Source organism: Sesamum indicum, linkage group LG10 (assembly GCF_026168435.1).
Source record: "Sesamum indicum cultivar Baizhima isolate 11 linkage group LG10, ASM2616843v1, whole genome shotgun sequence".
Lineage (NCBI taxonomy): Eukaryota > Viridiplantae > Streptophyta > Magnoliopsida > Lamiales > Pedaliaceae > Sesamum > Sesamum indicum.
The window spans coordinates 3,380,584-3,444,512 of record NC_142666.1 but is presented as its reverse complement, the minus strand read 5'-3'; the positions used below and the strand labels follow the sequence as shown (position 1 = coordinate 3,444,512).

At 32.3% G+C, this 63,929-nt stretch overlaps 6 protein-coding genes across 9 annotated transcripts; 3 read left to right on the top strand and 3 right to left on the bottom strand.

Moving 5' to 3' along the window:
• Positions 1-637: 637 nt before the first annotated feature.
• On the top strand, positions 638-12,091 carry LOC105172807 (pleiotropic drug resistance protein 3). 3 transcript variants are annotated; one of them, XM_020697045.2, is made up of 24 exons: positions 638-1,021; positions 1,150-1,273; positions 3,391-3,476; positions 4,286-4,370; positions 5,354-5,513; positions 5,602-5,678; positions 6,222-6,275; positions 6,373-6,463; positions 6,566-6,867; positions 6,948-7,229; positions 7,339-7,652; positions 7,745-7,905; positions 7,984-8,087; positions 8,278-8,428; positions 8,518-8,649; positions 8,742-8,815; positions 8,902-9,234; positions 9,319-9,609; positions 9,739-9,822; positions 9,943-10,076; positions 10,284-10,511; positions 10,715-10,886; positions 11,173-11,427; positions 11,775-12,091. In XM_020697045.2, exons 1-24 carry the CDS (start codon positions 756-758, stop codon positions 12,039-12,041), a joined length of 4,227 nt encoding a protein of 1,408 aa, XP_020552704.1. In that variant the 5' UTR covers positions 638-755; the 3' UTR covers positions 12,042-12,091. The 3 variants fall into 3 exon arrangements, with proteins under 3 accessions (XP_020552704.1, XP_020552703.1, XP_020552705.1); XM_020697044.2 differs by having other exon boundaries at positions 8,275-8,428; XM_020697046.2 differs by lacking the exon at positions 11,775-12,091 and adding an exon at positions 10,965-11,016 and having other exon boundaries at positions 8,275-8,428; positions 11,173-11,314.
• A 3,275-nt stretch (positions 12,092-15,366) lies between these two features.
• Positions 15,367-24,191, top strand: LOC105172460 (uncharacterized). The gene is made up of 9 exons (XM_011093894.3): positions 15,367-15,589; positions 16,013-16,267; positions 19,910-20,105; positions 21,071-21,241; positions 21,327-21,443; positions 23,014-23,211; positions 23,318-23,377; positions 23,465-23,563; positions 23,796-24,191. The coding sequence occupies exons 2-9, from the start codon at positions 16,131-16,133 to the stop codon at positions 23,886-23,888; spliced, it is 1,071 nt and encodes a 356-aa protein (XP_011092196.1). The 5' UTR covers positions 15,367-15,589; positions 16,013-16,130; the 3' UTR covers positions 23,889-24,191.
• A 561-nt stretch (positions 24,192-24,752) lies between these two features.
• On the bottom strand, positions 24,753-28,821 carry LOC105172461 (putative receptor-like protein kinase At5g18500). 2 transcript variants are annotated; one of them, XM_020697366.2, is made up of 9 exons: positions 28,242-28,821; positions 27,090-27,769; positions 26,898-27,002; positions 26,559-26,681; positions 26,284-26,454; positions 26,005-26,134; positions 25,508-25,720; positions 25,117-25,211; positions 24,753-25,020 (listed from the first exon to the last, which is right to left on the bottom strand). In XM_020697366.2, exons 2-9 carry the CDS (start codon positions 27,755-27,757, stop codon positions 25,005-25,007), a joined length of 1,521 nt encoding a protein of 506 aa, XP_020553025.2. In that variant the 5' UTR covers positions 27,758-27,769; positions 28,242-28,821; the 3' UTR covers positions 24,753-25,004. The 2 variants fall into 2 exon arrangements, with proteins under 2 accessions (XP_020553025.2, XP_088741891.1); XM_088885765.1 differs by having other exon boundaries at positions 24,753-25,211; positions 28,242-28,818.
• Positions 28,822-49,529: 20,708 nt separating this feature from the next.
• LOC105172462 (uncharacterized) lies at positions 49,530-52,716 on the top strand. The gene is made up of 4 exons (XM_011093899.3): positions 49,530-49,774; positions 51,199-51,858; positions 52,054-52,180; positions 52,272-52,716. The coding sequence occupies exons 1-4, from the start codon at positions 49,672-49,674 to the stop codon at positions 52,462-52,464; spliced, it is 1,083 nt and encodes a 360-aa protein (XP_011092201.1). The 5' UTR covers positions 49,530-49,671; the 3' UTR covers positions 52,465-52,716.
• A 2,474-nt stretch (positions 52,717-55,190) lies between these two features.
• LOC105172463 (nuclear envelope-associated protein 2) lies at positions 55,191-59,160 on the bottom strand. The gene is made up of 6 exons (XM_011093900.3): positions 58,826-59,160; positions 58,252-58,508; positions 57,970-58,077; positions 55,964-56,425; positions 55,778-55,879; positions 55,191-55,640 (listed from the first exon to the last, which is right to left on the bottom strand). Exons 2-6 carry the CDS (start codon positions 58,447-58,449, stop codon positions 55,473-55,475), a joined length of 1,038 nt encoding a protein of 345 aa, XP_011092202.1. The 5' UTR covers positions 58,450-58,508; positions 58,826-59,160; the 3' UTR covers positions 55,191-55,472.
• A 1,707-nt stretch (positions 59,161-60,867) lies between these two features.
• Positions 60,868-62,590, bottom strand: LOC105172464 (uncharacterized). Its single transcript, XM_011093902.3, has one exon. The coding sequence runs from the start codon at positions 62,458-62,460 to the stop codon at positions 61,234-61,236; it is 1,227 nt and encodes a 408-aa protein (XP_011092204.1). The 5' UTR covers positions 62,461-62,590; the 3' UTR covers positions 60,868-61,233.
• Positions 62,591-63,929: the final 1,339 nt, after the last annotated feature.

Below are 63,929 nucleotides of genomic sequence, written 5' to 3'. Positions count from 1 at the left end.
ATATTCAGACTATATATAATTAAAGAATCTAGTTCGATGTTGACTCGGTCCAGCGTATAATTACGAAATAAAAATAAAATTAAATTGATCGTCTTATATTTTGAGTCGTAATCATCACACACACATATAACATTAAAACAGAGGCCTTTTTAACTCAGGAACGGTATTTTATGATACTGCGACACCAATATTTTTGTTATGCAGATAATACCACTAAATTAGTTTTTTTTTTTTTTTTTTTTGAAATTTGATATGTTAGGTTTATATACTTTTTTTTTATTCATAATATATTTTTAGAATATAAAATATTATTTATTATATGCATGTAGGGATGGTGTGCTAATAAAAACATAATAATTCAGCTAAAATATTTTCCAAAAACCAAAAAACTTCATAGAAAAATCAAGGGAAAAGAAAGAAAGAAAAAATTTAAATTCAAAAGTTCCATTTCCATTAAATTAAAAATATTCTTTTCTTTTTATTATTTATTATTTTTTGAGTCCACGCCAAAGATTTAGATAAAGCAAATCGGGGACCATTGTCTTTTTTAAAAAAATAAAATTAATTCAATACATCAATATTAATAAAAATTATTATAAAAGTATATTATATCTCAATGTTTGTGAGATTCGAACCCACAAACTTTAAACTGTGACGCATCTGCTTATATATTCATTATCCGCTGCTCCTTAACTGATACATCTTATGAATAATAAAGCTGAAGCAAACTATCATAACTGCGGGATACTATTACTATGAATAACGATCTCGACGAAGAAGCATCAGCAGCTGTATCGCAGCAGTGGGCTGCCATTGACAGACTGCCGACACTTGAAAGGCTGAGATCTTCGTTGTTTGTTGAAAACATTGAAGAATCCGGCGATGATAAAGCTGAAAACGTCGTCATCGATGTATCCAAGCTCGGCCAGTCGGAGAGACGTGGGTTGGTGGAGAAGCTTATTAGGCACATCGAGCACGACAACCTTCGACTGTTGCGGCAAATCAGGAAGAGAATGGACAAGTATGTAGTACTCGGACTCCGTGTAATCTTGTCGGATTTATAATAGAATTTCAAGGTTTTATAAGACGTTTTTTCAATATAAAATCGTTCATGATTACGACCATGATGCGTGATCGCAATTCTTGCAGGGCTGCAGTGGCATTTCCGACCGTGGAAGTGAGGTACAGAAACTTGAAGGTGAAAGCTGAGTGTGAGGTTGTGTATGGGAAGCCACTCCCAACTCTCTCCAATTCCCTCAAAAGCATCATCATGGTATGTTAATTACTATCTCTTCATTTCTTACAACAAAACTAACTCGCAACCTAAAAAATGATTATTCCCCGCACTATAATTTTAATATAATTTATTATGATCGGATAAAAATTATATATAAAAACTTAAGTTTTAATCACGATTAATTAACATCCGCTACAATTTTATCTAGGATCAAAGTATTTCACACAATTTTTACCTGCAATAAATATTTTAGTTTTGTTTATAGAAACAACAATTAATAGTCGTTGTATAATCATGTTTAATTAATATCCCTAATAATTTTTTTACTTCAAATCATTCTAATTAATCATAATTAAAAAATTAATATTTTTTCTAATGTTACAGTGCCCTTTGTCAAATAAAATGAAAATTGACAAAAGATTTCTCATTCCTTAATTAGTTGGAAATTTTATTGGGCTAGTTCATGATAGAGACATAGCCGCCTTCTTAGTCGTCGGACTTGTCCTGGAAAGAAGAGAAGTGCAAAATATAGAAAGTCAAATCTTAGCCTTGTTAGGCTTGTCGGATAATTTCACTTTTTGGTGTCCTATATTCCTTTTAAAAAATTTTAACTTTATTTTACCCATTAAAAAACCTTGTGTATTTTTAAAACAAGAAAAAAAAAATCCTCATATTCTTTTGTATTTTGTGCGGAAAATCCCGTCTATTATGAACTAACGAAAGATAGGGAGCATGTGCCTGAAGTGCGATTTGATATAATTTTTTGCATGTTTTGACCCTTTTTTCTGCCCTTAAACGACTAAAATGCTTCTACAGTGTGTATAAAATGAATTACGGTATACAAAAATCTTGTTTTTAAGTGTTTTGGCATTTTCCTTCTTCTTAAAAAAGTAAATTATTGCGTTCTTAAATATAATTAGTATAAGTATCAAATACCACAAAAGTATATAAATTTAAAAAATTTAAAATAAAAAAATTAAATTCACAATGCAAAATTGATATACTAAAAGTTTATTTTTAAAATATAAATATTTATATATGAATACAAATATTAATCAATTATAATAATCATATCTGTGAACTAATTTAAATTATTTTGATTAAGTTAGTTAAAAACTTAATTAAGTTATTATTAATTTTTAAATTGGATGCAACACTGACAGCGACTGTAATGGCGATTAATAGATTTGGACGACGACTGACGAGGGCGACGAAGGGGGGATGGGTGAGGGATGGTGGCAAGGGAGTGTTGGGGTGGGGGGGGGGGGAGAGGTGTAGCGGCTGCTACGTTTAAAAATACAAACAAGGATTGTTTGACTATTTTTAAACACGTACATTATGTTTGGATTTGTGTTTTAGTTGTTTTGTTTTGTGTTTTAGAAATAAAAAGAGAAAAATAGAGATAAATGAGTGCGTGTTGAAAATAGATGATATGTTTGGATTTGTGTTTTGGAAAAATTTAAAATATTTTAAAATAAGTGGTGTAGGTTTGATGTTGGGATTTGGGAGACAAAAATTACTATTCAACGTCAAATCATATATTTTTATATATATAAATATGTATATATATAAATATTTTATGTTTAATGTTGTACTTTTGGGAGACAAAAGATACTATTTATTGTCAAATCATGTCTGTTTTATATTATGTATATATATATATTATATATAGAAAGTTGAAAAACAGAAAAACACGCAGATAAGGTGTAAAAATACAAAAATAAACATTGAGTGTGTTTTATCTTATTTCGGGAAATGCGAAAACACAAAACCAAACAAAGCCGTACGATTTTTATTTGAGTTTCTAAAATTATACAGGGATTTTTATAATTTTGACCTTTTTAATATTATCAAAGTAAATCCTGATTATTAGTTGATCATCTAAATTAACAAAATATTTTTGTTTTGTAATTATTAATTATTTCATAATTAATTATACAATTGAGTGACCGAACAGGGCTTTAGTCAGAAAACGTCCGAAGCCTTCATTTTAATTTATTGATTTTTTTAAGAGATACTTTTATATTTAACTACATTACTTAAAAGTTTTATAATTTTAAATTCTGGACATGAACACTTGAAATTCGAACAAATTCTGATGTTTGATGTTTTGTAGGAGGAAATTGAAATGATTGTGTTGTAATGTTAAACAGGATGGTGCGAGGCTTCTTGGTCTGCCGTCGCGAGAGGCTCAGATAAACATCATTAACGATGTCAGTGGTATCATCAAGCCCGGAAGGTACAAATTCAACACTTTATTTATTTATTTATTTATAGAATAAAATTCGACGAGTCTTTTTACAGTTTAGTGTTATTACGGATATTTGTTTGTTGTTTGAAAAATTATAAATACTCCATAATAGTTGATAAAATTATATATTTTATGAATGGATGTCTGGAATTGCCAATTTTGCGCTTCCTATAATTTTTTCTTTCTTTAAAAAATTGAACGAGGTAGGTGGAAAATTTTGAAAAATTGAAAAAAAAAATTTATCCAATTAGTAAAAAAAAAAATTAAATTTTTTTAAAAAAATAAAAAAAATTAAAATTTATAATTTATAATTTATAAGGACATTTTGTAATTTTTGGATGGATGTCTGAAATTCTCAACTTACCCTTATTGAATCTTTTTCTTCCTAAAAAAGATAAAAAAAAATTGAACGAGGTAAATAAAAAATGTTTAAAAAAAATTATACACTTATTCCAGAAAAATATTTCAAAAAGTTTTTAAAAATATTAGAGGAACTCGTTGTAATTTATTCTATTTTTATAAAAATAGGAAAAATTACAAAATTATTCCTTACGTATGGGGTTGGCCGCAAAATTGGTCCTGTAACTATGAGGGGTCAATTTTAGTCATTTATGTTTTAAATTTATAATAATTTTGGTCCTTCCGACCAAAAGTAATCGACAATTAACAAATTAAATTAAGAATTAGGATTTCGACAATAAAGAATATTACTTACACAGTCGACATTCCGACGTGACAAAAAATAGAATGTGCGCGAATTCCGCTAGTACTATCTGATTAACCGTTTTGCGTTGCAGAATGACTCTATTACTTGGTCCTCCTGGATGTGGGAAGACTACATTTTTGAAAGCTCTTTCAGGAAATTTGAACAAATCACTCAAGGTGATCATGCCCCTATTTTGTCAGATTTTTGGGAATTATATATATATATATATATATATTATACATTTGTCATTTTTCTTACATATAATAAATAATCTTTTACATTTTAAAATATATTATATTAGAATAAAATATATAAACCAATACATAATATCTAAAAAAATAAAAAAAGAAATAAAGAAAAGAAAACTAACTTAAAAGTATTATTGACATAACACAAAATTAATGTAATGGTGTCGGAAAGTGTCATTTGCAAGTGAAGAGTGCATTTTATACTAGTATAGACATAGACTGATAAATGAATCGTATTTTGAAGTTCGTCACAAGGAAAAGAAAACTTCAAACAAAGAAGTTTGTTAATTATGTTAACATATTAATATTAAATAGTTCTTTTTCTAACAATTTAAATTTTGAAACGAAATAGTCGTTTTACATGGTATTAGAGCTGGGCCAAGCAAGAGGTCATGAGTTTGGATCTCATTGTCACGTATTTATTTGATTACGTTAAGATATTACTATTAAATAAATGATTCCTGTATGAGATAATCATTTAATGTGATGTTAGAGTCAAACTAAATAAGAGGTCTTGAGTTCGAATCCCATTATCACTCATTTATAAAAGAAACGTTTCACGTGTTGTCTTAATATTTAATGATTCTCTGCACATGGAGGGAGCGTATTAAAATATTAATGTTAAATGATTCTCGGGTCTAAGAGTCAAGGTCGCGATTAACAAATTAAGATGTCTTTAAAATTTCAGTTCGTATTTTAATCCCCCCTCCCCCACCCACCCCACCACTCTAATATGATTTCTAAATTTTTAAGAAAGAAGCTCATTACCTCTCACGCCAGTGAACCGAGTCCGCTTGTGTCTTAAAATATGTCATCACTTTGCATGTCCATTTGATGTCATAACAATTTTCAAGTATTAGTTGCCTTTTGTGTATTGGATAAATAGTTAATTTGAAGTAATCATGTAACAGGTTGAGGGTGAGATCTCATACAATGGACATAAACTTGAGGAGTTTGTAGCACAGAAAACTTCAGCTTACATAAGCCAATATGATCAGCACATCCCTGAAATGACTGTCAGGGAAGCACTCGATTTTTCATCTCGCTGTCAGGGAATTGGAAGTCGAGCAGGTCCGGCCTTTTCTACACGTTGAAAAGTTTATACTTTTAGTATATTTTGAAGCAATCGCGATATGATTTAATCTCTTATCGTCTGAAGAAATTTTGATGGAGCTCATCAGGAGGGAGAAAGAAGCCAAAATTGTTCCGAATCCGGATGTAGATGCTTACATGAAGGTATTTCTAGTACCTAAATTCTTGGGTGAAACACAATAGATTCACTCCCGTATGAAAATACTAATAGACAAAGAACCCTTCTAAAAAGGGGACAAAAAACGGGCAACACCACATGCAGGAGGTACTGAGTTTCTTTTTCAAAAGTTCAGAGGCTCGTGTTGCTGTTTCTTTTATGTTTAGAAGAGTTTTGTGCCTATTAGTGTTTTCATCGGGATTACACTACAATTAACTTGCTTTCTCAAGGCCTGAATCTTGTTTGATTCAAGCTCTAACCATGTAGCAATCCTCATGATTCATCCCCACAAGAAACACAGAGATCATAATTCTATGTTATAAGGGCATAGATATGTTAACTATTATCTATATTTCATTTCCAAATTGGTCAAGTGATCTGATAGTTCGACGGGCACTGTTAACTTTAACATTCTTGTTGTTTCCATTCTCGACAATATATGTCTGAAATAACATTTTGTAGCAGTAAACAAACATGTTAAATGTAAGTAGACCGGGGTCAATGGTCATAACACATGTTTATTCGTACAGGCTATTGCGTTGGAAGGGCAGAGGACAACTCTTCAGACAGACTACATTTTAAAAGTACTTTCTTTTCTAGCTCTAGCATTTCATCCGTCATCGATATCTTGTACTAGAACTTGTTAGGTTCAAAATTTGTGTCTACTCCGATTCATTTCAGATTCTTGGGCTTGATATTTGTGCTGACACGCTTGTTGGAGACGTCATGAGGAGGGGCATCTCTGGTGGTCAGAAGAAAAGACTAACAACAGGTATTAGATGCAATGTCTTCTGTAAGAACAATTTTGCAACTTCGAAAAATTTGACTACTTGATATTCATATTTAAGTAGTAAATTTAGATGCTAGTATGCAGGTGAGATGCTCGTTGGACCGGCCAGAGCTTTCTTCATGGATGAAATCTCAAATGGCTTAGACAGCTCGACAGCGTATCAGATTGTGTCATGCCTTCAACAGCTAGCCCACATCACCGATGCAACAATACTCGTTTCACTTCTCCAGCCAGCACCAGAAACCTTTAGTCTCTTTGACGATGTCATTCTAATGGCTGAGGGAAAGGTCGTCTATCAAGGACCGCAAACTAATGTTCTAGAATTCTTCGATAGTTGTGGATTTAAGTGTCCATCTAGAAAAGGAGTGGCCGATTTTCTCCAGGAGGCAAGTGCACTAGATTGTGTTGCATTTTTCTACTCCTCATCTTTGCAATCTGTAATATTTGCATTTGTTATTGGTTGCAGGTTCTCTCAAGAAAAGATCAAGAGCAGTACTGGCACAAAACTCAACAAACATACAGTTATGTTTCAATTGATATGTTGTCAAGGAAATTTAAAGAGTCAGTTCACGGGAAGAAGCTTAGCGAGGAGCTTGCTTTGCCGTTTGACAAGTTCAAAAGCCACAAGAATGCGATTAATTTCAGCGTGTATTCCCTTTCGAAATGGGCTCTATTTAAAGCCTGCATGTCAAGGGAATTTCTCCTTATGAAAAGGAACTCTTTCATTTACATATTCAAATCCGTTCAGGTTAATTAGCACAATCCCTTTTTTAGTCCTCCGTGTTTCTTCCAAGAACCTGTCTTGCGTGTATGCACGAATTTTATGATATGTGTGTGCAACGTTGTTTTTCTTGCAGCTCATCGTTATGGCAACTTTCACCATGACTGTATTCTTGAGGACACAGATGGGAACTGACCTTCTCCATGCCAACAATTACCTAGGAGCTCTTTTTTATTCTCTCATCATTCTTGTTGTTGATGGGCTTCCTGAAGTCACAATGACGGTTGCAAGACTCGCTATTTTCTACAAACAAAGAGACTTGCACTTCTACCCGGCATGGGCATATGCAATTCCAGCTACTATTCTCAAGATTCCTCTCTCGTTGTTGGAAGCAGCCATCTGGACATCTCTTACTTATTACACAATTGGCTATAGCCCGGAAGTGGGGAGGTTGACAGCATATTTTGTTTTTATTCAAGAGCATATATCATCATTAACATTCATGACTGAATTATAACCATCCGTCCATAAATGTTTTCTAGGTTTTTCCGGCAAATGGTGGTGTTCTTTGCAGTGCACTTCACCTCTATATCCATGTTCCGTTTCGTGGCAGCAGTTTTCCAGACTATGGAGGCATCTGCAACAGTTGGTTCTTTGTCAGTACTATTCGTATTGTTATTAAGTGGCTTTATGATCCCAAGACGTGAGTGAATCTTGAACTACTTTGGTTCGCTTTTAGTCATCACATTCTATCATCAAAGTGAGATGTTTTCACTTGCAGCATCAATGCCAATTTGGTTGAAATGGGCATTTTGGATTTCTCCTCTATCATATGGGGAGATAGGCCTCTCGACGAACGAATTTCTTGCTCCAAGATGGACAAAGGTGAGGATGTGATTCCACGAGTTGTTAATGTTAACGAGAATTCTCCTACGTGTAGAATTGCTCAAAATCGATTTCTATGGGAATTCCATATGAATTACAATAAAAGGCTTTCGCTATATCATGTTCTTATCGTTTCCTAACATGAATTTCCTGCTGATATTTCATTTTTTGAATTTCATGTACGCAGCAGGCGTCTGGCAATACAACCGTAGGACATAGAACACTTGAAAGCCGAGGGCTAAGCTTTGATGGACATCTTTTCTGGATATCGTTGGCTGCTCTGTTTGGATTTGCAGTACTCTTCAACATTGGTTTTACACTAGCCTTAAGTTTCGTGAAAGGTATAGAACATGTCTCAAATGCAGTCTACATGAAACTCGATCCAAAATAGCATAACTGATCAAATTAGACACTTTTCAAAATGCACCAGCTTCCAATTCTCGTGCTATTATTTCTATGGAAAAACTCTCTGAGCTACAAGGTAAAGAACTGGTCAATAAAGCCGGAACAAAGAAACAGCTCGACGTCTCTCCTCTTAGCCCAACTGCAGCATCTAGTAGAGGTTAGATGTTTTTACCTTTGTTTTATATATTTTAGTTAATATTGTTGTAGTTTTCTTTTTATTGCCTTGACGATTTTCGTCATACATTTCAGGTAGAATGATTTTACCATTTGAACCTCTAAGTATTGTGTTTCAAGACGTGCAATACTACGTCGAACCCCCTAAGGTGAGAAAACGGTTTGACCACATTGAAACTTTTGAGCAAGGCATATATAAAAAACATAAAACAAAGTTCCATGGTTTCGTTTTCAGGCAATGAAGGAGCGTGGATTCTCTCAGAAAAGACTCCAGCTTCTTCACGATATCACTGGTGCATTTAGGCCCAGTGTGCTTACTGCACTCATGGGTGTCAGTGGAGCTGGAAAAACGACACTTCTTGATGTTCTTGTTGGTAGAAAAACTAGTGGCATTATTGAAGGAGTGATAAAAATCGGAGGGTATCCTAAAGTTCAGAGAACATTTTCTCGAATTTCAGGCTACTGTGAACAAACAGACGTACATTCACCTCAAATCACTGTGGAAGAATCGGTTGTTTTCTCTGCCTGGCTACGTCTTCATCCTGAAATTGATCCCAAGACAAAATTCGTACGTGCTTAAAATTTAGTCTTTTCGTCAAGTTATATGTCGGTTCTCTATTATTTGTGTGATTTTTTTTTAACGTTGAGATAGGAATTTGTGAAAGAAGTTCTTGAAATAATTGAGCTTGATGGGATCAAAGACACTTTAGTAGGCACACCAGGTGTTGATGGTCTTTCGACTGAGCAACGAAAACGGTTGACGATTGCAGTGGAACTTGTTGCTAACCCTTCTATTATCTTCATGGATGAGCCTACAACTGGATTGGATGCTAGGGCGGCTGCAATTGTTATGCGGGCGGTCAAGAATGTGGCTGATACTGGGAGAACGATTGTTTGCACCATACATCAACCAAGTATTGATATATTTGAAGCATTTGATGAGGTAATTAACTTGATTGAACACATATTACACATAACGTCACGACCTTGGAAACAACATTTTTGTTGTCAATCTATGGTCTTCTGGTTTCAAATTCACATAAATTGCTAACTCAGTCATTTATACGTCTAGTTACTACTCTTGAAAAGTGGAGGACGAATGATCTATTGTGGGCCATTGGGTCGTCACTCCTCTAAAGTAATTGAATACTTTGAGGTACATTTTCCTGATGCAAACGACATTCAGTTGTTATGTTTTCTTGACTTCTTGAAGTATTTACGTCTTAATTTCAGGAGTCAGGATCATTTACATTAGTTGTTGCCAACTTTTGGACAGGCTATCTCTGGTGTGCCAAAATTCAAAGAGAGCTGCAATCCTGCAACATGGATGTTGGAGGTCACTTCTGCTTCATCTGAAGCTGAACTTGGTGTAGACTTCTCCCACATTTACATGAATTCTTCTTTACATGAGTGAGTAAAACCTACATTTTCATATTTTAAGATGGAATATATCTATACTTCACTTTAGCTTATTAACAGGATATTCATTGAGAATTATACGGCCAACACTTGTTGGCTCAATTGATAAGGACTGATCCCATTTAGTCAAACCACTGTTAGAGTTGTATTGGTGGGTAATCTGTAAGTACCTTGTAAGTGATCTATGTTTCTCTATAGGAATAACAAAGAAGTTGTGAGGAAGCTGAGTACACCACCTTCTGGTTCAAAAGATTTACATTTTCCGACGCGCTACTCTCAAAATGGTTGGGGACAGTTCAAAACTTGCTTATGGAAGCAGTATTGGTCTTACTGGAGAAGTCCTTCATACAACTTGCGTCGTTGGACCTATATGCTCATTGCATCGTTTCTCTTTGGTATTTTGTTCTGGGGTCAAGGCAAGAAAATGTAAGTACATTATGACAAATCTCATAAGAGCTCGTTCTAATTTACCCTAAACTATTAGATGGCGGAATCATTCAACACTTTACAAGAGTTTTTTACTTATAATCTTAACTAAAATTTAAGAGGGCTATTAACGATGTATGTTTTTCATATGCAAATAGTGATCTAATATTAATTCATTGCTTTTCATCTTCTAATTTTGACAGAGAAAATCAGCAGAGTCTTCTGACTCTAGTTGGTTCGATGTATAGCTCAATAATCTTCTGTGGCATAAATAATTCTTCGTCGGTGTTGAAGTACATCAGCATAGAGAGAACTGTTGTCTATAGAGAGAGATTTGCAGGAATGTATGCTTCATGGGCTTATTCAGCTGCACAGGTATGGAACGTGCATCGCCCCTTGTTCATCTTCTGTGAAGTTTTACGCATCATAACATTTGAGTATTCTACGCATCAGGAATCAACAACCATCTAACATATATCTCCCTACAATGGGCTGTCACGAGAAGGTATTTGTTAGACGATTGTTAATACCGGAGGAGAGCATTTCTAATATTTCAAACAGCATGGAAAAAATTATAATTATGACAAACCTCATGAAACCTCGGCATTCTACGCATTATGAATTGTGGCGACTGAACGAGTTTCTTGCCTTGATTTTGTAGGTGATAGTGGAGGTCCCGTACGTGTTAGCGCAATCACTTGTATTCACAGTCATCACATATCCAACGATCGGGTACTATTGGTCGGCATATAAGGTCTTTTGGTACTTCTATACTATGTTCTGTACACTGTTGTACTATACTTATCTTGGAATGTTGCTGATTGCAATAACCCCAAGATTCCCAGTAGCTGCAATTCTGCAGTCAGCTTTCTATACGACGTTCAACTTGTTTGCTGGATTTCTAATTCCTCGCCCGGTAAGCTTTAGAAATCAACTCTTTGTTGAATGGTTATGTCATCTAATAGTTTAATTGAAATGGTGATAAAATTGAAAAAAATTGACACATTTAAATCTCTGCTTTATGGAATTTATAGGACTAAATGTGTCGAATTTTTTCAATTTTAGGATAATTCCCGTAAAGCATAAGAATAAATGTGTTGATTTTTCTCAATTTTGGAACTATTTTAAAAATTTTGTAAATTAGAGGATGAAAAGTATTGAACTTCCTATAGTGTATAATTAAAATTATATAATTTTGCCTAATATTTAATATACTTGTGAAAGGATACCGATAAACTGCTCTAATTTCTTCATGATTGACAGCAAATTCCCAAGTGGTGGATATGGTTCTATTATGTGATTCCTACTTCTTGGTCGTTGAACGGTGTGCTTACGTCACAATTCGGAGATATTGAGAAGGAAATTTCAGTATTCGGACAAAATAAGACCGTGGTTGCATTTTTAAGAGATTATTTTGGATTTCGCCACGACATGTTACCTTTGGTGGCTCTTGTTTTGATTTTGTATCCTATATTTTTTGCTTCTCTCTTTGCATATTGTATAGGAAAGTTGAACTTCCAAAGGAGGTGAAGATTTGTATGGTTATATATATATATATATAAGTGATAATTATATGATTATATTAATATTGTTTACGAATAATATATCGATTCAATCAGTGCAGCAATATATCAAAGAATTATGAAATACATAACAATAATTTTTTTTACATAAAGTAAAACAAATACGCACATATTTGATGAGATTCAAAACCATGAAGGTCGAATTTATTTATCGGACTTCAATCTCAACCAATCAATTAAAACATCATTAATCCATAATTGTAATAGAATAATGAAGAAACAAGAAAGAATCATGTTAATTACATCGTCTTTACATGTTAATTCATGCAATGACAAAACTCTTCTCTTTCATTCTTTTATATGAACAGAATTTTTCGTTTCAAATCCTATTCCATTTTTTATTTTATATATTATTATTAATATATATATATATATACACACACCATGCATGTCTGGTTGTTTTTCTTGGTTTTTATTTTTAACATTATTCATGATTTGTTTTTAAAAAAAAAAAATTCCCTCGTTTCATAACCATCGAGTTGTCTACTCTTTTTCAACCTTCACTAATTTTAACTTCTTATAACTTTCTCATACTTTTTATTTATTATATATTATTTCAATTTCTTTAATTAAAATACAATTTCAAAAATTAATATTAATTTTAAAAATTCTTATTAAATTGCGTACACTCATATTGACCAAAACCCTTTCGATTAGTTTCTTGATCATTTGGCATTTTCTTTTTTATTTCCACCAACTAACTTCCACATTTGAAAAGGGTGAATACCAATTTACCCCCTGGGATATTGAAATTGAGCACATTATCCCCTATGAAAAAAATATAGCAATTTACCCTCCTATACTTTTTAAAATGAAGGGAGGTAAATTACTTCATTTTGGAAAACATAGGGAGGTAAATCGTTGTTACCACTAAATTTTTGCAAACATATCTATTTGAAAATATATCAAAAAAAATCTAAACCACTAATTCCAATTTTAGGTGTTAAAGAAAATTCTAAAAAGGTTAAATCTTAACATTATTTATACAATTCATTTTAAGAAGTTTTTGTAAATTTTTTTCTAAAATTTGATGCCCAAAAACATAGATATTTTATCTTGTATAAATTATAATATTTATAACTACATGTCATTATTTTTGTAATTTCGAGCAGAATTAATCATTATTCTTGTAAGTCCACATCTAAGAATAAGTAAATATTTTTTCGGAAAAAATATTATTTTAGTCCGCTAAGTATGACTAATTTTAATTTTAATCCGATAACTATGTTCATTTTTATTTAGGTCCAGTAACTTACGAAATTGCTCACTTTTAGTCCTCTGGCAGATTTTCGAACAATTTTACCCCTATACAACTTTTGAAATGCAGTTTTAGTCCATATGCACTCATAGGGGTAAAATTGTCCAAAAATCTAACATAGTACTAAAAGTAAGCAATTTCGTAAGTTATTGGACCTAAACAAAAATGGACATAGTTATCGAACTAAAATTAAAATTAGACATATTTAGCGGACTAAAATAATATTTTTCCCTATTTTTCCTAATATTTTCTATATAAAGAATATCTGTTGACCTGTCTATAAATTTGTCATATTTCATAATGAAGAATCATAGCACGTAATTAATCAACAATACTAGGAAGATTAATTTGACGCTTATTTACCGTTTTGTCTTAATAAGCCAACCCACCTGGAGAGGTAGGTTGAATAATTCGACCCAACTAGCTCGGTGGGACAAGATGGTAATTTCACCATTTTGTCCTGTTTATATTTTTCTCTCCACCTTCTTTCCTACCCCGACACAAATTCTTCCTCCCCGACGCCGTGCCTCCTAAAAAATACTATCCCCAATTGATAATTATACAAATTTAAGGGACTAAAATTAAAAAAAAAAGTTAAATAATTTATTTTACAATGAAAAAAAAATTAAAATACAGTCATACATTTGCCAGAACATGATAAAACGGACCAAATTGAGAAAAAAAAATTAAAATTACGTAGTGGTGGATATGGTTATATTATGTAGTTCCGACTTCTTGATCATTGAATGGGATGGTTACTTCCAATCCGGAGATATAGAGAATGAAATCCTAGTATTTGGACAAAATAAGATCGTCACTACGTATTTGGACAAAATAAATTTTGCGCCCAGTTAGATAATGATAAGTGTCAAATAATATATTGATTATCAATTATAACCTTTTTCCATTTATAAGTCAGTAAGAGTTTATTGATAAAGTGGGAATAATGGTAAAATATGATGATAAGGTGATATAATTCATATTGAGTGCAAAAGTGTACTGAAAACAGTTTCAAAATAGAGGGAGAGAAAGAGAGAGAGAGAGAGAAAGAGTAAAAGTGTGAGTATGAGGATATATATTATCAAATGATTGCATAAAATCTCTATTTATAGGCCTTCATGGAGTAGAATTCGAAGATTAGTTAGGGTAAATTCGGCGTCATTGGATAGGTACACGAGTCAACTAAATAACATAATTCTCAAGATTTAGATTTATTTTGTAAGAGTTATGGCTTTTTAATTGAATCTTACCCAGTCTGTTTCTATTACCAAACAACTAAGAGTTTGTTGGAGATATTTTAGATTGATGTGTTATAATGTGTTGGTAATTTGTATGAGGTGTCCGCCTAACTATTTGAAGATGTAGCGAGCTAATAATTGGGCCTGCCAATTAATACAAATGAAAGAAAGGGCTTTGTGGGCCTTTTTTACTTGCTTATAGGCCAACTGGTTCGGCACTAATTAGGTGGGCTGGTGTGTAAGTATTGAGCCGGTATAAATAATATAGAGAATATATATATATATATATATATGCACTTTAGAAACCAAATTATTTTATTCATTTTTCAATTGAAGTGCTAAATATAAGACCGTTGATGGCTATAATTCAAAAATAATATTTTATTATAGTTATACTCTTTTTAATTTTATATATATTATATTTATTTTTTTATAAATATAAAATTATTATTACGATTTTTTTAATTTATAAATGTACATCAAATGTTGAATGAAGCATAACATTAAAATTTTATATAATTTTATTATGGACGTCAGCATGTTTTGGTAAAATTTTTAACGGATGGAATGACTTGTGAGCAGATAATTCTTAAAAAGGATGTAAATGTAATTTCAAAAGTTATTTTAAAAAAATATAATTTTTCTAGAGGAGGTTTAGCTTTTATTAACCTAAATTATATATCTAAACTTCATAAACCAAATTATTATATTCATTCTTCAATTTCTTCATATTTCCAAATATCTATTTTGTATAAAAGGTCAAATATTTGCCTTTGAATGTGGACTTCCAAATACACCGGAGCCTCTCACCAGCGACGTCGTATTATTGCCGCCCAAGTTCCCTCACGGAGCTACCAAATTTTGGTCCAACGGTAAAAACTTTGCAGAGAAATATTAAGAAAAAGATTCGTCGGAGCAATCTGTAATCTATACCTCCATCATCTTGACAGGACAAAACCTATATTTGAATTAATAGGATTGCTCCATTGATCGCTTCAGGTTCGATTTGTTCTCTATTGCTTAATTTTAATTTATGATGTTCGAACTGTATCAAATTATATTTATTTTCTGTCTGGTGTTGTCATTGCGACGTTCGTGATCTTTGGATATGGAAGGAATCAATTTCATGTTGGTTGGGACAATCTGTGTGTTGTTCGAAGTTGTTCTTATTTGTTCTGTTGATCATTTTAGGTGGAATGAGACCCCGTTTTCTGTTAAAACAATCCTTTTCTTAGGAATGTTCTTTTCCCTTTGGCGGTTGAGTCAGCTTTAGTGTTGATTTATGAAGTGGGCTGCCAATGTATTTGGTGCGTTGCCTTGATTTTATTCGTGTGGGTTGTTATTTTGCATATTTACGAAATTTGTAAGGAATAAATCGAGTTTCTCACTCTGATTTTGCGTAATATGTTGTTTTACTTTCAGGAAATTCCGGATTTCGTGCTGTCTGATGGGGAAAATGGGGATTGCACTGCAATATTGTAAAAAGCAGTAGTACCATCAGGATAGAGTTCATGATTATGTATATTTGCAAGACGGTAGGATGGAAAAGAAAGAACTCGATGAGCATGATGAAGTTCCTATTGTGGTCCCTAAAGTTGATAAATTTGGATTTTTGAAGCAGGAAACTAACTCCCCTGAGGGTTTAAAAAGGAGCAAATCAGCCATCGAGTTTGAGAGGTGCAATTTTTGAAGCATACGATTTTTTATTTGATGCTTTCTTATTGATAGAGCATAAGCTGTGGATTTCATGGTTTCTGATGCACTTGATTCCTGCATCGTTCATTTTTATTCGGTGTTCTGCTCTCTTAATTTTTTTAATTGATGTCATATTATCCATTAGGCGCCCTTTGGAATTAGATTTGAGTGTTTTAGGATTTGGCTTCACCACTTTGAATCCCATCTCTCAAATTGCTTTTGCTTTCCAAACTTGATGTGCAAGAATTATTTTCTTTCTTGGGTGGTTGATGAAAGTTGTATCCTTTCTATTAGTCACTCCTGGATATGTTGTTGAACCAATTTGGAATATTGTAGGACAAGTCAATTGTTTTTTTTTTTTTAATATGTGTGGGGACTTTGTGGGAGAATTTTTTAGAGTCTATGGATTGTGAATTATGTCTTCACAAACTTGTATGAGTTTTGATTGGGCTAATGGGATTGGTTTCCCAAGGGGAGTAAACTTGTTGGTAGCTCGGTCAACTTTTTTGTGGTTGATGAGAATTTGAAGGTTGAATTGAGGGTGGTGAAATCGTGAGGCCTTTGGACTTTGAGGAATTTGGGGGCATAAGAGAGAGAGTTTTTGTTGTGGTTTTGGACTACTGAATGGAAAATATTTTGATGCAGGAATTTGCGTGGATGTCTTCACCGAAGAGCTTAACTTTCATTTTTGTTCTCCTATCCTTTTGGAAATCCTTGCAAGAACAAAGGAGTTAAAAAATTAAGAATGTCATCATGGCATGCCTTTTGTATATTATATATTAAAATCAAATAGAGGTGTTAAAATTTGCTATATAGCAAAATATCATTGGAAACAATTTTTTGATTGAGTTAATCATGTGGAAGTTTGAAATGAATAAAACCATTTGTAGCTTTTTTTTCCCCTCAAATTTTCTTGGCTTTGGTTTTCCAAACTCTAGATATTATGGGACTATCATTTTTTATTCATTTAATAATTTTACCAAGAATGCCATCAAATCCTATGCCACATACATTTGTTTAACTTACGTGTTGTAGGGTCACAATATTCAAACATTGGTCTGCGTATTTGTTCTCCAAGAATTGGAATAACTGTCTCTTAATCAATATGGTGTACTAAGAATTGACATTTGGCTTGGAAGAGTTTGAATTTGCTAGTAGAAAGGGAATAGGATATTCGGTCCATCGGAGGGCTTTATTGAGAAATTAGTAATTTATGACAAGTCTTGGAGTTTCTCTTTCGAGCTCAACCGTCTTTTTGATCTAAAACGCAAGGCAGGACCATTGTGATTTTGATGGACGCATGAGTTTTATTAAAAAGATTCAAGATTTTGAATTTCCTTTTAACAATATTCTAAAATACCTTGGTTCATCTAACTTGGTTTAGCTTTGATAAGAATTTATTTTGCATTAAAATTAGACCCGTAATTGAGATATATAAAATGTATCTTTCTTTCAATAGAAAGCATTTGGCAATTCAAGGTAAATGTTGTTTTTTAGTTGTTCATGATCTTTTCATTGAAAGTGTAAAAGATCTGTTTCTGTTTTTGGGTGAGAAATTTCGTCTTTCTAGAAAATGACTTCTTTTCCTTCCCTTGGAGTATTTTGTTGAAATATAATAGGATCTTGAACAAGTTTCTGGCTCTCTGAGTAACTGGGATAGGATCTCTTTTACCATAACCTTGGTTTTGATTTCTTTGGAATCATCATTAACCGGATGGAGTATTTGGAAGAAGGGGCTTTCAAGAGCTATAGGAGTAGTAAGATATTTGATAACAACAAAGTTGGTTTCGAAACATACTCCTTCCACTAGAAGTATGTGTTTTTAGAGTTTGAAATGGATTTTGAGGCTGACACTCATTGGTAGTAAAAGTCTTGTTTTACTTTTTTGTTTTTGAAATATTTGGTGGGAAATGGGAATTAGTTCCTCTTGGATGTAGTTCATATCTTCTCCAGTATCCATGGGAGCATAGTTGAGAGTTTGAAGTTTTCGATGCCTAGGGTAATTCTAGAATAGCGTTTTTGGTATGCAATTCATGATATGAAATTGACATAGGATTCTTCTCCTGTAGAAGTTTTAGACGAGGATGCCTTAATATTCGATGATTTTTCAATGATTTGGCTTTAAAGTTTGAGTGCAAATATCTTGTTGTAACTGGATTTATTTTCCTTTGAGGTTTTAGATATGTTTTGTCAATTGTTTGATCTTTTGATGTAAACTCTTGACAATGCCAATTCTTTTAATTGGAAAACAAATTTGGCTTCAAAATTAGCCGGAGCTGCCACAAAAGAAATATTAAATATTGATTGATTCTTGTTTCTAGCAATTTAACCTTTTATACGATGTGGATATTTAATATGGTACTAGAGTTTGGTCATACAGACATCCTTAGTTTAATTCTCAATGCCACTCATTTATAAAAAAGAGTTTGCGGCGGTGTGTTAGAGATATAAAATGGTTTCAGTAATAGTTTAAACTTTTAGATGAAGTAGATATTCATAAGAAGAAATGAGTAAGATTTCCTAAGAGCATCAAAGTAATAAAGCACGTTCATCATGTTCGGTGAATATTGCACTGTGAAAAATGAAAAAATCAACAATCAAAAACTCGGTAAATTTGGTTGAATTAACCAGGAAGCATATTCCTAATCATATTTCAAAATTGATGTTCAAATAGTCTCCTGGTTTTGAAAAGGAAAACACAAGGTTAATGTTATATTGATTCTCTGTAGAAATTACTGTGCAGACACATCATATCCTTGACATCACCACCAAAGCAACAATAATATTCAAGATAATTCAAGATTGAATCATTAAAAAGGAATTAGATTCCAAACAATTTCATGTCCACACAAGGCCTTACTAATTTCTCTATAAGTAAAAATTATAGGAAGGACGCAAAACAGAACACTCAAGGTGAAGAACACAGAGCTTTCACACACCCACTTCTCTGTTTATCTTATATTAGCTTCTATACTATCTCTCCACTACATTAAAGAAAAAGATATCTCAGGTAATTCATGTATTTGCACAATTTGTGATAAAAAATTCAAGTTCATCATTATCATCAGTAAATTCCAATTTCATGTACTCTATTCTCTGTTCATTGCTTCATTTCTATTATTTTATTGTAACTTTGTATTCTAATTTATCTTTTCCCTAATTTTGGAATAAGCCTTCCATCTAATATATAATACTCTATTGTTTCAACAATACAGTTTGTGTTTAATTGTCAATTGCTATAATCTGGTATTAAACCAACCATTTAGTAACCATTATAGGAATATTTATATATTTATATATGTATTCGAGCATAACTTGAACAAGCCCAAGACTCAGACTAGATAGTTGTGCAAGCAGTATCCTTTCTGGGAAATGCATAAAATAAATAAACTAACAAGGACTCTTCGATGACTTTATTAAGGGTGACTTGGGCCTTGGGCAGTGTAATATCTTGAAGGGTTGTATTTTATTGTGGAGTTTTCTGTACACTTGCTCTTTTTAAGCCATATTGGTTTCAATTTTATATCAGAATAATTGTTGTGATTACTTTTGCCTGATAATTGTCTCATTCTGCTAATGCTTTTCAGTATATGATAATGCTACTACATCAATTTGCAATTTCAGGGAAGAAAGAAGAATTAGAAAATGGAGAAAGATGGTAGGTGTTGGAGGAAGTGATTGGAATCATTATGTTTGGAGAAAACCTCATGTTGTTAAAAGGAGAATAAGAAAAGGAATTCCTGATTGTCTAAGAGGACTTGTTTGGCAGTTAATCTCCGGGAGTCGGGAACTTTTGCTCATGAATCCAGGGGTTTATGAGGTAAGCATTGGTCTTGTTTATGTCCACTTGGTGTTCATTTCATTAAAGTTACCTGCCAAATGGCATTGTAATGTCTGTTACAATTTCCAACTGGGAGTTGATCTTATTAACTACTTTTGGTTCATCAGATCAAAATAATGTTAAACAAGCGTTATGTTTCACTGGTATAAAATTATGTCAACAAAAAAATGTTTTAACATATTTGTCTGAGTTGGTTCAATGTCCTTTCAAGTTCCACAAATGTGTTAGTATTGACATTCTTGAATTTAGTGAGTATGCTAGAAAGTACAGAGTTGGCCTGCTTAGCTTATTGCTCAAATTTGAGTTTCAGTTGCTGTATTTCAGGAGGTGCTTCTAGTACGACTTGATGAGAAACAAGTTTCTCAGACAAAATGTATCTTCTCCAATGAGTTTCATTCTTGGGTTTTATTTTGCTTGTAAAAGTTATTTAACTGTCATCATTTTATATCTGGATATTTATTCAGTTCGTGTAATTAGAATCAAATCATTCCTCCACTTACCGCGGGACCGATATCAAGGGAGGTCTGGATAGTGAAGTACAACGATACAGGCTCTTACAAGCACATTTTATAACTCTATGATTAGTTCCGTGCGGTCGTAGTAAAAGCGCGGAGTGTCAATCACTAGATCCTTTCTGCATTCGATCTTTAGGTGCATTTATCTTGGTATCTAGGTTTTCAGTTTTCTAGTTTTGTCCATAGCCAACATTTCTTAGAGTTCTGCTTAAAATGCAGGAATTCTAGTTAGTGTGTGTGTGTGTGTGTTAACTTTTTCCACAATTTAATTTGTGAAGTGACTAGCTGTGGCATACTAGGATATAATATTTAGGACTTTGCTTCAGCACATCGCATTTATATCTGTGCTTGGTTATTTTGCACTGTTGAATGATATTACTTCAGTACTCTACTTCATTCAATCATAATTCTTCTCTGTGTTTTCTGCAGCAACTAGTGGTATATGAGACGTCAGCTTCCGAGATAGATATAATTCGGGACATTTCTCGTACATTTCCTTCTCATATTTTCTTCCAACAGCGACATGGTCCGGGCCAAAGATCCCTTTATAATGTTCTCAAAGCATACTCTGTATATGACAGAGAAGTAGGATATGTGCAGGTTTATATAAGATGAACTAGTCAAGCATCTACCAAGATTCTCGTTCTCTTAACATTCTGCTGATTTGAAGTTCTCTTATTTGCAGGGCATGGGATTTGTGGCGGGTCTATTGCTTCTTTATATGAGTGAAGAAGATGCATTTTGGTTATTAGTTGCACTGTTGAAAGGAGCTGTCCATGCTCCAATGGAAGGACTGTATATGGTACATACCAAACAGTATGATCTGTCCTTTATTTATGCGATATTTAGACTAGGACACAGTATATTTACAAGCTTAATCTCATAAAATATATTGTTATCATTATAGCATCGCCATGTCAACAAGTGTCAACTATGACATACTGACTTTCAAGTTTACTAGTTAAAAAATACATACAGTTACAGTTCGCAATATAAAAATCAAAGTAGAATAAAAGATATTATTCTTTTGATTCACTGCTTTGTAATTGTATTTTGGTTTTTAATGTCAATCATGTTTTTAAGAAGGCCGCTTGCATTAGCAACAAGTCTCATTCTACCATAGATTATTATTTGTTATAATATATAAATATATATACACATCTATATATAAACTTGCTAAAATTGTGCACGACTCATAAATTTGATTTGATTAACTTTAAAATATGCCAATTTAGTTAATAGAAAAGATGATCAATAATAGAAGCAATTGAAGAGTACTAAAAAATAAAATTATTGAATATGTAAATATTTAAAGTATGCTTCTTCTTCTTTTTTATTTGTTGTCGAAAACTGTTTATTAAAAGATGGCTTTGACTAACATCTCCAGAATTATGTACCTGCACTATCTAGAGTATATATTAGTTATAGTACATAAGACAAAAAATATTATTTTGATCTTTCAACTATGTTTCTTTCAATTAATATGTATTTTCTTCTCATATTGAAATTGGTATTCGATTTAGTAATTGAAGATGGTAAGATTTAATTTAATTGCCAAAGTACTAATTATTTTAATAAATTTTAATTTTGTAGAATATTTTTGAAAAAGTTTAGAATAATTATTTACAAAAAAACAACTTTTGTTTTAACTCTGTATAGAAAGTTTAATGACTCCATATAGAAGCTCTGTTTGATGTGTGATTCATTTCAAAAGGCATTTAGATCCTCAATAGTCTGAATGATATTGATGTGGTTGGTTTTGTAAGTTTCCATCCATACATATCTTCTGCAAGAAATATTTTTTAAACGTTTCCTAAATTAGTACATGATATTATACTATCTTGAGGGATTGAGGATGACCACTCTACAGGATTGAAGAGTCAAACCACTTTACCAGATTTGCTCCAGCAGCAAGGAAATTTCCATCCCATTTGTCCCCAACGTCAGCTAGTTATATGAATAGATGTATAGCTCCTCCTGGCATAGTTTCCAATCAAGGATCTACTGTCTGGCAGTTGAATCTAATCATTTACCTGATATAGAATTCCTGAGCTCTTTTTGCCTCTTGCAATGATCTACAAAGGAAATAACACACATAAGTGGATTTTGATTATCAGCATGCTTTTGGGTCTTATGAAAGGGTTCTGGTAATATTTCCAAAGCCTATTGTTAATAGGTATGTTAAGATCGAATACTGAGTTCCATGAAACTGGTTAGTCTGAGTTTTGTAGGAATGTTGATCCATTTCACTTGCATTTGTCTTTCGTAGTAAAAGTGCATCCAATTGGTTCTTAAATATATTACTACATTCATGCCTCTTACCTTATGCATCCATATTCATTTTAGACACTGAACCCATGCTTTTGGTGCAGGTCGGATTGCCTCTTGTACAGCAATATCTATTTCAGCTAGACCAATTGGTGAAAGAGCACTTACCCAAGTTGGGGGAGCATTTTGCTAAAGAAATGATAAATCCTAGCATGTATGCAAGCCAGTGGTTCATAACTGTGTTTTCATACTCTTTCCCATTCCATTTGGCTCTTAGGATTTGGGATGTCTTTCTATTTGAGGTTAGTGGTCAGTCTTCACTCTTCAGTAGAGGTATTTGGCAACTTCATATAAATTACCTTTTACATCATTGCGGATCCTGAGATTGCCAATATTTTTTTTTGCCAGGGTGCTATAATCATCTTTAAAGTTGGGTTGGCCGTACTGAAATACTGCCATGACGATCTGGTGAGTTTATATTGCCTCATATATGAGTCCTCACAGTTGCTACACTTTCTCCTTTAGTGCTTATTGCGACAATTTATCTCCTAACAGATAAAGTTACCTTTCGAAAAACTCATATATGCACTACGGAACTTTCCTGCGGACGCCATGAACCCTGATATGTTACTACCAATGGCTTACTCACTTAAGGTTCGCCGTCCTCTCCATCACCTCTCAAATACATCCTCCTTTGTTAATTTGTCACTTATGAAAGTGCTGATTTGTTCTTGCAAAGAATGACGGTAATGGATGACTAAACAAAAGAATCTGATCTACCGAAAATAACATCAATCATACAGTAGAAGGGAAAAATATGGCTCAGAGATTAGCTGAATTGTATGCATTAATTAATTCTCTTGTTCATGGACATACTGGCGATCAGGTGTCCAAGAGCCTGGACGAATCGAAGGAGGAGTACATGAAACAAAACAAGAACCTACCGAATGAGGTTGGACAGAAGCTGCAGCCATCTTGAATGATGCCGGTGGACCCTTTCTTCACTGAAGCAGAGCAATCTTGTAACTCATATATATCATTCTTTTATTCTTTCCCTGTCAATAGTTAGTCCAGTCCTACGGGAAAACTGTACATATATATGTTGCTTTAGATGAGCCGGTTTTCCTCGTAGAAGTTTTGGATGATTGATTGATTTATTTGACAGTTGAACTAAACTGTCGCTCTGCATGATGTCTGATGCTTATGTATTACTATTTCCCTGGATGGCGCTTGTATTTGTGAAGTTAGGGGTGATCAATAAAATTTCAACCATCATAACCAACTCGTATCTGAATTGTTTATTATGATTTGATGAATAAATTGAAATTTTAAATTCAATGTAAAACTGCCTGCACTTATTTGTTGGTTTTGTGTTAGTGCTAAAAGAAATCGAAAAAAAATTGAACCGTTAAATATATATTATTTTAACTTTAAATTATATACATAAAATAATATGATAAAATTAATTAATTATTGAAAAGCTTTGATATTCAATTTTACTTAGTTCTATATAATATATATACAGGAGTACGTGTGATTCTAACTTTTTAAATAAAAACACGAACTCACAACAAAAAATCATAAATTAATCAGAAATCAAACGTTCAAATATTATTCTATTTTTGGAAAAATTCTTACTAATCGAGTATGGGCGCGGAGAATTAAACCAAATCAAATCCATGGGCAAGTGTATCTGTCAGTTTTCTTAAACTGTACACCAATCACACAATAAGTGTATTACACTACATACGATTGATTCAAATTAGACCGATTTTCCTATTTCTGGTTCCTGTTATGCTCAAACAAATCAATAAAATCATTGATTTGCATGAAGAAGAACGCATTTCAACATGAGACAGCAGCATCTATACAAACTCCCCTGTTTTTCTCACCACCAGTTCCATTACAAAACAATCATCTAGATTTATATTTGCATGCAAGAACCAAGAATGGAAAATACAAACATGAACAACCAGCCAAAAATCAAAACAATAAGAATTTCGACAAAAGAACAAGTCCCTGTTCCAACCTGTATCTACTGTACTTTACGTCCTACCTGTGCTTCAACGCCTCACCGTCTTGAGCAAACATCGTATCACTGGAGTAGAACTCTGTCAGAGTGGCATTTGTGTTCAAAGACAGATTAGTGGTTTTTTGTGATGCAAATTTTGTTTGGTTGTGATCACAAATTCCTTCTGCTGTCTGACCTTAGTTCCTGATTGTCACTCTTGTCAGTGTCGTAGCTGTCCCTCTGGGTGTCCATCTCAATGCTATTTGCTCGGGTTCTTCTGTGCCTCCGATCCTTGAGAAATGAAGCACACCAACAATCAAAAAAAGCAAACATTGGGCTATTATGAGAGCTTGCATTCAAAGAACTATACTGTGAAGTGAAATAGACCAATGTTTTAGAAGGTGCTCTTAAGGGGCGTAATGAGGCAGTGTGTTCGTCCAAACGGCCCATGCGATCAGGGAAATCACTTACCTTCTTTTGGATTTGATTTGGTCCGTTTTTTACAAAAACTTATGACAATTACCAACTTGATGTTTAGACAATTCTGAATTTAAGTAAATTAGTCGTCCACTGTAAATGGAACTGACCTCTCTTGGTATGGGATATTCTTCTGATTCAAGCATGCGGACAACTTGGCTCATCCTTGGTCTCTTGTCTGAGTCGGGATCAACGCATCTCAAAGCAGTCAAAAGAGCCCTTTTGAGGGCTCTAGTTGATGGCCTCACGTCCATATTTGGATCCACCACTTCCTCTGAACGCCGGCTACCAACCATCATTTTAAGCCAGTCAACCAGATTTACCTGCAAGTATCGGTAGTTCTATAATTAATGCAACAGAAGTTTAGAACATCGTACTTTGCCTAAAAGTCACGTTACAAGAAAAAAAAACACGTAAACATATTCTTGAAGCGATTACTTCAACATTATAAATTGACTATTATTCATAGTAGCAGAGGTAACTGCAAATATTTCTGCTGCATAAAATTATGTTGATTGTACCATTTATATGCACCATCTAATATTATGAGTATGCTTATTGTTTGCACATCCAATATGCAAAAAGACGCTAATAACGTGATAAATACCTCTGGAGCAGGACGTCCGTAGTCTACTGGATCCCTTCCGGTAATCGCTTCTAATAGCAAAACACCAAAGCTATAGACATCACTCTTTTCGTTTAAAAGGCCAGTATTTGCATATTCAGGAGCCACGTATCTGAATTGTATTTGAAATGAAAACGAGCAAACGAGTTAAGTTCACATATTTATCGAAATGAAGAGCTATGGTTACCAACATTTCAACAATGAAGAGCTATGAATTGCTTGACAATCACTAAAAGACCACGGATAAGAACGAAAACTAACCCAAAGGTACCCATCACTCGAGTTGTGATGTGACTTTTCCCAGCACCGAGCAGCTTAGCCAGACCAAAATCAGAGACCTTAGCATTGAAATCTTCATCGATTAGTATGTTGCTTGATTTTATGTCTCTATGAACTACTTTTGGTTCAATCGCCTCATGTAGGTAGGCAAGACTGCAAGAAATATATCACATTTAGTGGTATCTGTACTGCTGGACGACAAAATTTTGTACCCATGGAGCTTATCAGAAAAACAATCAACAGCCCGACCAACTTACGCTTTAGCTGTGCCGAGAAGAACCTTCGTCCTAGCCTCCCACGTAAGAAATCCATGGTGACGCATCGCCCCATGAAGCCACTGTTCTAAATTGCCATTGTTGACATACTCGTAGACTAGCATCCTGAAACACTAGTCTAAAGTTAAATGAGAGCATTTGGAAGATAAAGCCGAACCTGATCAGAGTTGAGCACTCAAGCTTTTAGAGCCTAAAATGGATTCGTCATTTTAAATGCAATATTAAGAGTTCTAGTAATAAATATAGAAAACGGAACGACCCAAACTTTAAAGACAAATTACAGCTATAAAAACTGTAACATGTTTTTCTAGACAGCGGTACCTATGAGTTCCTTCAATACAGTATCCCAGAAGTCGAACCAAGTTTTTGTGCCTTACATGACCAATAGCCTCTACCTCCACTTGGAATTCTTTTTCAGCTTGACCTCTGGTTGGCACAGCATTAAGAGTATTAACTCTACAGCAATTCACAACAAAACCAACTTGATTATTGCAAGAATAATATGATACTCACAGGTTGTTGAGGAGCTTTTTGACAGCCACAGGAGTTCCATTGATAAGCTGTCCTCGGTAAACAACTCCATATCCACCCTCTCCAAGAACGTTCTCCTTTGAAAATCTGTTTGTAGCAAGCTCAAGATCTCTTAAAGTAAACCAATGACCCCAACCCAAGTGAGAAAATTCTGGCAGGCCACTCAAAGGAGACGGAGCAGTTATCGGATGTGACGAGGAAGGTTTATAAACTGCATACGTTCCCGAGCTCCCTTCTTCTCCTGATTGTGATCCACAATAATCTTTATCAACATGATGAAATGAACCTGATTGGCTGCCGTTATCTCCATTTTTAACTTTCGGCATTCCCAAATGGACCATAACCTTATCTGACTCTTTATCACTTGATTTGTCATGAATGGTGAGAAGAATCCCATCACTTGGAACAAATTCGTCTGTTGATACTTGCTCAACTCTTACTTCTTTAATTTCTTTCGAAACAGTAGGTATTTGGCTGTGCGGAAGCTTTTCTTGAGCTCTTCTTGATTTCTTCCGTGAAGTTAAATAAAATGTCAACAGAAAGAGGATAACCACAATCAACAACCCAACTAGTATTCCTATTACTTCCCAGACCTTGAGGCCCAAAAAGCCAGCATTCTTCGACAGCTCCGTGTTAAGATTAGAAGCCATCCTTCAAACAACCTGTGAATTATAACACAAGAAACTGATGCTCATACTCTTCGACGTGCAAATTTAAGCATGAAACTAATATCAAACTATGAGATTGCAATATTTTCAATCTTCTCATCTTCCAACATACAATCCTAGGCAAACAAAAGGGAGTTTTTATTATCTACTAACAAGAACAATGCTGCAGGCAAAAGAAAAATGTAAAACTAGTGCAGCAAACAGTAATTTGGTGAGCAGAATGATTACCTGAAGCCATATTTAAAAATCCAAAACCCATCAAGAAGTAGATCAATAACAAATAAGAACAAGATCCCACAAACAGATATCATCTCCCCCATCATTATGTCAAATAAAATCAAGACAATAGCAAAAGAACTATATATTGTATGTACTTGTAAGATAATTCCTAGAAGAAAAGATTAAATACCATACAGAAAGAGAAAAAAAAATGCCATATTATCTCAAAAGGTTTCAAGCCTTTTACCTTTTTCTAGAATAGGATAACACAAATAAACAACCCTCAAAGCCCAGATCTTGAGAACTCCATCACCATCTCAGTTCTTCAAAATCCTTTCAACAACAGATCTCTTTCCAAGAACCCTTAAAACAGCAAGAATCATGAACCCCACATCCCAAGAACGCCCAAGAAGCAAATATTTACTCAGAAACACCTCTAAAATGGCAAATCTGAAGCAATTCCTTTCCACTACCACACTGCATTACCAAATGTGAGTGGTTTTGAACCTTAGCATACCCTGCCCAGATGACAACAACAAAGGGGCTGTATTTGCAGCGACAGTACAGGTACATAGAATGCTAAAATAGGTGCTGATAATTAATGTGCAAGTAATGAATAGATAATTGTTCTTTGTGGTGGTTTCAGGTAAGGAATATGAATATGAGCAAGAATATAAATATACAATATCATGAGAGAGAGAGAGAGAGAGAAGGAAGAATGGAGTTATCAGTGGTAGGTGATGAGAAAATGCCTTAATAACAATTTAACACCAACAGTAAAATGGAAGCATGGGAAGAGATAGAAGACATCCCTCCACTTCTCTTAATTAAATGTTTTTTCTTCTGAAGACGACTTCTTAACAAAAAAAGAAAGAAATCCAGCCTTTTGATCAAACAAAAAAAGCATCTATTCTTCAGTTTCATCAAACTTTAAACATTAAACTTTTCAAAACAGTTCATTCATCTTAGTGAGATTTGGTAGCTGCATTTGTCACATATCAACTAAACTATGCTGCCCATTTTTCTCAACTTTGTCCAAAATAATTGTTCAAGTTGATTATTAGAGTAGAATTTTTCATTCTTTTTGGCTTAAACCATGTATACATATACATATATGTATATATATTGTTTTACATATTTTTTATTGTCGTATAAATGAAAAATCAGACACAATACTCACATACCCGTCAAGAAAAATTGTGCATGCGGTATGTGTGTCGATTAAGATTTCTATAACTAAATAACCATCGTCAAAAATTAAGGTCTAATCACGTGATCAGAACATCCGATTAACCCACCAAACATCTTAATAGTTTACATATATATATATATATATATATATATGTTATAGCACATAACTGGCATTAAAAGTTTGAGCACTTTTAACCATAGTTCCCAGGTAGAAAAGAACAAAAATTGCAAGTAAAGAAAGGGAATAAATTAAGAAAGCTAAGAGAAAAATATATTACTCCATGTCAGGCTCTGTGGACTTCTCTTAGCTGCTGGATAAAATTATTTTTTTTCTTTTTTTAATTATTTTTTCTGTCATTTTGCATGGTGTACAAAACTTGACATATCCAAATCAATTTTCTTTCAAAATAAAATACGTAACCCTGTGGCTGATATACCGGCCTAAATACGCGTATTTGAATTTTTAAATGATTTAATAATTGTATGTTGGTTAATTTAAAAAAATCGATATATTCTTAAAAAAAATACTGGAAAACTCTAAGTTTGATGATTCAATTTGATTGAACTCATTTCCTTGCTCGTGCTGCAAAAAAGGAAATATATATATATATATATTAGCGAGAAAAAATTAAGTGAACATATTTGAATTGTATTTAGTTATATGTATTATGTGATAACAATTTTTTATTTGTTATTATAATATTTTTTATAATTGTAATAGTGATTTATCCTCTTTAATAATTTAAACTTTTAAGTGAGACGGTCATTCAATATGGTACCAGAGTCATGCCAAACAAAAAATTTCGTGCTCGAGTTTCACCTAAAAACTCCGTGAAGGAGCATGTTAGAAAAATTACATATTAAATACTTAACAATTTAAATTTTTAAATATACTGGTCGTTAGAACACAAAAATAGAGATATTTTCATGGTTTTCTATTAAATATATATCTATTATACTAATATAAGAAAGAAGACTCTTTTAACTCACAAACGGCAGTTAGTAACACTACTGCACTAATTTTTAAGTATGTCACTACCCCTAATCATATAATTTTAAAAATTAATTCTAACTACTGATTTTTACAAAAGCGATTCCACATCATTTTAATACTATAGCGTCAATTCTTTTGTTGTGTCGATAATACCTCAAGTTGAATTTTTTTATAAAATGTGCTCTATTGGTTCATATATTCTATTTTTTATTTATAATATATTTTAAAATATAAAAAATATTTATTATATACACATAAAGATAACATGTCACGCTGACTAATACTTAAAAAAAAAAAAAAAAGGACCCAGAGTGTAAATGGGATGAGGCCCTCAAATAGCCAACTCAACCACGACTTAATGAGCTCATCATTTCTGGTTTTATGATAGTCCTTTCATTTCCAACAGTTACTATTCATACGTACATATGTACGGTAAATTACATTTTTTGTCCTTATATATACTCATTTATTCGTTTTTGCCCAAAACATTCATGTGCCATAGTTTTGGATCCTATTGTTTATAATTTTTTATAAATTTGGTCCAAAATTTGATAGCAGAACCAAATCTATAAGAATTTGTAAATATTAGGGATTAAAATTGTGGCGCGTAAACATTAAGGACCTAAAATGAATAAGTGGCTATATAGGGATCAAATAGCCTACGTATGTACAAATCAAGTAGTTTTTAAGGGTAATTGTGTAAACACCTCACGAGATTAGAACTAATTATATAAATACTTCGTATTCTTTAAAAAATTACGTGTACACCCTTTTAAAATCGTAATGTAATATACATTGATGCATTCTTAAAGGCAAAAGTTACACAATGAAAATTATATCAAACAATGTGCCCTCAAGAGACGTACTTGTAATTTTACGAAGGACAACTAATATTTTTGTGATTAAAATTGATAAAATAAATTACCTTTAGATATATAGGCATAAATAGAAAAACATCAAATTAATCAAAATGGTTGTTATTTAAAAATGAAATAAGTACAAGTAAGGGCATTTTAGTAAACTCATATTTCGTGTGCCAAGAGTATTATTTTAATGGCTTGAGTCGAAATAAATAGTATAAAAGATACAAATAATCACTGGTTAACAGCCTAACAGTGACTGACTTATAATATTCAAACAAATTAGGCTTAAGTTTTATCTTGATGGTTTATAATAATCAAATTAAGTAAAATCTCAAACTGTTGGATATTAGGTCAGGTTAGTGGACTCGTGACCCAATATGCATTCATATTTGAGATAGAGTTTGAGTCTCTCAAATACATGTTGGGATAAGGACTCATTTGGGATAAACCCTATCTAGGATAGAGTTTGTAGTCTTCCAATTATGTATTGGGATATGGGCTCCTCTTAGGAATAGGTTTATGTACATTTATAAATAGGGTACATGGTTGTGATCAAATTACAATACAGAAACACTAATGTGATACAAAATGAGTTGATCACAATACTCTTTTCAATTATCTCTCTCCCTTTTTCTCTCTACGTTCTTCTTTGGAGCATCACCATAGGCTCCTTGAATTTGAGGTGTGTAAATGAGTGGATTACTCTAGTAGTGATTCAAAGCGAGTAAGGTATTTTCGAGGTGTGCACTAGATTTGGACAAGATCCGACATGGGGTAGATCTTGAAAATGTTCGTGGGGTGACCTCGAATCAACGAGAAAGACGATGTATTCGTGATTCATAAAAGGCATAGGCTTATAGACGGGGCTAATCCGTATGTGTGGATCGACATGCTTCCACTACTTAAAATTATTTTGATCCATAATTATGTGCCTATATGATTAACATATGTGTACACATAATCATTTAATTATATGCGAGACTTATTAATGATTATTTTCCAACACGAACAAATTTTAACAAATTGAATATTTCATGGCAGTTAAATTTCGTTCAAAGTTCCCAAATAAAAAGGTTTGAGTACATGAACTTTCTAGATCTAATATATAATTATACTCCAAAAGTATTAAAATCTCAAAAATTAAAAAGACATCGAACTAAAATACTAATCTATAAAATTGAAAGATAAAATTGATAAATGATTTAAGTCACGGGATTGAAAATGCATTTAAGCCTTCATATTAATGGTGAGTAATTCTATTTAATTCTATTTTTAATAATAATGCCCATACAGTGTGTTTATTTTACAGTTTTTCAGGAATACCAGCAAAAGAGTGAGAAAATAAAAATTGCTCTGAAAATGATAGCACATATTATGAGTGAATTGCATATTTGGCACTATAGTTTAGGGACCTTTGCAGCCGTCATACCAACGTTTCCCACTTGACTAATTTTGATACTGTATTAACGGGACGTATAGCATAGTACATACCACCGTTAATTTTTCGACGGAATTATCACGTGAGTGGCACATGAACGTTAGCTCAGCCTGATTTCGCCCAAAAGTGCACGTGCACACGGGGTATGTTGGATGTAATTTTTTAAATTATAAGTGATTTATGTATAATTACATCAAATTTCAGGGGAGAAGAGTATAATTGTCCCTTAATAATTTATCATTTTCAATTAAATAAATAAAAAAAGAACTACCCTGTGACCCATATTATGCACTGATTGATTTAATTAAGACTAAAAATTATATTATACACATTGTTTAAATTATGTGAGAGTCAATTGAAAGAAAATAAATTAGATCAACAGTATAAACCTTTTTTTCTTAAAAAAAAAACTATAATGTGTCAATATCAATAAAATTTACAAAATCTTTTACTTTTCGAACAATTTAAATAAACCAGAGAAATAAAGAACAAAAAAATCAAGAAACGTCAAGAAACGTAAAGAACAATTTTAAGAATTGTATTTATAATTTTACAAAATGCATGAGGTGTTTCTGTATTTGAAAATAATATCAAGAAACGTCAATAAATTTACCTTATAGATTGGGATACTTGTATTTACACCCCTGATCTATGATCTATTTACATAAACTATTGAGACCACTTCTGGCGACCAAAAAACAATGATAATGTATGTAATACAATTGACGTTTTGGGGGACAGATATGTAATTTTTTGAAAGTATAGGTAAATTTATATATATAATATTGATATTTCTAATGGTTGTATGTTAATATTTAAAAAATATGAATATGAATAAACTATTATAAAGAGCATAAATGTAATTATTACTAATATATATAAGCAAAACCCTTTGAGTCCTTTTCTGGTAGACATGTGTCCCCATCCCTATTTGAATTGAAAATTTGGGGGGCCCTTTTCTGACCTAATTAAATTAAATTCTATAAGGGCCAGCAAAAAATAATTAAAATCCACCGACCATATTAATATTTTATGCTAAATGAATTATTTATATATATAAATTAATTAATTAATTAGTTAAGGATATAATAAAGAAAAATACTTGAACGCTTGTGAACAATTAAGACCAGCAGAGAAAAATTAAACGTAAAGAATTGGAAATATATATTAAAAAAATGGTCAAACACTTGTAAAACAATGGAAATAAAAATATAGAGTTTTAAGGTGAAAATTATTTATCCCCCCTCAATTATGTGTATATATCTCTTTGACCCCTGGAATTATGAAAATTTACACTTTACCCCCTAAAGCTAAGAAAATATATTTGTATATTTTCCAAGTTTGGAGATATTGAAGTTTTATTTTTTTTTCTTTAAACTTAATTATATAGAGAAATAATAATTTAAAATAAATCATTTGTGAATTGATCGGACAATTAATAAGTTTATACTTAGGTTGTTGTTTAGAAAATATTTTTGTTTTGTTTTAGTTTTCATTCTTAATTATCTCTTTTAAGTAATTAATAATAATATGATTAGTCTCATTGAAACTATCATTTGAAATTATAAAATAAAAAATGCACACACAGACATTGTGGAAATAAGAGTACTTTTTTTTTTTTAAAGTAAGAGCGATGAGTTATTATTAATTGAAAATAAATTAATTATAATTATTTTTATCGAATATTAATATCTAACAAAACTATTAAAACAATCATATACTAATCAATAATATCAAATAAATTAAATCTAACCAACACCTACTATTACAATAAAAACAATACTTACTATGCAATAGAAATAACATCACATGCATATAACGGGGGTTTGAACCCATAACCTTTAAGATCATGGTGCCTCAACTTGGTCAATTGAACTAGATCTCATTCACGAAAATAACATTACTAGTCACTAACTTCTTACTGTATACTAGTTACATGGCAAGTATATTATATTTATCGTATAATTGGTTTAGGTTAGATCCAATTTGAACTAACATTTCCCCATGATTTCTTTGCACCTGACAAATTATATTAAAGTTAAATATAATTTCAGGTAAAGTACATTGACATCCACTCAAATTAACACAAAGTACACAAACACCCCCGCATTTTGCAGAATTGTAACTACACCTCTGAGGGGTATCAGTGTTATACTTTCCAGAGTATGTTTGTGTAAACTATATCTTTGAAGAGATGGCGTAATTATGATTACAACTATAACCTCAAAGGATACATTTATAATTTTGAAAAAATATGAGGTATTTGTGTATCTTGTAACCTCAGGGGACGTTAATGTAATTCACCCTATAATTTATTCTTAGGATAGAAAATGGACCAAAAAATTCGGATCATACTAATATTGTAACTGATGTTCTAATTTTTTGTGAGTACTAGCTATTGCGTTCCTACGTGCATATAATAAATCTTTCACGCTTTAAAATATATTACAAGTAAGAGTAAAATATATAAATCAATATATTATATTAATAAAAAAATAAAAAATAAAAAAATTATTAATTAATATAAATTTTAAAAAATTGAATAAGTTAATTGTTTTATCATAAGGGCATTTTTATTTTACCAAAAATTGGTACGGCAGTTTTAATTAACCATCGTTTGTGAGTGTGGAGGATTTTTTTTTTTTTAATATTAATATAAATTAATGATGTAAAGATAAGACAAATAGAAATCTTAGAATAAGCTTAAATTATGTGAGATCGTCAATTGAAAGAAAATCATTTTCTAGTTAACCATTTTGAATCAATTGATAGATAAATTGTGTGAGAGTCAATTTAAATAAATTAATTTTTTTTATATTTCTATGTGGAAGAAGTCAACCATTTTTTAACATATAAATTATTATTTTTTACGTAAACATAAAATATAAATATTAAGATTGTTTATGCAATAATATGTTTTCTAGTTAGGGTTGTTAATTAATAATTTTGTCGTGATGATTGTTTTATCCAAAGAAAAAAAGTATAATATCTTGATTTTATAAATTATAACTATATTCTCTGATATTTAACATAATTACAATACTCTTATTATTTAAAAAATCATAAATATCCTCCTCAAATACAAAATATTTATATAGCTTATAGACGGTCAAGTGAATGCATACTTAATGAAAAAATGTCTGCAAATGTAAAACGAAAATTGAGCATAAATAATATAAATAATTCATTGGGCATAATCCATAAAAATATTTAAAAAAAATTGTAAAAATATATAAAAATTATAATTTTAAATTTAAAAAAGACATTTTGATCAGTTCGTTAGAAAAAATAAATGCATATTTCATAAAAATTAATAGAATGAGCTCATTATCATATGTCTATTAAAATTAAAAACAAAAATTCAAATAACTATTAACATTCATCTAAACTTTTGTCATTCAAATTTGATATTCAATTGTTTTATAATATTACAACAACCGAAAACACAAAAAATAATTACAATCATTCATCTTATGTAGAGCCATCATTAGCGGCGAGATCGTAGTAATTAGCTTTATGAAATCTGACACTCATTATATTATAATCATTGATTTACTAAATGGTAAATAAAGCACCAATAATATATCTTAGCCTATTAATTAAGGTTGAGGTTACATAAATAAATTTGAAGTCATGAGTTCAAGTCTTATCGGACGTGTGTGTATGTTTGTCTTACTTAATGCAATTATTCTTTCACTTTAATTGAGTTCATTGTAATTTATTTTGTTTTAGTCATATTGATGTATCGACTGAAGTAATGTATTGTTCAATTACTCAATTTATTGAAACATTAATGTAATTATTGCTTTTATTAAAAAAATAAGGATATATTAGGATTAATGCATTTCTTGATCCCGTAATTTAGGTTATTTGATATTTTTATCTTTTAACTTTTTAGGGTGGCATTTTAGTCATTCATCTTTTTAATTTTTGTGGTTTCAGTCCTTTTGTTCGCCAGAGTTCACTTCCACCTACCGAAAGGGTGAATTCCAATAAAAAATGACTGAAATCACAAAAAATTTAAAAAAAAAAAGTAGGACCAAAATACTACTTTAGAACGTTAAAAAACAAAATTCTGGCAGAAATAATCAATAGAAGCAAAAGCCCACATGCATTTTCTCGGCAAAAATGGTGAATTCCGGCGAAAAAATGACTAAAATTATAAATATGCTACTATAGAAAATTAAAAGACGAAAATGCAAAATAACCCAAATTACCGTATCAAAAATGCATTTAAAAGGGTAAATTACAATGGGTTTGGCATAATTATAAATATCTTTTAAAATTAACAGTCGTCTAACAAATGCCCCACAAGAAGCTATTATAAGAGGATATTTGTTAGACAATTATTGACTTTACAAAAATATTTATAAATTTTAAATAATAAAAAATATTTATGATTATAATAAATATAAAAAGAGCACGTTGTGATTAATAAATAAATAAAACACATAGGGAAAACCTGTTCGGCGATGAGACCCTCACCTTTGATAAAAATTGCCTTTCTGTCGAGCCCATCCATATAAGACATGTCTTTCTTTTATCCATCCTAGTTGTAGTTTAAAACGTAATTAGGCTGATGCTCATAGCTGTAACTCATGACATACTTTATAGTCAAGGCATAATTACACTCTTCCTTTTTTGTTAGGTGTAAATTATGTGATTTAAAAATATATTTAGTATTTTCGAGGATTGTTTTTGTCTAATAAATAGGTCCCTTCATTAATGAAAATCTACTGAATTTGTTGATATTAACAAAAAATTAAATATAATTTTTCAAATTATAATGGGTCTATGTGTAATTACATTAAATTTCAGGAAAGAAAAGTATAATTATCCCTATAATCAAATTAAGGACGAGAATTTTGTGTTGTTTGATTGTGATATGTCTCGTACGTATTACTAACGGATCTGATATTTCAGGTGCAACGTTGTTTTGTCCTTCAAAAGAAAGCAATTAGTGTCTTTTCGACGTCCATATTCTACATATGTCTCTAGAATTCTTTGGTGGTATCCTTTGAGGGACAGCCCAACGGTTTGAGTTCAAAATTTTTTACCGAAACTTTTATTTTTTTGAAAGAATGTATCAATTAGTATATTTATCAAATCTCTAAGTTACATATTTATATTGGGAGTCATAGAAACTTGTAATTTGCTTCAAACTCTATGTTATGACAACTTCCATCTTACAATTGATAATAAGAAAACACAGTCACTATTTATCTTACTTTATGTGGATTAATGTAATTCATGTATCGTTGTATGTCATATTAATTTATTGATTGAATTAAGATAATTGCTCAATATATTGAAATGAGTTACTGTTATTTTTTTACCGTTATTAATAAAAAGAAAATCATAGAGACATGGCTTTATGTTGTGTTTGGTTATATTTTATTTGCCAATTTTCAATTTTTATGTAAAATAAAGGGTTAATTGCACTTAAATTCCTTTTGAAAATCCACAACTTATACTTTTTTCCAAAAAAAAAAATTAAAATTACACTATCACTCCCTCCTGTTAGGGTTTGAGCGAAAAGTGTTATGTAGCACAAAAATTAAATAAATTTTTAAAATTTTTGCCCCTCATTTAACATTTTTATGTATATTTTGTACTTATAAAGGGATAAACATAATATATATATAAATACAATTTTTCAAACTATAGGGGTCTACGTGTATTAAATCAAACCTCAGAGGAGGGTCGTGTAATTATCCCAAAATAAAGCAAGGGTAAATTACAATGAGCTCAAGGTTAGGCATAATCACAAGTACCCCCTTATTGTTTGAAAAACTACTTATACCTCATTAATTTTAACGACCGACCAATAATTAAGTAGATCAATTTGTTAGTTTTCGTCAGGTTCCTTCCATTTTTTCTGGTGAACCGAACAAAATGCTTTTATGGATTATAAATTATAATTTTATTTATTTTTTGAAATTTTGTATGGATTAAGTGAACAATTTCTTAGCAACTTTTTTTTAATATTTTCCATATACCTTGTTCGATTTTTTTATAAATTTTTAATTTTTTTTAAAAAAATACGACAAGAGCAAAATTTACAATATCAAATTTCTATTAAAAAATTATATAATTTCATCAAAATATCAATAATTTTTTAAACAATAAAAATATATTTATAATTAATTTCCCTTAGAAACAAACAAGACCTAGGATCTAGCATGTTAAAGTCATACTCATGAGATTTGATAGGACATATGTGCATGTGGGTGCTGTGCTTTGTTTAAGTGTCACGCAACGCACCATCTCTACGTTCTTGTTTTCTTGCTCAATATTTTATTTTATTTAAAATATTTTATAAGATATTAAAAATTATTCTACAAAAAAAAATAAAAATAAAAATTATAAGATCACAAACTAAAATATTAGCAACTTATAAATTATTTAACAAAAAAAAAAAAGAGCTTCTAACTCATTTCTAAAATTTTGACAAACTCTTTTAATTATGATCATATTGATTATAAAATTTTGATATTGAATAACAAAATCATTCGATATTCAAATTTACGATTAAGGGTATGTTTGCTACGCTTAAAAAAGTAAGTATTTATCAAAAAAAAAAAATTGCTAAAAATAAGCTGAAATTGATATTTTAAATTTAAAACTTTCACTACCGTTAAATTTATATTTTTCTTTCTATCATTTATTTCACATCGCAAATATAGAAATTATTACAAATACTCCTGAAAATCGCGGACAACTAATGTGTGTAAACATTACAACCATAAACAACGACTAATGTTGCTGAAAAATTTGATTCAAGCAAATGAAGAAGTTGCTTAGTCTATTTTATAGATCAGTGAATTAAAACTTGTAAATCAAAAGGGATTTAAAAAAATAAAAGGGACAAGATTTAAGCACGGAAAATGAAACACTACCATTTATGATTGGAAAGATCATTCTCTTAATTAATCATAAATCTTTTTTGGGGGAAGTTTGAAAAAATCGAATGATGTGAACGATGATATTGTTAATGTTATATGATTACATCATTTAATACTCTTTTATACGTAATTTATGTATAGAGAGAGACGTGGAAAAGACATTTAATAGAGTATTTTTTATTGTGCATGCGTTGAAATCGATAAATTTGAATTAGTCATAAACGGTTATAAAACAAGCTATAATTACTTTATAGGACAACGTCCATGTACTCTACACGTGCGTTGAATAGAGTAATTCGAAAGCAGGGTCGTGGATTGAATGACACGTGGCATATCCGGTTGTTGACTATATTACTGGCTAAAAACTATTAGGTATGCCACCCTATTCCACTTCTGCACTTATTTATCGATGACTTATAGATTTATTGACTGACTTGAGTATCAGAGTGTCACTCCAATGACTTTGATTTTCTATGATGTTAGGTTGTATTTAATGGGGGGGGGGGTGTAGGATTGAGGGCGGGGAACGACTAATAGCCCCGATGAGTCTTGATCATATAAGCTTTTGGATGCTGTGCAAGCTACGAAATATTCGATTTCAGGCACTACCACTAGCTAATGAATGAACTAACAACTACATCTCGTCGAAATGGAAAATGAATCAAAAATACTTCTCGTAATTAAATTATAAATCTATTATTACTAATGATACGTATTTAAATAGATTCGACTGCATAATCGATCTTCTAAGAAGGAAAGAAAAAGACATTCAGTTTGACTCGGATCGAGGTCCACAATGACCTGGTGATGACTAGGCGATATCTTGAAGTGTGAGTTTAAATAGTTATCTCAATCTGGATGAATAAGCCACGTGTGGTTCAAATAACAATTGAATGAGTTGGAGATTGTGATTGATAATTTAGATCATCGATCAGACGGGCAGAATCCCTAATAAAACACAAAACAATAAAAGAAATGCTTTGTATTGAATTTGGTAGTTGCATGAATGTCAATCCATTCATGTCACTTCATTATAAAACAAAATAGAAATGCATAATTGTCGGAAGTCACCAATAATATTATTTAGCATAATTGCCAGACACTAATAATATAACCATATAAATCAACAATCAACGTCTCTCTAATCAAGTTTATATGTCTTTTTGTAATCATGTTATTCGTGATTTCGAGCAAATTTAAACGGGCTCTCCTGATTTTTGATATAATTATAATTTAAAATATTTTTTTATTATTTGATAAATTATCGATATTTTTAATATAAGTGGTCGTCTAACAATTAGCTTTCCTTTAGACTCAGTAAGATGTTATCCATTTTTTATGGTAAACTAATCAAAATACACTCGTGAACTATAAAATAATTTTATTTATTTTTTAAAAAAAATTCTAAATTTTTTTTATGGACTAGAAGAGTAAGATGGAAATTTCATCTCGTCAACTTTTCTTCACAAATTATTTATTTATTTATTTTTTTGAAAAGTAGTAAAGACAAAGTTGATATCTTCATGTCCCCATAAAAAAATTACATAATTTCATAAATATTAAGAGAATATTAATAATTTTTTATAAGAGCTTAGCCGACAATTCTTAATTACTTTTACTTTCACCACAAAAGTTGTGGCTTTTGACTTGAAAGTGGAGAGGTAATGAGGTCCCATTACAGTATATAAATTTTCCAATTAGATTACTAATTAGTAGTAATTAATTATTAGCTATCAAAGAGAGATTGATGTGCAATTATAAAATCTGTAGTATGGTGTGATTAGACTAATTGAAATTAATTAACGAGGCCCAATTTAATCGGTGAAACTGACGCCGATGACTTTAAGTTCATGGGTCCGAAATCGTCAACACACGATAATGTTATTCTACTTTAATAGTAATTATTGATTAAATATTATTATATGATGTCGATAATCAGTATTTGATGGGTGTAGTTGTCGGTTGTTGTTAGATATAAATATTCTATATTGATGGTTGTAATTAATTTATTCAATAAATAATAATTAATTACTTTCACTTTAAAAAAAACTGAATGAAATTAATTGGAAGTAGGATTATTATTTAGATATGCAATCACTAGAAAAAATATTACTTTCGATAATAGCATATGGCTAATTACTATGGGTCAAACTGAAAAAAAGTACGGTAAATACTAATTAACTACGACTACACAAAAGTTACTAGGCGTTGTTTTTGTGAATGAGGCCGAAATATTAATCACAACTAAAAACTATAGCAAATGTTCTGACTAAAATCGTGGTCAAAAGTTAACTTGTTATGTCAATTTTATTTAAATATGATTGATTGATTTATCGTAATTTTTTAACAGTGTTGGTTACAATATTCACAGAATTTAAATTCATTATTTTACAGTCATCATATTTCAATTTCTGGACATAAACTTTACTTAATTTCTGGAATGACTATTTATATTGGCTAAGTTGGACCCAATTGAGTTGGGCTTTGGCAAAGTCAGCCCAGACTAATCAAAGTACTTTTGCTTTATTTCCTAAATTATAATGAGTTACTTTAAAGTTTGACATAATTAAAAATATTATTTTATTGTTCGAAAAATTATTAATATTATTTTAATTTTAATGGTCATCCAACAATTAGTACAATCTGTAGTCTTCGTTAGATTTTTATTAATTTTTTATTTTTATTTTTATTTTTTTTTAAAATAATATAATGAGAACAAAATTGATAATTTCAAACCTCCATCCAAGAATTATATAATTTCATCAAATATCAAATGATATTAATAATTTTACAAACAACAAGGGGTATTCGTAATTATGTCAAATTTTAAAGAAGCTCGTTGTAATTTATCTCATTTTTTCTGCAGAAAAAAGAAAAAAAAACTTGAAATAGCTTTTCCATTTAGGAAAATAAAATATTTAAAAGCTTCAATAAATAAATTACAACAATGCAACAGTCGAATTCGGCTGAGATTAATCCAATTTGTTCAAAAATGGGCAGAAAAATATAAAATATAAGACTGAAAAGACATTTAAAAAAAATCAGTTGTTTCTTTATTTTTAATGTTATCAGATGTAATTCTAACACATTAAACTTTTAAATCAGTTCTTAAATATTGGCATCTCCATCACATTTTATTTTTAATTTTTCCTTCATGATAGAATTAGTTCTAAACAAGTCTTTTACGCATTAATTATTAGTAAATAAATCATTTTAATTTGCTAATTTAATCATTAGCTAGCAGAAAAAGGGAAAAAAAAAAGAGATTAATTAGTTAAAAGAATAATATATATTTTTTCTATAAAGAAAAGTATTTAAAAATTACTTTCGATCGAATCATAACAAATATATAGCTTAAAGAAAAAAAAATAGTATATTCGTGTATATATGTAAAATAACTTTTATTTCCCTTTTACTTTACTTAGCCCCCACTCAACCAAACAATTTGAAGAAATCCAATCTTGAAAAATAAGTTAAAAGTGAGAATATGATGCAAAGTAAACAACAAAATATCTATTTAAGAGGGTATGTTGTTTATAAAATGTGGAAAAGCTTTTTAAAAAATGAGCATATAAGATCTAAAAATAAAATATTTGGGGTTTAATTTATAAAAAAAAATATAAGAATTTTCCAATTTATGTGTAAGATTTTCAACCAAGTTTTTCGATTATGATCATATGAATTACAAAATTGTCTTACTAACATTTTATAAGTTATAAGAACTTATACGTTTTAAAATATTTGCAGGAGGTATAAGTTTATAAAATGTTTTAAATAAGTTTAGCGGAAGACTCTCAAAGGAAAAGATTTGAAACATGTGGATGGTAATCAAAATTAGATCATATTGATAATTTACATAGCAACAGCCCAGATGTTACAACGTTCCCATCCCACATCGGTAGGGAGAGGGGTTCTGTAGGTACTTAAAGTAGGGTATTCATTCCCTTTAATAATCTATTTTTTAGCGATAGATGTAGGTCCATAACAAGTGGTATCAGAGCAAGGACCCTATTGATACACAAAGGTGGGATCTGTTTGTGATGGTTTAAATGTAGGGCCAGCCAGGAGGAAGCCCACACCAGATGATGGCATGCATTCCGATGCACCATATGAGGTCGTGCGTTAATTGAGTGGGAAAGAATATCACAAATTTCTATCCCGTTTTGATCGGGAGAGGGGTCCTAAAAATGTTTATATAGTGGGGTATATCCCTCCTCTTTAATAACAAACTTTTTAGGAATGAATGTGGATTGTAATACCAATTCATAAAGCAAAATTGCCTATATATATATATATATGTAGATTTATCTACTTTCCCTTTCCTTCTTTTTCCATGAAATCTGCAAAAGAGTTTTACATTGTTATTTGAATATGATCTGATGAGATGATGTCTATCTTAATGTGGTTGAGGGTGATGTAGGACTTAGTCAGATAAGATACTTTTTGATTCATTTGAAAGAGGGGGCTGAGGTTGATAGATCAGACCACATGCACATCCCTTTATCTTTTCATACTATATATATTACAATTGGATGTAAGTAGGCCCATATTCCATGCATATATATATATATATATATATATATATATATCAAGAAAAAAAAGGTAAAATTAAAAGCTATTGATTCTTCAATATTAAAGGACAAAACCTCTTTTCAAATGCTTTATAGTGCATGAAATTTCAAAGAAATTAAAGGGTTTCATATATAGTTCCACAAATCCACATAATATATAGTGTCCATATCAAAATAATGTCTAATTTTTTTCTTTTTTTTTTTGTAGAAAATGGAAAAGTAGGTGCAGCACGTCACAAATCCATCAAGGAGAATTGCGGCTACTCCATATGTGTCGGTCAGAATTTTTATAACTGACTCACTGTCGCCAAGAATCAAGATTACTGTTACTGTGTCTTATATTTTTATTTTTCTTCTCAATTGAAGCCGGAAACGACATTGAACACAGGAAGAATTGCATTTACATTGTATGTAATTAATTTACTTTCATTGACTTATTATTCTTTCACATCAAATAAATTAAATTTGTTCGTATAAACCCCTTATCTTATTAGAATTTTTACTTTTTTTTCCGTCGAATTATTGTAACATATATTTGGTAAAATGTTCGTAATTTATAAATTATTGTTCAGTGTAATTAAAATTCTTAGACATGAGATTAATCGGAGTTTTAAACATATAAAATAGATTATAGAGCTTAAAACATGTAAATAATTAAGTTGTCATTATTTGTCTTTGTCATCATTAATTCCCACGAAGATTGGAATACTTATCAGCTCCTTTTCTTTATCTATATTCAATACTTTCTAAATCAAAGTTTGAAGAACTTATAATATGACTTGAGCAATGAGATAGCTTATTTCATCCCTTATCTTGCAATAATTGATATTCTTATTAAATTCTCCTACTTATCATACATGTTGATCATATACAATAAAAAAAAAACTATTACTCAATCAGGTTAATTAAATTTAAACTTTTTTGGAAATAAAAAATTATATTTTTTTTAAATTTTTTTTGAAATTATACTTGAACCCCCTTCAAGAACTTCCATTTACAACTCAAGAAAATGTTAGATTTTAGGGGGTTGGGGGGGGGGGGGCAGGCTGCATAGAATTTTAGTTTTATGCCTCATTCAGCATTTCGTATAAATTAGTGACAATATGACTAATTTTTCTCCATTCATCCACGATTTTTTTTATCCAATGACAATAATTTAGAAATAATATTTTATTACATTTACATCCGTTTAACTTATATATATATTAGGTTTACCTACTAGAAGTATAAAAATATTATTAATCAATAAATTATAGAGAATTGAAGGTTAAAATTGAAATTAAGTTTATGTAATGTTTTTGCATTATCAGATACATTTTTTGTCCAAATTCTAACAAAATGGGTATATTTATAAATAGTAAATTATTGAAGGGACTGGAAGTACAATTTCAAAAGTTCTTTTGAGGATTAATACAATACATAATTTTACATTTTGAGAGGTGTTTAAATATAATTAATCTTAACTAATTAATATTTTAAATTTACGTTAAAGAGTGTGGAGTTGTTGCATCCACCCTATAATTAACAATATTGTATTGAGCACGTTGATTCTTTTTCTGCTTTTTCGTACTCTTTTATTAGATTCTGCACCAAAAAGTTGCTAATATTCCTGCTGCATGCATGCATCTGTGGTTTCTTCCTGGTTGGAGATCGATGAAGATCCCTCCAGAGGTGTCCCAAATGAAATATGAAAGTTGAGAAAAGAAAATATCGAGAGGTCCTCAATTAAAATCCTTCGATACTTAAATCAGTTCGAGATATGGTATTTAAAATTTGAAAAAATTCAGTATTGACTCTTGGACCAGTAACAGCAGCAGCAATGGAGATGGTCGGAATAATGGTGTTGAAACAGGGGAACCTTTGTAATAAATATCCCAGCATAACAAGGAAAGGGAAAGACGAGGAAAAAATTTCCTAATTGTAATAAAATGTGTTTTGTTTAGCATAATGAAGCGGAATGAATGGGACAAAATGCTTTTTTTAGTCTAATAAGATAAGAGCAAAATTTATTTTGGTACCACAATTACGGCAGGTGTTGCTTTTAATCCCATCAAACTAATAATCACATATTTTTAGTCCCAAAAAGTCACATGCGTTGTGGTTTTTGGACTAAAAAGGCGTTTGGTACTAAAAATGTGTTGTAATACTGGAACTAAAAAGGTCTAAAATCACATTTTTTGGGACTAAAGACACGTGATTTTGAGTTTTATGGGATTAAAAGCGTCACCTTACATAGTTCTGGTGCCAAAATAAATTCTGCCCTTATTTTATAGGACTAAAAAAATACTTTACCTGCAATGAATATATTATAGAGCCAAATTCATCCACTTGTCTCGTTCACATGGCACAATCTCCAAATAGATATTACTGTCAGGCGATCTACGGCCCAGATTGCAGGCTATTGGTGTGGGTCATAATAAGTCATTAGAGCGGGTCGGGTCGGTGATGCAATGTCGCATAAGGACATGAATATGGGATATTTTATCCTTAGAAAAGGGGTATTTAGGTCCTTTTGTAAATGGTCAATAATATAGTCATGTAATGACAACTATTATAAGAATTTGCAAATTAATGTATTCAAGGGGTTGTCTAAAAATAGGATTAAATGCATTTTTGGTCTTTTAATTTAAACTATTTAGCATTTTCGTCTTTTAAATTTTTCGGGTAGTATTTTAGTCCTACATTTTAACTTTCGTGATTTCAATTATTATCTTTCGTTGGAGTTCACCTCTATTGGGGAGAACGATGAACTTCTAGAAAAATGGACTGAGATCACAAAAATTAAAAAAATGTAAGATCAAAATGTTATTCTAAATAGTTAAGGACAAAAATACAGGGAAAAAAAATGAGCAAATAGGAACAATAGCTTCAATTTTAAAAGGTCACGTGAGATGCACATGCATTCTTTCGGTTTGAAAGGTAAGCTCTATAAAAAAGACTAAAATTTCAAAAATTAAGAGGGTGTAGGATTAAAATGCTATCCTAAAACGTTAACCAATAAAAACGCAAATAACACTTAATTAAGGGATAAAAAAAATGCAGTTAAGCCTCTAAAACATGATTATAGAAAATTTCATTTTTGAGGGAGTATTGCAGGATTGGTACCATGGTTTTCCAAAATAGCAAAATTGGCACCATATAAAACATTGAATTTTGGACTGTTGTTAATTAGCCTGAGTTTTTGGCTCCCAAATGACCCATTAAAGGCACATGGCCTGGTGAAGTTAGGGTTAAGTGAAACAACGGAAAAAATTAACTGTGTTCCACCGAAAATCAGAATTTCCCTCTTTTAACCCTAACCCTAAGTAAGATTGCTCTAAAATCAGTCTACATTTTGACATAATTCTTACTTAAAAATGTCCCCTGACAGCTATTTGACCAAGAAGAGGTATGGAGGCTAGAAACGGAAGAAAATTTTAACTCGGATCGGATTTGATCGAATTTAAATTAATTATATGGCAAATGGTTGCGGTGTGATTGGTGTATAATTTTGATAAAGTGACTAATCACATGAAAAGTGTACCACACTTGTTCTGTAATTGATTTAGTTCGACTAAACTTGATGTGTAAGAATTTTCCTTAAACAGAACAAAAAAATGGTACACCCACAGTGCAAGTGAGTCCGAAGTCTATTGATGAAGACATGAATTCCGTATTCATTCAAATCTGAGAAAATGAAGATGGAAACGTCTTTAAATACACAAATTCCCAACTAACCTGCTACGTCATACGCCAACTAATCTATCTACTAACAAGAAGAAAATAGTTGAAATTATACTTTTAGTCCCATATAATAGGAGGTTCAACTCATTTTAACTTTCTGTTTTATGAAATTTTCAAAAATGATCCCAAAATTGAGAAAATTCGACACATTTAATCCCCAATAGGTCCAAGCTTGAGAAAGCTTGACACCTTTAGTCATCTGTTTTACTGAATTTATGATTCTTTCAATTTTCGAATCATTTTAAAAGTCTCGTAAAGCATTGAACTAAAAGTATTGATTCCGCTATCCTATGAGACTAAAAGTGTACCGCCCAAAACATCAGTATTAATAGTCATGCTCTGCACCTGGTCTTTTCTTCCCAAACTTTACAAACGAGGGCTTTTATACACAACATATCAATGTTGCTAGCTACTTTGTGAAAGCATCGTACCGACCTTGCAATACATTCGAAACATTTTTCTTTTCTAAAAAAAAATCATTATAATTTCAGAATTGACAGGAAAAAATATGTCAAATTCTATTGAGAAAATCGCAATAATGTCGCAATATAAAGTCTATATTACAAAGATTCATGAGACCAAGCCCGTATTAATTTTTCAATTTTTTTGTCAGAAGATTCAAACAAATTTACAAGTACCTAGTTTCAAGGGCAACTTTTCATATAGAAAACACTTGAGGACACAAGTTTTAGCAGAAACTGATGATTCCAGGACAGGCCAGCAAGAAAATATTTGATTCAGGGTAGGATATTTAATTAAGTCTGGCATGCATGATGGTAATTAAGAAATCCAGATCACAGTATGTGGGTCTGGTGACATATATAGTGTTGCTTGCTTTAGCTTTCTGTCTTAAAAGAATGTCTCCTCCAATCACTTGCCAAACTCCCTATTGAATCCACATGGTGTGGAGATAAGCTTTATCCTCTTTCACTCTTAAGGTGGTAACCTAGTTGGTCTTGAAACAACCCTTTACACAAAAAGGACCACCTAGTTGGTCCGGATCAATACTTTTTATGAAAACGGGTACATGCTCAGATCCACATGCAGTAGTAATCCTAAGCGACTGAATGGGATTGTGATGACAGACACGCAACTTGAACAATAGTTACGACTCAATTTCCATACTTTCCTACAGTAGGACATCCTCGCTATATACTCGTATATATCGTGCATGATCAGAAATATGATTGTTATGCTCGTCATTTCTCCCCTGTCTTCTGCGTATAAAATAAAGAATAAATAAATAAGCTCCTCCATGCACCTTCTCTTTTTTGTTAGTGCATGCATATATATATATATATATATATATATATATAATGTTGATCAACTTTATAATTTTCCATGCCAGTTGATCAACTTTATGAAAGAGAGTGTTTGTTATTAAAATGGGAGGTATGATCTTTTTGTTTCTGTCAAAATTATATTTTTTAGGTTGTTAGTATTTTTGTTTTTGTAATTATAGGTCGTTAGTACTTTTGATCCTATAATTATAAGTCGTTAGTATTTTTGATCCTGTAACTAATTACTTCATATCACATTTAGTCATCTTTTGAAAAATTTAGTCTTGTATTGATAATTTTGGTCCCCTTCATACTGGAGTAGATATCATTTTTTAGCCCGTAAGTATATATAGGTCTTTATAGCACCATAATTGTCTTAACAAATGACTAAATTTGTCAAAAAAAAATATAATGTTACCTGTTTTTTCTTGATTCTTTCCACTATTTGAGAGGCAAAATATATTCAAATTTCATTCTTCATGACAAAGTAAGCACTTTCCTCTTTATCATTGTCATGACATATTCCTTCTTCCTTTTACTTTTATATATATTTCATCCTCCCCATAATCCTTAACCTTTATCTTCCCTCCCTTTTCTGCCCTCTCTCTCTCTCTCTCTTTAAATTCCCAACTTTTTCCATTCTGTCTCTCATATATCTTTTCAAATCTGCAGTTGTTTTCCCATATAATTCACATTAAAAATCCATTTGGACATGTCGATCTATCCCTTCGGACAGTTCTCAATTAAAATGGATACATCAGTTTCCAAGTTCCTCTCCATATTCCTCCTGTCTCTTCTCATTGTCTGCTCATCAGGTATGTTTTTCTGCTTGTCTGTGCTCAATTATGGCCCTGAGGAGAGTTCGACAAGTCATTTATAACTGCTGAACTGAAATTATCTGCAAGTAAAATTGTTAAGGTTTTCAAGAACTGTCTGTAAAGTTGCATAATGGTTCTATTTTTAACATGTTGTAAACATAGTACGCTTGTCCATGAGTATGTGGAGAGATTAGTTTTAGCTGTCTTGAGAATACTAGCCTTCGAAAATAAAAGGGTTTCACCTACGTTGCACGGCTACGGACACGGTATGATATGTGATTTGAGTCGTGGTCGTTGCATAGTGCATTGCTATAAGATAGAAACACGATACCTCGATTTCGTTAGACTTGCTGGATAATTCTAAACTAAAATCTTTCAATATTTAAATCAGTTTGCAGCAACAGGTTGAAAACTTATTAATATGCAAGGAGTCAAAAGTTTAGATATCTATAACAATGAAAAGACTTATGTTCCGCCTAAGATTCAACTTTTCTCCTGGGGATGCAGATGGGTTGTAGTCCCGACCGACCATAGTGTTGATCAAGTCGCAAGCAACATCTATAACCACAATATTTATTAGGGGTCTTATGTGACATAGCGTCGTGTTCTATTTACTATTTTTTGCATCTACCTACTTCTAAAATTTTGTTACAGACTCTAGAATATAGTACAATGTTATGAATTGATATTCACAGATAACAATGATATTGCATATATAAGTAAAAATAAAAAAATCAAATATTAATTAACATGATTATTATAGTAGGAATATAGTATAAATTATGTATTTTTTTTCTAATACCATAAACTTTTTATAAATTTTATTATATTTTAACTATAATGAAAAAATAAAATTATTGTGGAAGATGAAAACTAAAAAGATTACACACAAAGCTTCATAATAAAATTCATTTTAGTATTTTATTCCAAATCTTACCCAATTTTATTTTATTTTACTATTGTTATTTTTATTTTTTGGTTAAAAACTCGAAGTATTTGATCGTCTCCAAAACATGGTAGACGCTCCTCCAATCATGTTCGATACCTTATTCAATTGTTTTCTTTTGTTTTTTTCTTTTTTTTTGCAATTCCCATATACTATTCTTGGAGGGAGTTATTGTTCTTATCAGAGTTACTCAAAGTGGAGTTCTGAATCAATTACCCAGTAAATGTAATACATTTGTTTCATTAATTGATGCATAGTACAAAAAGAGCAATCAATCACATGATACGTGTATCAGACTTGAGATATAATTTGTTAGATTTAACCAAATTTAATTTGAATAAAAAAAATTTGAACTATTAATTACCTATACATGATAGAATTTCGTTTTTACTACAATAATGCTTAAATATTTCCCACACACACATAATCTCATACTAAGATTTGTAGACTAGTACTGATAAAATTTGCTGTCCAGGCTCAGACAAGAATTTTGTTCAAAAAGAACGTAAAGGAGCTGATGAACAGACCTCCCATTCATCCAGCAGAAAACTAGTCACAACAACTCAACATGACTTCATGAATCCCCCCATCACAACATTCCCCAACACTCCAGTAACCAATCCAGTGACAACCCCAGCAACCGGCGCCGGGCCACCGTACACTCCCTCATCGGGAATAGTCACCATCCCATCCGCAAATACAGGCACCGGAGTGCCAACTCCAATCACAAATCCAGATAATTCTCCAATGCCGGTAACCAATCCTGTCACCACTCCCAGCACCACGATTCCAGGGGGCCAACCGGCAACCACTTATCCGGCTCCAACAGACAGTGTTCCTGCCACAATTCCAGTGGTGCCGCCTCCCATGACGGGCAATGCACCGGCTGTGCCAGGGCAGAGCTGGTGCGTGGCGAGGAGTGGAGTGCCGGAGACGACTCTTCAGGCTGCACTTGATTATGCTTGTGGATTTGGAGGTGCAGATTGTTCAGCAATCCAGGAGGGTGCTAGCTGCTACAATCCCAACAGCCTGCAGTATCATGCTTCATATGCCTTTAATAGCTATTACCAGAGGAATCCAGTGCAGACTAGCTGTGACTTTGGTGGCTCTGCTGCGATAACCAATGCCAATCCAAGTAAGAACAAAAGCCTTATCCATACATTAGTTAGACGAAAACAAATGTCAGGGATACTAGTAACTGTAAAACAGATTGTGAAACGTGTGCAAATATAAAACGGACAACCAAAGTACAGTAGATGGTCAGACATCAACTATTCTTAAAAGCATTGCAGAGTTACAAATTTATCCCTTCGGTTCTCATGGCATACAGGCACCGGTTCTTGCATTTTCACGACATGGTCGTCCTCATCATTGTCACCAACAACAACGTCCCCAGCCACGACCACTCCAATGCCCACTCCAACTACAGAGTCTTCATCTGGAGCAACACCAGCAGTGTAAAGACCAATTCCCATTAGCTTCTGCATTATCACTGCTCAACGAAGTCAATGGAATCGAATTTTATGATCATTTGGCTTACTTTTGCAGTTCAGGAACTCCTCCAGCCTTCATGAACACGAACAATCCAGCCCTTGGAGGCGGCATCACAGGATACGGTGATAGCCCGCCTATTGCCAACATGTCTTCAGTTTCCACGTCGAGCAGTTTGCAGGCGCCCTTCATCGGCTGCATTGTTGTGGTGACATCAATCATCACAGGGACGATTGTTTTGGACATGTAGAGGCAATCAGTTGATCATCACAAGTTAAATTACTCGAGACGTACATAAAGTTTTGGACTGTACAGTTGTTTGCAGGATACGTTAGTAACAAGAATTTCCAGTTCAGTTCTCACAGTATGATCAAATAAAATTATCAATCTGATTAAATGCAGCTACTTACATGTATTACCACTAGTTATATGTATACTCGTTAGGAGATCATGTACACGCACGTAAGAGATGTAGATCGTTATATTTCCGGGCTCCCTCTCATTGATTCGTGTTTTACAGGTAGTTTCTCCAGGTCAATTACATTTTACCCTGTAAAATCACCATCACTAATAGCCAAATAATCCCTTCGGACAGAAAGAAAAAACGCTACGCGACCCCCTTAACTTTTAAAAAAGAAACTCTAACGCCTTTCCAGTTCGTGCTCATGTTGACCAGAGAAGCTAAAAATAAAAAGTAGCATGGTAACCTAATCAATTATACGACAAGTGCAATACACTTATCATGTGATTGGTGTATGGTGTAATGATATGATCATGAGCCCATCTAGCCCATTCTTGAGTTGGGAGGAGCCCATCAACACATTAGGTTCAGTAGTCGAAAAGAATGGTTCATGTAATTATAGTAGGCTACATGTATCAAATGGGCCTAGGAGATCCAACAAACCATTTCAAGGTTTACTAAGCTCTTAGATTACTCTCCACAACACTCAACTCAATGGAATACTGATTGAGTCACAAATCGTATCACTTCCTCTTTTCTCTCTTTTTTCTGAAGGAAGATAATGTTTAATTATTAATACTTAGTAAAATATAGTTTGTAATTTCAAGTTTTAAATGAGGGACAACTTGGTAAAATTATTGAAGAGGTTCAAAAATGGGTTGAGCAAGATATCTTATCTTACCCTCTAGTTGTGATAATTTATCGGGGTTAATAGAGGGCCTTTGAAGGCTAGCTGGCTTGAAAGCGGGCCGCTATTCACGAGAAAATGCGAGATATTGCTGGATTTAGAGTTGAGTTCAGCAATATTAAGTTTTAATTATATCGATTTTAAAAATATTTTGAAAATTTATTGAAAAATTAACGCAGGACCAAATTCGGTAGCCCAAGTCCACAGCCCAACCCACCATCATTAATGGTTTCTCTCTATTTATTCACTACCTTCGGAAAGAAAAAGAATGAAAGAAAAGAGAGGAAAAATAGAAGAGAATAATTGAGATTTGAGAACGAGAGAGAAAAAATGATGAGAGAAAAACAAGAGAAATAATCGGTAGAAAAAAAAGAGGTGAACTTGAGTGGTTAGATGGTGCCTTGGTGACACGGGTTAGCCTTGATGGTTGTTGTCCCTAGGTGAGTTTGAGCAACCGGTAATTGGGTTGTCGGTCTTTGTGGTTGTGGTCTTCTTCATCGGATTCGGCTCCCTGAGCTGAAATTATTTATCGTTATTATTTTCTTTCACTGTTTCTATTAATTTATAATCGTTGTTATATTAATTTGTGTTCTGCTGTAATAATTGTATTTTTTTGTGGGCTCATTGCAGGAATAAATTCCCAACAAGATTCACCCAAAAAATTATAAAATTAAAGTTGTGAAAAATAAAATATATGTTTGGTTTTTAATATTAATTACTAATCATAAGTTTCTTATAAATGTTGAGAAATAAAGGTAGTAGAAAATAACGAAATAACAAAAACGCCGTAATGAAGTTTGATAATCAAATATGAAAGATGAGAGTTAATGGGCTAAGATAAAAATAAATATATTGATTACAATTTATTCAATTTTTGAATATATTTAATATTGTCCATTTTAAGACGATAAAATGTTTATTATGTTTAATATTCTGTTTTTGTTTTGAATGATTGACAGTTGTTTCATTGTTTTTCCAACTTTTGTTTAGCTATAAAAATACAGCAAATCATTGAAATACATAACATGTGCAATTATGGGCAAATTATTAAAGCATATTATTTTTTTTAATTTTATCCCTTATTAGCAAAATATTCCATCCGAATTATTTTTCAATTTCATCCAAATTTATCAGTCAGAAACCAAAATAAGATAAATTTGTAAAATGATATACTATAGGAATAATTACACTCCCCTCCCATGATGTTTAATGTAATTATATATAAACCCCTGTGATTTAAAAAATTACATCTAGTATTCTTGAGATTTGCTTTCGTCTAACAAATAAGTTTCCCGTTGGTCAATATTCACTGAATTTGCTGATATAAACAAAAAAACTGAATAAAAAATAATATTTACTCTCAATTAATTTATTATCGACTTATTGCAAATCAAATAATTTTCTACATACTAAACTACCCTTATAACAGTAAAGATATACCTCCTCATATAGATTAACGCGTGTAGACGTATGAAGGTAATTTGATATTAAAAAGATTTATTTAACATTCAATAAGTCAGTATTAAGTCAATTGTGTATTTTCAAAAAAATCTAAAAACATCGACCTCATTACGCAAACAATTCATACTTTTTGTAATTATGCAAAAAAATAAAAGTAATTTATTTTATATATCATACATCAGAAGTGTAAATATAATTATCCGCACCACCATCCTAAGAACATATGACATGTGAGAAGCATTTTTCAATTTCAAAGCTAAGAATTTATGACACTTTATGAGAAGCATTTTTGTATTTGAAGATTAACCTAACAATTATATAATGCTGCAAGTAGACCAGTCACCAGACCAACCCCATGAGACCTACCTTCAACAATATCACCAACCACTACTTTAATAGAAAGGTGAAGAAGGTGCTCAGAATAATACACCACAATAATTTAACAGAATATTCTGTGTATTATGTATATACTATATCCTAAAATGTGGACATACAATGTCGATTTTGATTTTATAATTGAGGGGCCTTCGCTGTTTTGATCAAAATGAAATAGACCTATACAAATGCAGATTTCTACACAAAATCGAGTGCGCCACAATAGCTACTGGTCTGATCCTAATATACAAGAGTAATAGATAATCTAATAACGTTACCTCTTCGAGAACATTACCAGTATCAGCATTGACATTGAAACTACGATCTTGAAGCCAGACGTCTCCCAGAAATTGTGCTTTTCACTGCTCAGAGGTGCGCTCGGCTGTTTGGCAGCCAACTGATCTCTTAATTCTTTCAGAGCTTTATCCCTTCGCTCTCCCATCTGTGGAACAGACGTAAGGGAGAAGTGGAAATGGTTAGATGATTCTACTTCAAAGATGAAAATTCGTTCGTTTCAGAAGTCTTCACTTTTACGAGATATTTATGTGTATCAGTTATAAAAGACGGAAGAAGTATTACTCTTTGGAGCTTGCGAGTTTGAGACCGTGCTTCTTGGAGACAGAACTCTAACTTGAGAACTTTCTTTTTCAACTCTTGATCTGCTCTGTGGTGCTTCTCTAGCTGTCGTATAAACAAGGTGGTTGTCACTAAATATACATCAAGTGATCAAAGAGAAAAACAGAGAGTAATATGGTAGATACAAACCTGAGATTCCAGCTCTTTCATTTTAAGCTTCCAATGGGCGGACATAATCTTGATTTCATCTCTCAGCGTGGCTATTTCTTCGTCCTTCACCTTCAAAAGCTTGTTAATCTTATCAAAATTTCTAGGGGACACCTCATCTAATATTTTCCGAAGCTCACAGTCTTTATCTGATCCAGCCTTCGCTAATGCGTGCATTATCTCATGCTCAATTCTTGAGACTTCATCTTTCAGTTGCATTTGAGAAAATTCTCTTGCTCGGATATCCTTCTGTAGAAGATCTAGTTGTTCTTCCAGTTTGTTTACACGAAGAGCATGCTCTTTTAAAGAGTATTTTTTCTCTTCTAATTCCTTTACAAGGGCCGAACACTGTAATTGCGCAGATTGAGCAGATAATGCACTCACATCTGCAGTTGCTTTAGTTGCAGCAAGTTGCGACCTCACATCATCCAATTCTTTGACATACTGCAGCAATAACCGCGACAAGGTTTCAGGTGAAAGCTGAGAAAACATCAACATATAATCCAAGAAAAATCTAAACAGATTGTTAGAAGTATTTAATCTATCGAAGGACAAACTGAATCAAAAATTAAATTTCACATAGAGAATAATACAGGTGTATATATATGGCAATTGTAGTGTCAGATGAAACTGATAAAACAAAAATCAGTCAACTCAAACAGAAGTTGTCAACTTTAGCTGAAAAAAATGGGAATCAAATTAGTCATGTTCATGCACTCAAAATAGCTCTACTACATAAAACATAGATCCTAAGTTTAATGCCTAACTGCTTAAGCAGCTTTGATTTCAGTAACAAGTTAATTAAAACCCCAAAAACTGTTGGATTAATGGAAATATCAATACGGTCAACCACTTCACGCCACCATACATCATAATACCCATCTATTAGGTTCTATAGAGGAATTTAACACTCTAACACTTGTATCAAACTAACTATTATCTTGACATTGTTCCTATCACCACCTAATAGTTAAACTGGTTAATATGGCTGTTAACTAATGGTTCATCCATGCCAGAAGACCTATTTCCCCAGTTTACAAGTTCCTTTTCAAATTAATACTTGATTTGCCTTCTAGTTCTAAATGCTACAGAGTGAGTTATAACAAGAGTGAACGCTTCTTTTCACCTAGGAGACCTCTAAGGTAGCCAACCACAGTGGGAAAGTACACCACACAGGACAAGGACTAGGAGTCGTGTTTCATTCTCGTTTAGTGGCCAAGTAAAAAAAGGAAAACAGAAAAGCAGGATACCATAAGTTGCCTTCTTCAAATGTTGTATACAATCTTCTCCCGTTTCAATTCTCTTATGCACAACACTATTTACATTTATTACACAAAATGCTAGAAGAACTCCCCATCAATTCTAGAGAAAAAAGGCACTTATAGAAACAGGGAAAAACTTGTTCGCTATCTCATCCATGTACTAATATACCTAATACTAAACACCAATTTTTTACTTTTAACTCAAGATAGTCCTCTAACAGTTATAACAAGAACGAGAAAAACAATTCATGATAGATCAGGTAATTCCATGATCCATTTGAATTGCAAAACGGGAAAAATTTACAAGGAAACAGTACAGTTTGACATAGCACATCGACAACCAGTATAACATAAAGCATAAATGTTCAAGATTCCTCTTTATGCCAGCTAAATGCCAATTATATGTAGACAAGATTCCAGAACTTGTTAATTCACTGTGCTTTTCTAGAGAGAGAAAGTTCAAATTTTACAATACCTTTGAATATTATTCCACTTCCCAAATAGAACAAACAAGAAAAGCCAAAAAGCACCCTTAGAAGAGGAGCATCAAATGTGTTTGGAAGAGAAATTTCTTAATATACAAAACCCAAAACACCAAATTAATGAGTAGATACAAATTTATCAGATCACCCAAAATTTTATCCCCAAACGTCCAAGAAAGAAATATCACCTTCAAACAAAAAGGAAAGAACAAGCAAGAGAGAGGATTCAAAGAATTAGCAGTACCATCTCAGCAGCAGATGTTGAAGCTTGCAACTGAATATTTCTCTGCTCTAAATCCTTCTGCAGTCTGCTTATCTTTTCCTCCATAATTTTGGCTTTGGTTTCTGCTTCCTGTAGAATTAAAAAATAAATAAGAATGATCTCTGCGCCATCAAATAAATAGAGGGGGGCCACTCATGGAACACGCCTTTAAAAAGCATAACGAGATGTAGAAATAAACAACAATCATTTCAGGTCATCACATGAATTACGTGCAATTAAATGAATCAGAATTATTTCCCATGCCTGTCTTGTTAGGGTTTCTTTGGCAAAGCACTGATCCTGAGAGGCGAGGCGGCCGCGTACCTCCTTGAGCTCGGCCGCCAGGCACGCCATGTTCCTCCTAAAACTCTGCTTCTTCTCACTCAGATCCTTCAGCAACGGATCCACTTCTCGCGCCACCGTCACCGTCGATGGCGGCGCCTGCCTCTCCGATGTTGACATAACTGCCCCGAGCACTAACAACCTTTAGTTCAGCGAGAACCTCAGCACGGAATCGTGGCCTGTAAAAAAAGAGTATAAGTTCATTCAATCACCATTCCTTTCGTCTTTCACATTCTGCAAATTGAAATAAATGAAAGCTAGCCCCACACACAGACCCCATCGGCTTCTGCATGTGAACGCGTTGCCTCCTACAGCATTTAATACAGATTTCCAAAAATCCTAAAAAATGAACAAGTTAGACAGTCAAATGAAAAACTTCGAGATTTTGAACTCGAAATTCATACTGTCTCAGGGACACGTCAAATTTGAAGCTAAAACTACATGCAGATCAAATAATAAACACAGACTCTTACAGAGAGAAAAAAAAAGTACATACTTCGAGAGTTCACGCTATGTCGCAGCCACCAAAACGCCAGATAAATCACGATTCCACCAGAAAATCCTCCAGAAATGAGAAATAAACACGAATACACGGAGAGAGAGAGAGAGAGAGAGAGAGAGAGAGAGAGAGAGTTAAGAACGTGCAAAATTATAATTATAGAGAGAGAGAAAAGACACAGGTCCATCAACTCTTCTCAGTACTCCCAGTTCATCATTTTTGCGGCACTGGAGCAATAATTGGAGTTGCGTCGATCAAGTTTTTGTCAAATGATCGACGATCAGAGATCGAGGACGGCTGAGAATTAGTGGTGGAGATTAGTGGGGGGTTGTGCGTGTGTTTAGTGCGGGAATCGTGTGAGATTATTATGACAAGGTGGGATGGGAGGAAGCTGAGGTCCGGATCTAGGTAGGTTTTGGTTCGGAGAATCCGAGCCTTCGGTATGGGAGAAAAATACAAGATTCGAACCCGGTTTGGGTTGACCTTAGCGCGCCAAATCTTGAATTTCGGATGTCAGCACTGTAATTCTCAATTTCAATTTTATTTTAAATTTCATATTTCTGTTTCGTTGAAGAAACACATGTTATGTATATAAACATAATATTATTTATTTTATTTTGAATAAAATTTTATGCACATAATATATATATATATATTATACAGAGTAAAAGATGCACCAAAATTTATAACAAAAAATTCGATTTGTTGTAACTATCCATTATGACACACCATCTCTATGTGCATATAATAAATAAATTTTTACATTTTAAAATATATTATACATAAGAACAAAATATATAATTCAATATTTCACATTTTAAAAAATAAATAAAATTAACTTAGGAATATTATCTATAAAAAAATAGCGTGCAGTATCACAAACCGCCATTTATGAGTGAATCTTTCTTTTTTTTATATTTGTATAGATATATAGATTATAAGAAAAACTTGAGTAGAGATAGTTGGAAATTACATAAGAAATATTTCTGACAATTTAAAAAATTAATATCGCAGTGTAAGAAACCACTATTTATTAATAAAAACATAATTTCTTTTTTTTATATCGATATAGATTTAAGCTCTTACCTATGGAACAACAAAAGGTTAAATCAAGCCCATAATCTATTACCAGTCCCAGAATTGGTTTACAAACCACATGTCCATTATATATTGCAGACCACAATGCTTGTTGATATTTGTGAGAGCAAATTACATATCACTTTAAAACTTAGTATTAAAATTTTACAAGTTTATAATAAAGGAAGATGTAGTAGACCCTCAGATGACGAGAATTTTGGACTTTGAGTTGATTTGTGCATGTATGTATTGTCATTGTGCACTAAAGGCACCTTTTATACACGTGAATTATTGTTTTAGCTTGTAGCCTCACTCTTGTTAGTTTGATTGAATCATAATAACTCCATGAATTTCACTTATATGTTCAATTGGTATGACAAGTCACTTGTAGTTTTATGCTTGTAATTTTGATTGAATGCGAGGATTGTATTGATAAATAATCTGTAAGTACCAAGTAAGTAATCTTCGGTTGGATCAAAAACAAGGGGGAAAAAAAGAGTGAACAGGCAGAAAGATAGAAGAAAATAAGTGGAAAGTGATGAACACTGGAACTTTACTCCCAGATTAAGTCACAGAACAGAACAAGCTCATTCTTCAATTCGCATGAATGTTTGAAAGTGATCCACATTTAACTGAAATTTCAACCCATTGATCGATGCGTGATGTGCCGAGCTCAGAACTTCATTGTGAAGGCTTACCCAAATAGAATTCATCACTTTTCAACAGCACTACCACCATACCAAAGTGATATCGCTGCAGTGTTGGACGATGAAGCAAAACTGTGTACTGATATTGAATGCCAAGGAAGTTTCAACTATGAGAATTTTAAGAATTACAGTTCAATATAATCAGAAAACAAACCATAGAGGTCAACACAGATGCATCAATTTTAAACTGTGTTTCCAGGAAAGAAAATGGAGTATGACTCGCATGAAATCCGTCTTTAAACGCTATACAATCAATTTAAACAATCAGCACAGAAAGCAAAGATTTTGATGTATGAAGCAAAGCTGAGTTACATGGATAACATAGAAAGTTCAAGAAAATCTTCACAGGAAATGCTGATCAACCTTGGCAACAAGAAGGTCTACAGCAAAAACAAACAAAAGAAGATCGGTGATCGCACCGACACACATGATTTATCACCTTATCCCATTCCAAAGTCCTGCAAAACCAAGACTGTGATTGCAGCCAAATCCCTGAAACCAGGGTAATATCATAAAATACATAACAAATGAACAGCTTGATCCAACAAATTCGGCTTAAACCTTTGAATCCCACTTTGAGATCTTTCCACTACTCAGAAAGCATTTCTAGAAAAGCAACAACTACAGTGGCCCCCCATTAGCATGCTGTTCTCCACCATTACTATTCTCCTTATAATGCACCTGATCCGCAGCCGGCTGAACCAAAACCACCTCATCATTCACATCCTCTAGTTTCTCCCCATGAGCATTGAGATTCTCGGCATCACTCTGCACATCAGCGAACATTACATGATCATTACCACCGTTGTCATTCCTCTCTCCAACCAATCCTCCAACATTTTCTCCGGCACTCACACCCATTCTTCCCTTCTCATCCACATCCATAACTGTGTGATCATTATCCAGAGGAACTCGCACCGCCAGACTCTGTGGTGTTATTCCACCCATCTCATTTTCTCTCAACTCAACCGCATTCAGTGCCGCCAAAACCTGATTTGAGTTGTCCACTCTATCCACATTCCCCATATTATTCATCTTCTCTTCCACAACAATTGATGGGGCCAAACCGCTAGCCACACTCCCATTTCTATTACTAATACTACTATTAACATTTACATTATTTTCTCTCTCCATTTTCACACCACCAATTCCACCTCCACTGGTGTAACCAACATTGCCGCCACCTCCACCTACTCCTAGCCCTGCCACCTCACCGGACCCTGCCAAAGCCGCTTCCTTCTTCCTCAATTTGTCCTTCATTACCAAATACGCAACATGTTCCAATGCCTCCTTCGCCCTCTTCCTTGTGAATGCAGCCTCCTTCGCCCGCCTCTCGGCCTCCGCCTTTGCAGCCACAGCCGCTTTATTCATAGACGCAGACGCAATTTTTGCAGCAGCCAACAACTTCTTCGCAGCATCTCTATCCATCACCCTGCAATCATCACTCTTCACATTCATGGCCTCGCTGATGTCGACATTTGCCTCTTTCGCCGTTTTCAATTTGAAAATGGGCGTATTGGGGTGGAGGCAAAGAGGGCAAATGTAAGGACTAGGAGGCGAGGTGGCGCCGGCCGCGACGCAGTGGGAGTGAGAGGAGGAGTAGCATTTGAAGCAGGTGAAAACGGCGTCGTTTGATGGGGGTGGAGGGTAGACCTGAAAACAAGTGGGGCAGAAGGACTGTGGATGGAGTCGTAGAACGCAGGTTGTACAGAGGCGCCGGAAGATCCCGCGGTGGCGCACGTGGTGGAGCAGCCGGCGCTCCTCTACGCCGCAGTTGCCGCACAGCGTCGCCACCGGCACGACGGCGGCGGAAGAATTTGTGGTGGTGGGTTCCGGCTTAATCAGCATCTTTACCCGAACTAAATACCAGAAACCAGAAATCAACACATATCAACAGAGCCAGTAGGGTTTGTGGGTTAGGGTTTCACTGACTACAACAAATGAACGCTGCAAAAACAGACGAGAAGCCATGAGATTAATATATAACCAACATCGCCACTATTTAACTGTATTTTTCTCACGGAACGTCGTCGTTTCGACTTTATTTCTTCTTTCCATTTTTGTGATATTGCCCTACATATTTTTCGAATTTAATTTTTATTTTTAATTTCAAAATCTAAATATCATTTCATTTTTACCTAAATGACCAATATATTTGTCTTTATTTAAAAGGGTGTGTTTTTAAGAAAAGTAATGTGATCAATTAATTTATAATTCAATCAAGAAAATAAAATTGTAGATATTTCACCTGTCGCCTATATAAATTGCATCTGAATAGTATAGATGATTATGGTACTCATTCGATCTGTTTTTTCAGGTGCTTGCAAATCGAATTATCATTTAATGTTTTACAAAATAATATGTTCCAATTGTCAATTTATAAATTCAAATTGACGTGCAATTTTGTATGGTTTCATGTAATTTTAAACAATTACATTAAACACTTGTAACATAAACCATACAAAAATTAAATTATTTGAATAATTAAATGAAATTACATAAGTAAAATCATTTAAGCAAAGACATCTTAGGTCCATTTTCAACTAAAAAATATCTGATGAACCAAAATAAATCTACGAAAACAAAATATATATATATATAAATATGTAACGAAAAGCAATAACAAAAATAAAAACAAATAATCGCAAAAAATCAAATTGTTAGGTTGTGAGTTTTATCGGTCCCCCTCTTTAACGAAGTGGATCTAAATAAGCTAATTGATTTAAAATTTAAAAGAAATGGTAAAGACTTAAAAACAAAAAGTAACTTATAATGAGAAATAAGTAAGAATCTAACATAAATGGATGGACTAAAAAAATAAGAAATTAATAATGAGAAAGAATAATTAATGTAATTAAGTATTTATATTTATAGTATTAAGTGTATGTGACAAATTAGATAAAAGCTAACTTGTCCACCTCATATATGATATGTAGGAAAAAGATAGAAATATTTTTATTTTAAATAATATAATATAATACGATATGATTAGACACGATATCTTTAATAATCCCAATCATGGCTTGTTTTACTAGTTTTTAGATGAATAGAAATTATTTATTGTATACTTTTTAAAATACATTGATTATGTATATTTTTTAAATCGTATCTATATATAATAAAACAGAACCATTTAGACTATCCATCTAAGCGTCACGTATCCGCATATATGGACAGCCTCAATAAGCTTTATTATGTCAAATAAAATATAATATATTTTTTAGATAAAAATAAAAAATTATTAGATTTCATCCGAAAGAGATCTTAGCAATATCATCTAACAACTTTTTGGATAAAGAATTAAAAATATTGAATTT

Coding starts and splice junctions, on each gene's coding strand:
- LOC105172807 (XM_020697044.2), top strand. CDS start 756: ATGAATAACGATCTCGACGAAGAAGCATCAGCAGCTGTATCGCAGCAG. Junction 5,679..6,221: donor ATGTAGATGCTTACATGAAG/GTATTTCTAGTA, acceptor TTATTCGTACAG/GCTATTGCGTTGGAAGGGCA. Junction 9,610..9,738: donor TATTTGAAGCATTTGATGAG/GTAATTAACTTG, acceptor TTATACGTCTAG/TTACTACTCTTGAAAAGTGG.
- LOC105172460 (XM_011093894.3), top strand. CDS start 16,131: ATGGAAAAGAAAGAACTCGATGAGCATGATGAAGTTCCTATTGTGGTC. Junction 23,212..23,317: donor GGGATGTCTTTCTATTTGAG/GTTAGTGGTCAG, acceptor TTTTTTTGCCAG/GGTGCTATAATCATCTTTAA. Junction 23,378..23,464: donor AATACTGCCATGACGATCTG/GTGAGTTTATAT, acceptor ATCTCCTAACAG/ATAAAGTTACCTTTCGAAAA.
- LOC105172461 (XM_088885765.1), bottom strand. CDS start 27,757: ATGGCTTCTAATCTTAACACGGAGCTGTCGAAGAATGCTGGCTTTTTG. Junction 26,682..26,897: donor TGTATTGAAGGAACTCATAG/GTACCGCTGTCT, acceptor CTAGTGTTTCAG/GATGCTAGTCTACGAGTATG. Junction 26,455..26,558: donor CTTCTCGGCACAGCTAAAGC/GTAAGTTGGTCG, acceptor TATTTCTTGCAG/TCTTGCCTACCTACATGAGG.
- LOC105172462 (XM_011093899.3), top strand. CDS start 49,672: ATGTCGATCTATCCCTTCGGACAGTTCTCAATTAAAATGGATACATCA. Junction 49,775..51,198: donor TCTCATTGTCTGCTCATCAG/GTATGTTTTTCT, acceptor TTTGCTGTCCAG/GCTCAGACAAGAATTTTGTT. Junction 51,859..52,053: donor GATAACCAATGCCAATCCAA/GTAAGAACAAAA, acceptor CATGGCATACAG/GCACCGGTTCTTGCATTTTC.
- LOC105172463 (XM_011093900.3), bottom strand. CDS start 58,449: ATGTCAACATCGGAGAGGCAGGCGCCGCCATCGACGGTGACGGTGGCG. Junction 58,078..58,251: donor AAGAAACCCTAACAAGACAG/GCATGGGAAATA, acceptor TTAATTCTACAG/GAAGCAGAAACCAAAGCCAA. Junction 55,880..55,963: donor TGAAAGAGCTGGAATCTCAG/GTTTGTATCTAC, acceptor TTTATACGACAG/CTAGAGAAGCACCACAGAGC.
- LOC105172464 (XM_011093902.3), bottom strand. CDS start 62,460: ATGCTGATTAAGCCGGAACCCACCACCACAAATTCTTCCGCCGCCGTC.